Source organism: Narcine bancroftii, unplaced genomic scaffold (genome assembly GCF_036971445.1).
Source record: "Narcine bancroftii isolate sNarBan1 unplaced genomic scaffold, sNarBan1.hap1 Scaffold_152, whole genome shotgun sequence".
In the NCBI taxonomy this organism is placed as follows: Eukaryota; Metazoa; Chordata; class Chondrichthyes; order Torpediniformes; family Narcinidae; genus Narcine; species Narcine bancroftii.
Window position 1 is genome coordinate 1,122,222 of NW_027211887.1, and position 72,089 is coordinate 1,194,310.

Sequence of the window (72,089 nt, forward strand, 5' to 3'; positions counted from 1 at the left end):
CACGCGTTAGGCACCGTTTAACAAAGTTGAATTTTTCAATCTCTTCATCCGTCCAGTCAAGGGTTTCGGTTCTTATACTGGAAATCTTATCATAAAGAAATTTGACCAGAATCGAATAATTTTCTATCCATATTCTGCAGAATCCCACTAGCCCAAGGAATTTCCTGAGTTCTTGGGCATTTTTGGGAGGGGGGATCTGTATAATACCAGTTATTCTTTCTGGGCCAATTTTCCTGGTTCCTTGACTAACTAGATGACCTAAGTATTTGACCTCGGATTGCACAAATTGTAATTTGGACTCACTGACTCTCAGACCTTTCTTCTCCAGAAAATTTAAAGGTGCTACCGTAAAATCTTTAGCTAATTCCTGTGTTCTTGCAGTAATTAGCAAGTCATCCACATACTGTATGAGTTGGCAATTTTCTATCTTAGGAGCTTCATCTAATACCCGCTCTAAGACTTGACCAAATAAATTGGGCGATTCTGTAAAGCCTTGGGGAAGGACAGTCCACCGGTATTGGTTTTTACAGCCAGTAAAGGGGTTCTCCCATTCAAAGGCGAACATGTCTCTGCTTTCTGTGGCTAATGGACAAGTCCAGAATGCATCCTTTAAATCAATGACACTAAACCATTGATTATGGGGGTCAATTTTACTCATGATGGTATAAGGGTTGGGTACAACCGGGTGACGGGCAAGAATGAATTTGTTAAGCTCCCTCATGTCCTGTACTAGGCGGTAGGTGCCGTCTGGCTTTTGAACAGGTAAAATCGGGGTATTAAAGGGAGACATACAGGGTTCGAGTATACCGTCCTGAATCAACTGGTCAATTACGGGCTGTAAACCTTTCCGGCCAGCCATCGGAATTGGGTACTGTTTCTGTCTAACAATTCGTTGAGTATCTTTTAACGTGACTTGTAGCGGAGGAATATCAAGGATTCCTCTATTTCCATTTCCTGCCCATACTCTTGGATTTATTAGTTTGCGATCTTCTTCGTTTAAAACATAGAATTGTACTCCAATGCCTGATTGTAGAGGTCGAGTACCGATAGCCAATTGGTCCTGTAGATCCCTTCCTAGCAAGCATACTCTGGCTTGGGGAAGTAATAGAAGATCCTCAATTATGATCTTATCTCCCATTTGAATACTGACTTCTCGCAATACCGGGACTGGAAAGTCTCGTCCTCCTACCCCAGAAACTGTAACTGTCCCTTCTATTTTCACCCCCTGGGGTTGGTATAGAACGCTAGATCGGGTGGCTCCAGAATCGACCAGAAATGTCATCTTATCCCTGTGGGGTCCTATGCATAAATTAACTAACGGTTCTCCTTGCAGCCCCACGGTATGTATTAATTGAGAACCGTGACCCCCCTATTTGTGATCAGCTTCCATCAAGGCATAGGAACGTGTGTCCATTGCTCGCAGTGGGCATTACTTTTTAAAGTGCCCTTCCTTTCTACAGTGAAAACAAATAAGGGGTCCTGTTTCCCAATCTTTCCCAAAATTTCTAGGGGGCATACGTCGTCCCCGGAATCCTCCTCTACTCCTCCACCTGCTGGGGTCTCCACCTCCCCACCCGTAGCTCCCCTCACCTCGTACAGAAGTTGGCCAGTAATCTTTATCTTTTTCGTGATGGTCAGCTACTATTCCTTTGACTGTTTGTAATAGAATTTTAGCTTTCCCTTTTTGTTTATCCTCTGCCCTCTGGACAAATGCTCTCTGAGCAATCTGCAGTAACTGGGTAATTCCTTGCTCGTGCCAATTTTCTGTCTTTTGTAACTTCCTTCTGATGTCTGGGGCTGAGATGGTAACGAAACCCGTTAGAACCAATTGTTCCCCTGCTGGGGATTCTATGTCGAGACCCCCATATTGTTGAATTGCCGTGCGCAATCTATTGAGAAATGCAGAGGGGGTCTCCTCAGGACCTTGGGGAACCTCAAAGGCTTTTTTGAAGTTCTGTCCTTTGGGGACAGATTCCTTGATTCCTTTGATCAAATTAATCCTATATTCCTCCATCAGTGTGCGGCCAGCACTGGTATTTTTGTCCCAATTAGGTTTTGTGAGAGGGAATTTGGCTTCTCCAGGGATCGCCTCGTGTCCCCCTTGGTGTTCCTTATCCCATGCTTTAATGCCTGCCTGTCGGATCATTCCCCGCTCATCTAAGGTAAACAAAGTCTTAAAGATGGACGTTAATTCCTCCCAAGTATACAAATTTGGTCCCAAAAATTGGTCTAACTGTTCGGCACATCCCTGGGGATCTTCTATCAGGGAGATTAATTCTTTCTTAAAATTACGTACTTCGGTGCTGGTCAGGGGCACATTTACGAACCCAAGACCTTCTCCTACGGGAACCTCCCGTAGGGGTCGCATCCAGCTAATTTCTGGTTTCTTAGATTTGTGTTCCTGTTCCCTGAGGAGTAAATCGCAGGGTTCTGCCACTTCTTCCTGAGGGGTCTCACGCTGTTCTGAGTTACAATGTTCTACCTCTACTGTTAACGGAGGTGGTAATCGAGCGCTTTGTGAGCGAGTCACCATACCACTCCGGTTCTCCTCTTTCTTCTCTAGTGGTAGGGGAGGAGGGGGAGGTGCAGAAGGGTAGGTAATAGGAGGGGAAGGAAAGATAGGAGCTGGCATAGGAGGAACATAGGGTGGAGGGAGGGAATGTAACACATCCCAACCCTGTGGTTCAGGGACAAGAGGTTCCTCCTCTCTCTTATCCCTGAATTCTTTCTCATTCAAAACCAGCTGTTCAATGGATCCCTTGAGCCAGCAGGCTGCATATTCCCTGCTCTCAACATTGTCTTTCTGGTTTTGATAGAGCCATAGGTTCAAAGCTTTACACATCCATTCATCCTTGGATCCGAATTTTGGCCAGTACACGGAGCTCCCTTTAACCGGGTATTTAACCCATTCAATACAACAATACCTGACCATCGTCAGTTTCTCTTTACCACGGGTCTTTCCTGTGCCCCACTCAGATAACATCAACCCAAGCGGGCTGTACGTAGCTATCTGGTGTTCACATCCTGTACCAGGACTCTCCTCTTTGCTACCCATTATTCCCATGCTTATAAACAAGTAAAATACTCTTACCGAGTTCTAGTAGTACTGCTCTAGTGCGCTTCCTTCCGTCGTTTCTTCTCAATGCCTCTTCTCGGATATCACTCGCTTCTTCCACTGACCAGCCACCCGTCGCCCGTGAGTCCAGCTGAATCAGCCGGGGTGCACCTACTCTCGTCGTCGGGGCACTCTGTCAGTGGAGGGAGTGTGATCCCGGACGAGCCCCCATTTGTTAGAAATTAAAGTACCTTTAAAGAAATTGCTCGATACAAAAATTGAGAACAAAGAACATTTATTACTACAACAATGCAAAGTTGGGTGCTTCCCCTTACCCTGGGAATACACACATACACTGAGGCTCACCCAACTTTTATACAGTCAATTTCAGTATCAGAGTGCCCTCCCCCTTACATTCTTCTGCCCCCTGGATGGGTTTGGCATAGGCAATCCTTCCTGCCTACGTGCAGTTTCAGTACACTTGGAGGACCAGGGGGTATCCTGTGGGTGCCCCATCATTTCATTGTCCTTATTCACACCTTCCTGATTCTCGGGGCTACAGTCTCTTGATATGCAGAGTTGACTCATTCTATCTAGGGTTGGCTAATTTCATATGTATAAATCTGTGTATGGTTAGCTAATTAGAAATGTATGACTTGGTACTTCTGTCCAGGGCTAGGAGACCCTTATCTGATCCAGACTACCTCAACTTCCTACATTCTATTGTACCTTACCATTCCTTATCTTAGTCTTATGGTCTTGTCACAAAGACTAGAAGATTCTTATGTTAATCGTGCTGACTCTGCTTTCCTGCATCCTAAGCCCCAAGCTTATCCTGTTTGAACTGGTTACAGCCATTTACTGATGAATTTAGTTTCTTCCATGTTCATAATTTTAGATCAATTTTCCCATCTCTCACACTAGTGTCTGTTGCCTTCATGCTGATCCATAGGGGACTGTGAGTCTCCCACATTGTCCACGATTGCAACCGGTGCGAAGTCCCTGGTGGCCACCGAGTCTTCCCGTCCGTCCCTGAATGTGACAAATGCATAGTGGGGATTCGCCTGGCTCAACTCCACTGGGTCCACCCGTGGGTCCATTTTGTGGGGCTGGGCAGTGCTTCCAGAGGAGTGCTGGTCCCAGTGTCATCAACCATCTAGGCAGCACTGTGCCTGTCGCGGCTTTCCTCGTAAAGGAAAACATATGGTCATGTGGTGTTGTGTTAGTGGTGGTACACAATAACGAGCGTATAGAATGTAAAGCCTCTGGTAACACATCTTGCCATCTTGTCACGAGTAGGTCTTTTGCCTTTCAGATCAACAGGATGGTTTTCCAGAGAGAGGCATTTTCCCTTTCTACTTGCCCATTTCCCCTGGAACTGTAGCTTGCGGTGCAGTTGGTGGCAAAACCTCTGTCCTGTAGGTACTGGGTCGACTTCGGCATTCATAAAGCGGAACCCCTCTTTGTGTACATAGCTGGAGTACTCACACATGCTGAAAATGGATTGCAGGCACTTTACTACTGTGGCTGCCGATTCGTGGGGACATGGGATTCCAAAAGATCAGTGGGAGTATTCGTCTATGGCATTAAGGAAATAGACATTCCTGTCGTAGGAAGGGTGCGGGCCTTTAAAGACAAGGCTGAGGTGCTCAAAAGATCTAGTAGCTTTCATAAGTGTAGCTTTATCCGGCCAGTACAATTGTAGTTTGCATTCCGCACAGATTGGACAGCCCTTGTTTACTGTCCTTACTTCCTCTCCCGAGAATGGGAGATTTTGGGTCCTTATGAAGTGAAACAGTCTCGTGACTCCCGGGTGGCCCAGCTCATTGTGCAAGCTCTGCAGTTGGGACATGTGGTTGAGGGCCTCACAGTTGTCCCTGGACAGTGTATCTGAGGGCTCATTGAGCCTCCCTGGATGGTAAAGAATGTCGTAATTATATGTAGTCAATTCTATCCTCCAGCACAAGATTTTATTGTTTTTTTATCTTCTCCTGTTCTGGTTGGCGAACGTAAAAGCCATAGATCATTGGTCCTGACAAGGTTTCCATGCCAGATAATCTCTCCAGTGCCTTACTGCTTCCACAATGGCTTGAGCCTCCTTTTCCACTGCTGAGTCTCTCACCTCTGACCACTGTAGGGTCCATGAGAAAAAGGCTACCGGTCGCCCCTCCTGGTTCAGTGTAGGAGCTAGCGCTACATCTGATACATCGGTCTCCTCTTGGAATGGGATCGTCTCATCTATGGATGGCAGGATTGCTTTTGCAGTCAGGTCCTTAATATCTGTGAAGGCTTTGACAGCTGCTGGGCAGGTTGGGAACCGGAGGCTTTTATCAGTGGGCAAGCCCTGTTCTCATAGTTGGGGACCCACTGTGCATAATATGCAAAATGTCCCAAATATCTCTTTAAGGTTTTCTGTTAGTGTGGGACTGGGAGGTCTGGGAGCAGGTGCATGCGGACAGGGTCTGGGCTGATTTCCCCCGTTCTGTACCACATATCCCAGGATGGCCAGTTACCTAGTGCTAAAGACACACTTGTCCCTATTATACATTAGATTGAGTTCCTCTGCTGCCTGAAAAAAAATGGAAGGTTAATGTCATGGTCAGATTGTGAGTGGACACCTACCAACTGATCCCTTCGCCATGCGGACACTCGGTCCTGGGCAAGCGTGTGCACCCTGTGGGAAATTGGGGTTGGCTAGGGGTGTCTCAGAGTTAGCAACCCATCCAGGAGATCCTGGTAGTAGATCATGATCAGGAGGGCGACTTGTCGTACGCCTTCTGCCCGTGCTTGTCGCGATCCTTAATTGTAAGTCAGAAACCCAGGTGGTTGCACGGCCAATCCCGGTTCCGTTGAATTAACTAACAGGCGGAGCTGTATATATATATATATATATATATATATTAAAAAAATATATATTAGTCTATTAAATTGTGACTAACATCAACCACATTAGACAGAGTCCAAGTTAAATGCTAGTTTTAATAGACAAGTATATAAAGCAAGTTCTTGCCTCTGTGCAAGCCCAGGTCAGAATGGAGGAGCCTAGGATTGGTCGGCTTTATATATGAGGTTGTCAGGTGGTGGTCCTGGTGACCTAGAGGAGTAATAGCATATCACCACAGTATATTCTCCACTTATATAAATGCAGAACATTTATAAAGAAGGGCAAGACAGGTCAGGTGCCTATTCTTTGAAGGTGAAAAGAATGATGTCATTAGAACATAGAACACTACAGCACAGTAGAGGCCCTTATGCCCTTAATGTTGTGCAGACCCATATATTCCTTCCAAACTAAAATACTAAAGTCTTCCTGCCTTGTGACCCTCTATTATTCGCTAATCTAAGTGCCAGTCTAAGGGTCTCTTAAATGCCCATAGAGGGGAGGCAGCACCCACTTTGGGAATCACTATGCGATGTTAACTTTTGGTTTACGGTATCTTGACCTTTTCTACAGCACGGTGAAGGATGTGAATGTGTCGTAACGGCTCTTTGTCACAGAATTTACTATCTTCCATTCATCTTCACGTCCAACCCAAAACTGTACTCTCCGAATGTGATCTTCCCAGCAAGAAGCCAGTGCAATCCTCTGGTGTTCCATAAATGTAAGAGAGGTATTTCAGCCCCTGAATGCTGCTGTCCTGGTCAACCTGCCCGAAGGGCAGTGCCCACAGAACACCTGTGTAGGATTCCACTATTTCCTGGGAGTTGGGGCTTAATGGGTTAGAGAAGAACACATTGTCGATGTTGACCACGGCATACCAGGGTTTGTCGCCCCTGCCCGTGATATCCTCCACCAATTTAACCACATCGAAAACGACCGCAGCAAGAGTGAGTGGGGGGGGGGGTGGGGGTGGGGGGGTGGGGAGTGAATTTGTCCAATTTACAGTATCATACACCACGTGCCATTTTTCTTACAGACAGGCCAGATTGGGCTGTCTTATCACACCCCCTCATAGAGGAGGGTATCAATCACTTCCCCGATCTCCTTATAGCCCCCTGGCACCCGATCCAGGTGGGTGCAGACTACCTGGGAGGGAGGGGCAATGACAAGAGGAGTCCACCTGGCTGCCCCGACAACAATGGTTGGCGGGAGACCCTCAAATATAAACTGCCCCTTGAGTACATTCATTCCGAGAATGTGGGGGGGTTGGGGTCTCATTGTGACATCATAGCGAGAGAGTAAATATTGGGAGATTGCCATGGTTTCACTTGTCTTTCTGTATTATTGTGTAACAATAAACCCATTGATGACATCACACAGCCAGCAAACCCAGTTGCTGAGACTGCAGTCGTGTTCATTGTGAGGGTTGAACGTGGTGCGAGCGCGTGGCACAGTCTTTGCCGAATACCAGGGCTTTTTGGCCAAGTGAGGCTCACGGTGGTGACGTATTTGAATTACTACATCACACGTCACTGGAAACACCTCGCGTGTGACTTGCAGGAGAATGGGCAATGCCTTGTGCTGTCTACGAGTGGCACGAGTGGCTGGGGAAGAGGAGCAGAGTAGGAGATCCCTCACTCCTCGGAAAAGAATGACGTGCAACTGCTGCAAGAAGATCAGAGGCAGGTGGTTTCATTCCCGAGTTGCTGCGGAGGAATCGTCAGACTTCAATGTCGACCGCAGGGAAGAAAACACGCAGCAGGTACTCTCGGTCACGTGTGAAACCTTCTATGAGGCAATGTCGAAATGAACATAAGTTGTACTGTGTGCACAAGGTTCATTACTCACGTAAACATCAGACACTCATCCTATAAGGAGAGCTTGGTGTTTCGCAGCTAATTATCTCCAATTCAGTGTTGGTAAATCAGTTACGCTTTGTCTTATCTTTTTCCAAAGCATCTACAGATTGGGTGCTTCATTTATTCTGAAACTTAAACAAGGTCATCAACAAGTGAATCCTACTTGGAATTTATACATTCCTACTTAATAAATGGGTCCAGATAGTCTTATTTTTGTAAATTAAAATGAAAAACATTCTCTTTCCTTTCACAGCACAAAGGATCCCCAAGGTTTAAAGTGTAAATGATAAAACTGGAATTACTGGATATTTCAATAAGAACAGAAAAGGCTGGAAACTCCCAGCAAGTCAGGAGGTGACCAACCTGCTGACTATTTCCAACATTTTCTGTTGTTACATTTGAAGTATAATTATTTTTAATATTTCTTCTGGGAATAATTGGCTGTCAAAGGCAGGAATTAAATTCTCTTTATTGTTTTGGAGTAGGGAGAGTTTAGTGCTTTTTTTAGGAAGGAATATATGGGTTGGCACAACATCAAGGGCTGAAGGGCCTGTACTATGCTGCAGTGTTCTATGTTCTGTGTTTCTGCCATGGTGATTTAAGAGTAAATATTAACCAAGGACCCCCAGAAGAATGTGCCCTTTCCTTTGGTTTCTGCCCTGGAAGAAAGACTGATGAAAGACTGGAGTCCTGGTTTTCTGGCTGAAATCAAAACAAGAGTGTTCTTCGTAAAGATGCACCAAGAATCTGTGGTTTGCCTTTCATCAAATTCAAGTCAGAAACCTCAGCCTTGAGTGTATAGGTGTAAAATCTGAATGTCTCTGGGGATTGACCCTGTGCCATGTGTTCAGTTGCAATGCCTTCAGCAACCCTTGAACCAATGTTCATTGGGCCAATCCTGAAAGGTGTTTTGCCTTGCTTTTTCCAGATACTTTTGTTCTGTTCACTGCCATGGTTCACATGATGAAGATAATGCTTTGCAGTGGATTTGAAAATAGTCATTAAGTTTTAACTGTGACTTTTACCTGCAAGACCACATGCTTGTTCTTGGTAAAATGTTTTTATTGAGTTTAACATATAAGCATACATACAGAAATCTGAAAACCACGTGACAATTCATTCCATTACGAGTAAGGACACGCGAAGAAAACAAAGTTAATGAAACTACATTCAGGATGACTTGTTAACCTCCAAAACAATTACACTCCAACTCCAATCATCCAAAATCAGATTCGCTGAAATCCTCATTTATCCAAAAGTTTACAAAAATTCAAATAAATGAAGATATCCAAAACAAATCAGGAATCTGCATTTATCTGAAATATTTTTCAGAGACAAACTAACCTCTCAGGTTGAAAAAAAAATTATTGCACGTGAAATTAGAACATCGATTGTTCTCGTTTCAGGTAACTCCCTCCCCTCTCTTTTTCTATTCCTTCTTTACCTTCCCCTATTGACTTTTCTCTCCAACTCTCCCATCAAACTGCACACCACTCACTCCCAGCAAGTGGTTGGAAGAATCCCTTGTCCTGCCGTCGTCCAGGAGAGCGGCCTCTCGGCAGCAGCCGGTTGGTCACAGCCCTTTCAGATAATCGGAGTTGTAATGTAATAAGAAATAATCTATATGGTGAACCCATTTATTGAAATAAATTGTACAAAACAAAAGAATAAAAAGAAAAAGAAAACAACTCGAAAAATTAAATCTAAAAAATACATCTAATCTAATGCCTCTCTCTAATCAAGGTTACCTTGCAGACAGAGTAAAATGGGGATTTTTGTTTAAGGTATTGGAAAAATTTAAATTTGGGCCACTCTTTATTGGTTGGGTGAAGGCCTTATATAAAAATCCATTGGCTAGAGTGGTGACAAATGGACAAGTATCTTCTTCCTTTATATTATCTAGATCAACTTGACAGGGTGTCTTTTGTCACCGGCTTTATTTGCTTTGGTTATTGAACCGTTAGCGCGAATGATTAGACAAGATAGTGATATTAAAGATATTAAGGCGAATGAGGAAGAGTATAAAATGAATTTATTTGCCGATGATGCTTTGATATATTTAACAAATCCTACGCAGTCGTTAGGAAGGTTACATGCAAGGTTGGAACAGTGTGGTGCATTATCAGGATATAAGGTTAATTGGGATAAGAGTGAAATGATGCCTTTGACAAGAATGGATTTTGCAAACTGCAGATATTGTTACATTTAAGCGGTTGGATAAAATTAAGTATTTTGGGATAAATGTAGATGATAATTATAATCATTTATATGAGTTGAATTATAGACTATTATAGCATAAAATTAAATTAGATTTAAATAGGTGGAAAGATTTACTGATAACTTTAATAGGGCGATGTGGCGGCGCAGTCTCCCATGGTGTATAACGCCACATGGCGGAGCAGCCATGGGAAGATGGCGCTGTCAAGGTTTTCTCCCTGCCTCAAGTCACCTGCCCAGCGCACGCCTGGGGCAGCGATTCTGATATCACAATGCACGAGGTGACTGAGCTTAGGCTGCCCTTAAGCGGGCGCGGGCTGAATTTGAATAAAAACGTCATTAATGGCTTTCAATGTGGTGGCTGAGTCTTTCTTGGTTGTGTCCATCACGACAGTGTTTTAAAATGAATGTTTTCCCCCGTATTCAGTATTTTTGTCAATCAATTACATGTGGGATTCCTAAAAGGTTTTAAGGATTTCCATGTGCTGGGAAGATCTTTATTATGAAAAGGTAAATTGGCAAGAGTATCTATACAAAAATTGACTTGGAGTTTTATAATTACCACATTTTCAGGATTATTATGAAGCGGCACAATTCAAGTTTATTAATAGAATGGTTGGATCACAACAATGTTTACGTTGGGCTAAAATCCAAATGGCTCAGCTTCATGAACAAAGAATGATACAGTTTATTTATAAATGGAATGCTCAACTTTTCCAAAATTATCCTTTACCGGTGTTAAAACATTTCATGGAAATATGGTATCGGACCAACGTTGCTATTGGTGCTGAGGGCAAAATTTCGGCTAAAACCCTTTGTATTAAAATAAGCTTTGTATAAAAATAAATCACGTATTCCTGAATATTTGGGAAAAGAAAGGTATTATCTTGGCCGAAGATTGTTATGAAGCTGGAAATTTTGTTTCATATCAATGATGGAATGAAAAATATGGATCAGGTCCATGCTTAGTTACCAACTTTGTTACTAGATAATTTTGGACACAGTTTGAGATTACCTCGAAGGAAGAGATTTGAATGTTCAATTATTGAAGGAGGGGAAAGGGGATTGATTACACAAATGTATGCTTTATTACAAAATAAGATGCCTAAGTCGGATATTTATAAAGTGAGAAGTAAAAGGAAGAAGGATCTGTCGGTTTTAATTTCTCAGGATGATTGGATGACATTATGTGAGGACAGTGTGACTAAGCCAGTAAACGTAAGATAAAGATTCGTTCATTATAATTTTATTCATCAACTTTACTTAACACCTGAGAAGTTGAAGAGGTATAGATTTATCTCTTTGGATATGTGTTTTCAATGTGGGGAATAGATAGGGTCTTTTTTACATTCAGTATGGTTAGGTGATCAGGTGAAACCCTTTCTGAATGGAATTATGGAATTTTTATTGGGACATATGAAGTAAAATGGAGCTTGGAAATGAAATTGGATACATTTCAAATTGCATTTATTCAGTTGGAATAGGCAGTAGCGAGAAAATGTAAAGCTATAACCTGGAAAGATTAAATTGAATTAAGTATTCAGAGATGGGACATGGAATTGCAATCATGTATTCCATTGGAAAAGATAACTTACAATTTACGCCATCCGTCTACCATTTTTGTTAATGTGCGGGTCCCTCTGTGAAATGTATGGGTCTAAATATGTCATGGTTGATTGGTGACATCAAACCCGACTATGATGGTTTGTTTCTTTAGTTTGAGGTTGTAGAGGATGGGAGGGAGCTAAGAGAGGGGGTGGGAGGGGGGTATATATGGGGGAAATTTTTGTATGTTAATATGATGTATTTTATTGTGGATTTTGAATTTGATTTTAAATAAAGTATACAAAAAGAAGGTTACTTTGTAGACCACATGCTAATAGTTCCTTTCATTGTTGTTCAATAACATCTGATCCTTTCCTGCTTCTAAACTGTATTTCTGTGAAATCTCCACACAGCGGCTTCTCTGTGTATTTCCGGCACTACCTGATCCAATGCACTAATTGATAAAGTGGTGTCTGCAACCTATCTTAAGGAAGGCTGAGACGACCACAGATCGCTAGTGATTGTTGTTTACTTTCAAGCAAAGTTGGCTCGGCCAAGGGTTCTTCTCAGATCTCTGAATGTGCAGTGTGACAAGAGTTTTAGAGGTAGCTTGGAATGAATTACTCGAGCAGCTTCCACACACACACATTTGAAAAGCCAGAATTTTAGCAGGATTATTGCATCCTGCTTTTTGCAAAGGAGCAACAAAGTATCCACATACAGCTTGCCTAGGAGAGCATGTGGCGTTAGCAGGCAGAGTTAGAACAGCTTTGCTCTCAGAGAGGGAGGGAGTGAGAGAGAAGGAGTCAGAGAAATCTGTTCCAGAGGGACAAGCTGCCAAACTTTGGAAGGCTGCCTGGTCAAAGGAGAAGACTGATGGTCTGAAAGATGGCCTGAAAGAAAAAGGATCATCCGGAGAACCCTGAAGGGGGCAAGTTCTGTCAGAAAGACTAATTAAGAAGAAATCAGTTGCAGATGCTCTGGAAATGGAATCTCTCTCTCTGAAAACCAGCAAGAGCCCTTCTGAGTGGTAACCATTTGTCTGTTAAACACCAAAGCTTGGTGAACTTTGTTAATGCTAATGTATGAGCACTGTTGCAAGAATTGCCTGCAACCAGTGAGATTGGACTGTGATCCAAAGAACTTTTCTAATCTTCAATACACATTACACTCACCTGCACTTAGTATTTGAGGGCGGATTAAGTGGGTTAGGTAGGTTAAGTAATAAGTTAAAGTTCAATTCTGTTTTCATGTTCAAATAAAATTCTAAACTACTTTTGTTTAAATAACCCTGTGTTGTCGTGCATATCTATTGCTACTGGTTTTTGGGGTCATCTGGACTCCGTAACATTTTATGGGGGCTCATCCTTTAGGATTTGAACATTGCAGTTTCATGATTTATTAGTTGATTGGGATGTTTTTGCAGGCTATTTTTACAAGCTAACAGAAAGCTTGTGTCTGGAAAAACTGCAGCAATGGATGTTGATACATTTTTGTTACAACCATCACCTGCAGAACTGCAGAAGGTGAGAAAATAGGAACTGATGGCTATTTCTGAGGCATTGAAAATTGTTGAAGTTAAACATTGGATGAGAAAAGTACAAACGTAGAGGATTATAATAGTGAAATATTACATGTGAAGGAAAATTTGTTGAGGAAGACTCACAAAAGGACATTCCAGAATAATAGGCATTTTCAGAGAGCTCATGTGGACCAGATTAATAAACCTGTTCATAAGGTTAGGATGGAGCAGGATAGTAGGGCTGAAATAAAGTCTGGAGAAAATGTTCAGTAAAAAGATGAAGGAAAGGTAGGAAAGGACAGAACTTCTGTATTTATATGCCATTTGTGTAAGAAAGCTGGTCGTGTGACTGTCTAGTCTTGAAACAGAAAAGGTAAAAACAGGTTTAACCAGAACCATGTATACAGAAACAGTGGAATTTAAGGAGAGCAGAGGTGCATAACCTGATCAGTAGGTCATGGATGTTTTCAAGCCTTTTGTGTCAGAGGGCTTTGTCTCAATAAAGGAGGGAGAACCACAGGTTCCAGTTAACATTCTTAGAGATACTGAGGCTGCTCAGTCATTGTTGTTAGAAACCGTTTTAACTGTGGATCAAAGGACAGACACAGAGGAGACAACTTTGATTAAAGGTGTTGGAGATGAGGTAGGGTCAATATTGCTTCACAAGGTTGTGCTAAATTCAGAATTAGTCAAAGGAACTGTTGTAGTAGGAGTTACCCATGCAAGGTGTCTCGTTTTTGCTGGGGAATAAAGTTGGGTCAGTTTTAAGATTGACAAATTGGCCTAGTAAGGATGTGGTTAGAGAGGATGGTGAGATATATCCTGCATGTGCGGTAACTAGGTCTGTGACTAAGAAAATGATGACAGCTGAAGATGATCCAGTTGGGGGAGTCACGTGATGGAGTAGTGGCCGGTCAGGGAATTCCAGCCCTCTCCGAAAAAGTTAAAAAAAAACGCACAAAACACAAAGGTACAAGATTAAAATTTAAAACAAAGTAAAAATAAAGGTGAGAAGAAAATGGCAGCGAAGAGAGAAAAGTCGAAAACAACGGGAAGAAGAGAAGAAGAAAGAACGTCGGAAGAAGAAGGTGAAGGCCTTACCTGTCCGAGGAGGCCCGCCGCGGAGAGAGAAGCCCGCTCCCTCAGGTCAGTGGAAGTCCCGGGCTCGGGACTACAAAAATGGCTCACAGAGCCGAGTAAAAGTGCGCAACCGCGCAAGAAAAAAAACACACTGACGGGAGGGGGAAACAGCTGCGGAGTCGATCTCCACAGCTGAGAGAGTCACCTGCAGCACAGCAGCTGGTGCAGAACAGAGACAATAACGACAACAAGAAAGAAGAAGGTAAAAAGAAAAGAAGGAAACAACAGATAGTCAATCCAGAGGAAGAAGAAGAAGAAGAACAGAAAGAAGTGGAAGAAGAAGAGAAAGGCAAGACAATGGATGTATCTTTTTTCAAAGAATATATGGAATCAGTGAAAGAATGGCAATTACAAGAATTTAATGAGATAAAAAGAAGAATTAAGAATGCAGAAGAAAAAATGAATAAAATAGAAATGGTCATATCAGAGATAGGAAAAAGAGTGGAGAATGTGGAAGAACGAGAAATAATCGTAGAAATGGAAGTAGAGGACAAAAGAGAAATTAGAAGAATCTAATAAAAAAGTTAAAGAGGCACATGAGCTGTAAGCTCAGAAGACAGATATAATGGAAAACTACATTAGAAGAAATAATATAAAGATTGTGGGCCTTAAGGAAGATGAAGAAGGCAAGAATATGAGAGAATTTATAAAAGATTGGATCCCCAGGGTCCTAGGAAGACCAGAATTACAGGAAGAAATGGAAATAGAGAGGGCACATAGAACATTAGCCCCGAAACCACAACCGCAGCAAAAACCAAGATCCATTTTAGTAAAAGTTTTAAGATATACAACAAGAGAAAATATATTGGAGAAAGCAATGAAGAAAATAAGAGAAGACAAAAAGCCACTGGAATACAAAGGTCAAAAATTTTTTTTCTATCCAGACATAAGTTTTGATCTCCTGAATAAGAGGAAGGAGTTCAATACAGCAAAAACGATCTTATGGAAAAAAGGATATAAATTTATGTTAAAGTACCCAGCGGTACTTAAAATAGTTATTCCAGGGCAACAAAACAGACTATTCTCGGATCCAGAGGAAGCACGAAAATTTGCAGAACAACTACAAAACAAGCAGAGAGATGAAGACATGTAATGAGAGTAAAAATGACCACGAACTATATGTATGTGTGTATATGGGTATATGTATGTATATATTATATATATAAATATATATATATATATATATGTAGATGTGTATGTATGTGTGTGTATACATGAATGTATACGTATTTAGAGGAAAATATATAGAGTATAGATAAGAATTAATAAGGGAATGAAAGGGAATAGAGGGAATAAGGAGGGAATTAAAAGAGTGACCTTTGTTACATATGAAAATTGAAATCTTTTCCGGGGGGGGCTGGGTGGGGATGAGTTACGGTCACTGCAAAATCAGTTGACATTTGCGAGTGAATTCGCAAATCCAAATGGAGAGGGGAGATGTGTTTGCCCAACATGAGATAAAGGGCAACTCAGGAGGGGGAGGGGAGAATGGGGTTAAAGAAGTTTTAAATAGGAGAATAAGGAAAATGTTTGATGTTTTAGAAATGTTGTCTTATAAAGTGTTCAAAACAAGAAAACAGAAATGGATAAGAAGGAAAGGTGATGATGGAGAAACGGAAAGGGAAGATAAACAAAGTTTGAAATGGCTACATTGAACTATATGACTTTAAATATTAACGGAATACATAACCAAATCAAAAGGAAGAAACTGCTAAATTTACTGAAAAAAGAAAAAATTGATATAACATTTGTGCAAGAAACACATTTAACTGAATTGGAGCACAAGAAATTAAAGAGAGATTGGGTAGGACATGTAACAGCAGCGTCGTATAATTCAAAAGCAAGAGGAGTAGCTATATTAATCAGTAAAAATGTACCAATGAAAATAGAAGAGGAAATAATAGATCCAGCAGGGAGATATGTAATGATAAAATGTCAGATATATTTGGAGTTTTGGTATCTACTCAATGTATATTCACCTAACGAAGAAGATCAAAAGTTTATGCAAGATATTTTTTTGAAGATAGCAGATACGCAAGGGAACATATTAATAGGAGGGGATTTCAACCTTAATTTGGATTCAAATATGGATAAAACTGGGAAAAAAATTAACAGAAAGAACAAAGTAACCAAATTTATAATTAAATCGATGCAAGAAATGCAACTTTTGGATATATGGAGGAAACAACACCCAAAGGAAAAGGAATATTCATATTATTCGGGTAGACATAAAACATACTCAAGAATAGACCTATTTCTGTTATCAGCTCGTAAGCAAGATAGAGTAAGAAAAACAGAATATAAAGCTAGAATATTATCGGACCATTCACCCTTGATATTGACAACAGAGTTAGAGGACATCCCTCCAAGAATGTATAGATGGAAATTAAACTCCATGCTACTTAAAAGGCAGGATTTTAGAGAATTCATTGAAAGACAAATTAAAATGTACTTTGAAATAAATACGGAATCAGTGAAAGATAAGTTTATACTATGGGATGCAATGAAAGCGTTCATTAGAGGGCAAATAATAAGTTATGTAACCAAGATGAAGAAGGACTATAATCAGGAAACAGAGCAGTTGGAAAGGGAAATAGTAAATATAGAAAAAGAATTAGCAATGAAGGAAGATACAACTAAAAGAAGAGAATTGGCAGATCAAAAAATAAAATATGAAACACTACAAACATATAAGGTGGAGAAGAACATAATGAAGACAAAACAGAAATATTATGAACTAAGGGAAAAAACGCACAAAATTCTAGCATAGCAGCTTAAGACAGAACAAGCTAAGAAAATGGTATTGGCATCAAGGAAAAAAGACAAACAAATCACATATAATCCAACGGAGATCAATGAAAACTTTAGAGAATTCTATGAACAATTATACCAAACTAAAAATGAAGGGAAAGAAGGCAAAATAGATGAATTTTTAACTAAAATTGAACTAACAAAATCACAAATAGAGGAATAAATTAAATTAACAGAACCATTTGAAATAGTAGAAATACAAGAGATAATAAAAAAAAAACTACCAAATAATAAAACACCAGGAGAGGATGGATTCCCAATAGAATTCTATAAAACATTTAAAGATTTATTAATTCCTCCCCTCCTGGAAGTAATCAACCAGATTGACAAAACACAAAGCTTACCAGATTCATGTAAAACAGCAATAATTACAGTAATACCAAAGCAAGGGAAAGATCCACTCGCACCAGCATCATATAGACCAATATCATTACTTAACACAGATTATAAGATAATAGCTAAACTATTAGCAAACAGATTAGCAGATTATGTACCTAAAATGGTAAATCTAGACCAAACTGGATTTATTAAAAAAAGACGCACAACAGACAATATTTGTAAATTTATTAACTTAATTCATGCAGTAGAAGGGAGTAAAGCGCCAACAGTAGCAGTTGCTTTAGACGCAGAGAAGGCCTTTGAAATGAAAGGGGAGGGATTAGGCGAAGGGACCCGAGAAATGAAGGCAGTGTTAGGGAGACATGAGCAGGGAAATGATGAAGCGGAATTCCGTCGATGCCCGTGTGTGTGTATAGGAGGCTGGTCTTTAGTATTTTCCATCCTTTTCGTATTGATCCAAGACTGGGCAAGACCACGTGTTGCCCATGTGCATATTCCGATGAAATGGTGTGGAATGGCCCCTGTTTATAAACAGGCATCTTCCACTCAAGTGGTTTCACATCCTCCTCAATCCCAAGGGTTTGCAAATAGATGAGGGAATATGGAATTGCTGCCAGGAAAGTACAACACGTCTTCAAACTAATAGGATTTTGCAATTTGTAGGAAACAACAGAAGGTCACCTACAAAAACATAAGAAGACAGTAGGTGATCTTCTGAAATGGTTGGCAGTCGAGGGTCACTATGGAGTTCATATCACCGAAGACGAATTCTACGCATTAGGTGATGGTTTCCAGATGGAGGAAGAGGACGATGCGATGGGGTCATTTGCTGAGATGGGCGAAAGACTGAATGACCACCAGCAAGGCCTGAAGGTATGAACACTTCCAGGTGTTTTGGATAAGTGTATATTCGAACAATTGTAAAAATATTTTGGATTGGACTTTTCATCAGAACCTCTGATCAGTACAGATTTGATGAAAGGCGACTAAATAAATTTCACTTAAATAATGACTAACACAATTTCTAAATAATGTTGAATTGAATTTTGATGATCTTCTCCCAATCCTATTCAAAGATCTAGCAGATCCTCTTTCTAACTCAGTCCTACTTTCTGTTCTTTGCTCTGGCCCAGTCACGCAAGTGATGAGAGATGACGGGAATATGATTAACTCACTAGTGAAGGGGCAGTGATTGACGATGGTCACAGAGGCCCTTCACTAACAATCTCACCATGGCAGCTTCTTAACAAAAACTCTTCACCTCAGTAATGCTGTATTCTCAGATAATGTGGATCTTGATGTTGTAAAGGGAAGAACCTCCTCCCCTATTTTGATAACTCCAGCACCCACTCATGTGATTAACTCTTTATAACCCATTGAATGGGCCATGCAAGCTATTCACAACCAAAAAGGGTTGAGGAAGCATACACCACCGGAATGAATTCTGGCGTAGCAACGTCACTGTTCGTCCACTCAACCAGGCCAGATCCTTGTGCAGATCTAGGGATTGGTTTGGAAAAGAGAGTGAGTAAGGCTACACCCCCTCACTACCACAATTTTCCTGTTGTTGAGGCAACTGTTGGTGACAGCAGGAGCAGAAAGATTCATCCCATGTTTCTCCAGGGGCTCCCTCAATTCTGATGTGTGGTAGCACCATTGTGCTAAATGGGATAGATTCAGAATAAATTGACAGCTGGAATCACAGTGGCCAAAAGGTACGATGGGCCTTTAACATTTGCAGCAGGAAAGTGTTACTTACCATCGTTAGTTCTCCCATTACAACCAAGACAAGTCATCACCATGGTTTAATAGGGAATGCAGATGCACATGAGGTGCCAGACTGATAATCTCACAACACTGGACAGTGGGCAGGCAATGCAGAAAAAAAAATAACATTCCAAAGACAGAATTAACCGCTGATGAAATTTGAGCTCTGTCGTCCTTCCGGCTGGGTCATGAACAGTAAACAGGAAAAGAGGGACCAAGGGTCTCCTCATTCTCAGTGGTGGTAGGCCTCAGCTTCTGAATAACAATGTTGGGGTTAAGACACTTTCTAGCATGTTCCATCAGGTTCTTCCGACACCATCACAGAAATCACTTTCACCCTATTTGATTTACTTAGGAACACCAAGTGCAGCAGACAAATAGGACCAGACTCCATCACATTCGAAGTACTGGAGAAGTTCAGTCTAGATTTTTTTGCACCTCTTGTCACAGTTGATCCACTGACATCCTTCTGACAAAGTGGCAAATTCTTCAGGTATCTGGTCCATCTACCAAAAGCAGGACAAAGCCATACTTTATTTAATCAGCTGCCCGATGGAAAGTGTGTCGCACACACTGTGACATAAAGTGGCATTGTTCACCAATAACCTGCATAATGGTACTTCAATTGGGTTTTGTCACATGACTCCAGGTCTCCTTCTCACTGTGGTCCTAACATGGACCAGCCACTTTGAGTACTGTGATAACTAAAACAGATCAGAGGCTACCTGTCAAGCAGTAGGTGGCGAACCTTTGCTCCGCACTTGACTGGATGAGCACAATTCCCAAAGGGCCCAAGGACCTCAACAGCAGAGCAAAGCAGTTGGCTTGATTAGCCCTCCATTCATTCTCTCCACTGAGGTAGTCCTGTATTCTATCAACGGAGTGAACGACATCTACTCGACTCCAAGAATATGTCCAAAGAGGAGCCTTCTGACATGGAGAGGGACGTGCATTAGGTCCGTAGGAACATTACTACCTGCTGATTCCCCTCCACACTCCTCTCCCTTCTAACTGGGAAAGATATTGCCGTTCGTTCAGTTTGGGCCCTGGCAGGGACACCTGCATCTTGAAGCACTAATGTGAAAATGATAATTACCCAGAATGTTTTCACTAAAATGGGGATAGATTTTCACGTTTGTCATTCCTTAATATGCAGTGCTCAAGTCAGATTTTCATCGTTAAAAAAGAGCAAAGATCTTTAAACATTTACCAATTGATGTTATCTTCTTTTCGTAAAGCATTGCTTAACATGTATGCAAATTATTGCCCTGTGTGTGCTTGACAGCCTGGTTTGTTTTGGAATAAGGCGACTTGAATAAAGTCTTGTCAAGTCCAAAGGATGTTGAACCAAATGGTAAAGATAAATACAATAAAGTCACCGTTATGTCTCTGTGTGGGAGGCTTTTTAAATAGCAGAAGTAAAATCTCTTCTGCTATTTGAATCTTGCATCTTCTTAGAGATGCAAGATTCAAATAGCAGAAGAGATTTTACTTATTGATGCCTTCCACCATGCCAGGAAATGTTCATACTCACATAGACATGCACCCCACATTGGTGCACGACATTTACGACAGTGAGACGGGTGTGTTATCTCGTCAGGATCATGTGAACTCTTTTGTAACTTCCTAGGAATACACCCTTCTCACTGTGGTAACCGTCGTGCACTACTGGGGGGCACCTATACATGAGTATGAGTGCGAACAGTTTCCTGAGATGGTGGAAGGCATCAGTAAGTAAACTCCCTTCTGTTATTTGAATCTTGCATCTTTAAGTTATTTAAGAATCCTCCCAGGTAACACGGAGACAGAACATGTTGGCAGTGGTCGGTCTAAGAGAACAAGAATAAAACTATAAAATTGATTGGAAGTGACTGAAATCTGAAGGGGAAGAAGAGAAAAAGTACACCTGGAAATGAATGGCTGGTGCAATAGCAGTTCACCCAGTGATGGACGGGAGGCTGAAGACATGGTTGAATCGCTTAAAACGTTTCAGCAGATGTACAATTTAGCAGTGAAAAGCTATTTTAAAAATGCAACAGCGAGGACAAGGTTAGTTCTATACATGTCTGGACAGGGGAGCCAGGCCGTGACTTATTTAATAGCTGAGAGCTTACGGGGTGGAGAAAAATGATCCAGAGCAGATATTTGCAAAGGTTGTTTCTCACCTTGAACTCAGCTCTAATCCTAGACTTGAATGCAATGAATTTCAAGGTTTTGTGTAAGAGACTGATGAGACTGTTACTAACTTCCTTACTACACCAAAAATTAATGCTGCAAAATGCAGATGGAAGGATATAGAGGAAAGATTAGCTGATCCACTAATATGCCCATCCTGAAGTGCAAAAGTCTCTTCTAGGGAAGGATAGCTTGAAATTGGCCAAAGACTCTGACACAGCCAGAGTCTTCAAAGCCACGAGGACGCAAATGAAATCCCTATCAATGCAGACCCACCCACAGCAAAGAGAAGGAAGGGTTGATGCTATAAAAAATACAATCAGAAAAGTGCCACCCCCAGGACCTGTAGGAAGGGCAGCGGACAACACCCCTCCGTGACCAAAATGATTGCCCCGCATACGGTTCTGAATGTGGAGCCTACGGCATAGCAAACCACTGGGCGAAGATGTGCAAGTCTGGCGTGAAGGAAACAGTGATACCAGTGAAGAAAAAAGACAAGAAGATCCACCATCTCTTAAAAATGTTGACACACTCATATACATAGACATCCACCCCACAGTTATTTCAGTGAGAAGGGTGCATTCTTACACAGTTACAAACTAGTTCACATTCTCCTGACTAGATCACAGTCACCTCTCGTTAGATTTCACGTGTTCTCTTTTACACATCATGAAAGAATATTAAATCCCTGAATTGAAAGTTAAGGATGAGATCATTCAAATGACAAAAGTTTAATGTGCTTAAGTTTAAATAAAAGTAAGTCTGTTTGACAGGGAAGGGACTGTGTACAAATACTGAAGGAGAGGATTTATTTTCTTGTCAGTCAAATTAAATATGGAATATATTCTACTCCATCTCAGCAGGATTCATCCTTTGACACAAGCAAAGAATTGTAGATCAAGGTGGTTGATTAAACCTCCGAAAGCATAAAACCATTTAGATTTCTGGACTTGAAGTACGTTTCCTGTGTGTATTTAAGGGTGTTTTGGTACCCTGATTTTTAATAAATTGGGAAACCTGAATATTTTATTTCAATTGCAAATGCAATAAATAGAAACCTTACCTCCCCCAAGACAACTTGGAGCAATAAAAATGAACCTAGGATTGTTTCTTTCCTAGGAACATCGCCAAAAGTTGTCCCAGAAAGAGCAAGAGTTGGTTTTGGCCATAGAGGCAGCTCAGACTTTCCTGGAACAAAATGTCCAGGACCCTTTGCGAGACGAGGAAGTTGCACTGCAGGAGAACTTGAATGTCTTGATGGAGGAGTACGAATCCGCTTTATCAAGTGCAGATTCTCAATTAAACGTGATTGAGGATCTGCATCTAGAACTGCAGAAGTTCCGAAAAGGTGAGGGAAAGTATTCATTTATTTTCCAGATTACTATAAAATACTATTTACTGAGAGTTAAAAAGAATTCTAAGTAAGACAACTGAAAGCTACATGTGGTTTGGAATAACCCCAACTTGTAATTATTACAGGATCCTGTCAATGTGTCAAAGTCTATATAATCTGGTATTATTTGATCATTTTGATTATTTCACCATTATATTCCTTTAAACAGATCATGATGAATTTGAAACATTAATGATTCATTCAGAAAAGGAACTACGAAAAATAAAAGCTGAGGAATTTGACTCCACGTCATTGACATTCAAACTTAAGAAGCAGAAATTCCTCTTCAATGATCTTCAGTTTCTCAAAGGGGATCTAAGATACCTCAGACGATCTTGGAAAAGTCTCTTCGATGCTGCCTTTCTCTTTGAAATCAGGAATGCAATTGAAAGCTACAAGATCCCAATTGATCCTGATGCCATAAGCCAACGTGTGGAGGAGACGGTTGAAAGCGCCGATGCTCGCTTCAACGCACTTCGATCAGAAGTATGACATATCTCCTTTTTTTTGACTAATAGCATTTAAACTCCAATTTTACTTTAGATCAGTAACATGAGAGCATTTTGATAGACTGAGCAACTTGTGTAAGTTTTAGTCTATTAAGAGTGGCTCTGGAAAAGGTTTGCGGCTGTGATTTTTAATACCCATGAAGAACAGGAACAATGATCAAATCTTTCCAGTATTGTGGAGCTCTCTTGGTGGCCAAACTCACTCGAGTTGGACAGAGACCACTGCAGAAAATAAGTCATGAACTCATTTCCTTTTAATAAAATCAAATGTCGAACAGATCATAATTGGTGAAGATTTTCCAGACTGGCCTCCCACGTGCATTTGTCACTGAACACGGTGTAATGTGTCCAATCCACAAAGGTCACCTCGCTGGCTCAGTATGTCCTAAACCCAAGGGTTAGGCTTGAATGGCATAACAGAAATGCAGAGTGTTCGGCTGGAACAAGCCCAGCCCCAAAAGAATTTCTGTCTAATCTTCACTGACACACTAAATTTGTGAAGGTTTTCAATGCTTCTGATATATTCCTGACCATCAGTTTATTTTGAAAGCAAACTCAAAATATTAATTAAAAGATTTATTGACATAACAAGAATTGGAACAGTACGGCAGGGTAACAGGCATTTCACCTTTGGTGAGGAGTGAACATTGCCTTTTTGTCTGTGACCCTCAAAAAACTTGATGCAGGGAACAAAAAAATGATAGTTGGCATAAGTAATGGACCAGTAATGTATCGCTTGACCCATTTTGGATCGATTGGACACTCGATATTTGATCGCATCACAAAATCGTACATTTTAAAAATCCACATACTCATTCATTTCTTTCACTCTATAGTGCATTGGACTTGGAATCCGTCTTAGCACCAAGGTATTTGAACAATGGCAAGAGAAGGCAGATGAGCTGCGTTTGTGGCTAGAGAGAGTAGAAAGAGAAAGACGAATGGTTCAGCTGGAGGCCATCCCTAATCCAGAAATCTTGCAGCAAGAACTTGAAAATATCATGGTAAATTAAAGTTGTTATTTCATAAATGACTGTGTAATGTTGCTTATTCTAATTTACGAGTAGAATGATGAATGCTTTGAAATAATGATAATGTGCACATCCAATAACAGTGGTTAAGGCCACATGGGAGGTTGTAAGTTTGGCACCTGAAATAGGAAGTTGAGCTCCATTCATTCCAACTTGATCAGGTTTTAATGGGAGCCTGATGAAGATCCAACAGCCAATTTGCTTCCAGATGGTGGGGGCGAGATTGGAAACTGTAACAAAGAAGCCAAACAGTTCTGCTCTCATTGTGTGTCTATTTTCAGTATGGGTTTCCTCAGACCTTATCCATGTTTAATGGGGGCCTAAGAAAATGGTGGCAGAATTTTGGACGACCTCCAAGATTATAACAGCAGAGCAAAAAATCTCAGCAAATCATTAATGGGATCATCAGGTGCAGAGACGATAACTCCATAGATGGGGGTTTCAGGAACAGGTGAAGGGGGGTGGGAGGAAAGTGGTGATTTGGAGCACATTTGGAGGTAAGATTTGTTTGCAAAGTGGCAGAGATTGATTTATTCCAAAGAAGTATTCGAACCATAGAACCTTACAATATTACAGAACAGAAACAGGCCCCTTTGGCCCTTCTTGTCTGTTCCGAACCCTTTTTCTGCCGAGGCCCTCTGACGCACCTAGTCCATAGCCCTCCATACCTCTCCCATCCATGTACCAGTCCAAATTCTTTTCAAATTAAAAATTGAGCCCACAGTCACCACTTCAACGGACAGCTTGTTCCACTCTCCCACCTCTTCACTCTGTGTGAAGACGTTCTCCCTCATGTTCCCCCTAAATTTATCCCCTTCACCCTTATCCCATGTCCTCTGGTTTGTATTTCACTTGCTCTCAGTGGAACAAGCCTACCTATATTTACTCTGTCCTCCACATCATTTTAAATCTCTCTCTCAATTCTTCCCTCATTCTACACTCCAGGGAATAAAATCATAACCTGTTTAACCTTTTCCTACAACTCTGCTCCTGACGTCCAGGCCACATCCAAGTCAATCTCTGCACAATTGCCATCCTTCCTGCAGTTAGGTGATCCAAACTGCACACAATAATCCAAATTGGGTCTCACCAATGAAAATTATACTTTATCCTTTGATTGATCAAGGTCAATGTGCCAAAAGTTCTCTTTGCAACCCTATCCACATGTGACACCATTTTCAGAGAATGAGGTGTCTGTATTCCCAGATCCGTCTGTTCTATCATACTCCTCACTGCCCGACTGGTTACCATGTATGTCCTTTCTTGGCTTGTCCTTCCAAAATGCAACACCTCACACTCATCTGCATTAAATTCCATTTGTCAGCCCATGTTTCCAGCTGGTCCTGATCCCTCTTCAAGCTTTGAAAACCTTCTTTAGTGTCCACAACACCTGCAAGCTTACTCATCCAATTTACCCCATTATCATCCACATAGCCTTCCTGGTTTCTTTCTTGAGGTTTTTTCTTGCATTTTCTATACTCTTCAAGCACCTCATTTGCTCTGTGATGTCTATACCTGCTGCACACCTCTCTTCTTCCAAACCAGATTCCTAAGCCTGCTAATCTTGACAGGAACATGCAAAGTCTGTACTCTCCAAATTTCACCTTTGTAGGTCTTCCACTCACCCCGCACATACTTTTCCAGGTCAACACCTTCTCATTCCTTTCTAATTTCCTCAAATTGGCCTTTCTCCAATTTAAAATCTCAACCCGAGTCCCAGACCTATCCTTTTCTATCATTAACGAAACTAATGGCATCATGTTGACTGGAGTTGATGTTTGAGGAATTGGAATTTGCATCAGAAAGACAAATCAGAAAGTTTTGCTTTATTGAGGTGGAGGGCATTTCTGGTCTTGCAGTCAGAGAAAAATCGGACCATTTATTGCAATAATGGCCTGGGATTGATGGTCATGGAGAAAAGCTGTGGGCCATTAAGTGCTCGAGAGAATAGGAGTTGCAAACGGGTCGGATTGCTGAGGGAGAACACATATTTACCTTTGAAGGATGATGGATTGGGGAGAGGGGTCATCTGGAGTAAAAGTAGACAGGCAGAAAAACGATAATGCAGAATAACCCTCTGCAGCCAAATCTATGTCCATTAGTGGTGAAAAGCCAAATGAGTTCTTCAGCATTATTTTATCAATGCTGATGTAAATCTAAGCATCAGAACATTTTTAAATATTTTCTTGTGACCTTGATGGTTTGCAAGGGGACTTCAGGGCCGGTCAAGAGATGTAGACAAGATAAAGATGATGAGCTCAACAGCATCAGAAAATGCTCAAACATCAGGCGTATTAAATACCTCGAAGCATTAATGAGTAATGAGTAATGATCAATAGAAAGTTTGATCTGGTTGTTTGAGAAAATTCCAATATCCTGTGGTTATTGGGTCCTTGAAAATGTTCGCCTCCTCACCCCAAAGCAGGCCAGAGAGTTGTTGGTATTTATGATAATTTATAGAATCGCCTTCACAGGCTGTTTATCTCCTTGACCCAAAGACAATATCGAAATTAACCAAGGCATCGGCAAATCTAAGATATACAGAAATAAATATTAATTTTATTGTGAATGAGTCATTGTGTCATTTTGAAATCACAGGTTCTTCAGGGAGAAATTTCTGAACATGAAGATGGTGTCGAAAAGTTACAGGAGGCAGCAAAGTGCCTGCTGAATTTGAGCAATGACGTTGTTCCAAATATAGTCCAGCTTCGAAAGACCACAGGTACCATTTCAACATTTGATGTTTAGATCAAAAGGTGGTTCTCTAATTCCAACAAATACAAGTGATGCTTCCAGCTGGTAAATTAGACATTTTCAAATTGTGCAAATTACCAGTGGGGACCCACCAACCTCTTTGAACCATTCTAAAATATTTCTTGCAATTGATTGGATTTCAAATGTTGAATCATCTTTACCTAGCACGTCATAAATAGGCTATCATTTCATAAACAGCTCTGAAAATGACCATTTACTAAAGAACTGTGCACACTTCAATGTTTGAATAAAATGCAGTATTTAAGAAAGTTCAATCGAACTTTCTCCACTGAATTGTGGTCAGTGATTCAGACTCGTAGGCCAGAATCGCAATAGTATTGCAAAATGTGTGTTTATTGAATGAAATTTCTGCTCGAGTGGTGCATCTTAGAAGTGTTGGGTCTTATAAAATTGTTGCATTAAAGGTACTGAATTGAGAACCATATTTGGAGCGTTGGAAATGAAAATGGCGGCAAATGGGAATTCTTGCAGTGAATTCGTTGAAAGTGATGCTCTGCGATTATTTAATAAAGCAGCCAGGCTCCAGTCATGCATACTTGTCCGTGGCTCATCAATTAAAGAGAAGATTGAATGATTGGAAACCAGACAACTTCCAATCATAGAAACAAGACTGGAAATAGGAAACATATGTTAAAATATGCCAGCAAGGCGGAGAAGTCACGAGCTCCATCGAAATGTTAATGTTGCTTTTCTTTTTTCCAGATGCTCTATCAGCTCATTTATTTTTATACATTTTTGTTTCCTTTCCTAAACCTCAGAAATTCTATATTTTCCGTTTGTCTTGTTGATCAGTTATTAATAGAAATAGAGGGTATGTAGAAATGGTAGAAGGTTAAGCAGCGGCCATTTACCAAGTGTGAACATCTGGCAAACATGCAGCCAAGGAAGTGTTTAGGGCTGTGATGTCTCAAAGACCCCCCAATGAGAGGGGATTTCTCATGCTGTGCTGGGAGGGCACTGAAGATCCATGCATCTGAGCACCTGAAGGGCGGGATAGAGTTCTGGTGAGAACGGTTGCAGCTGCTCTCAGAGTCTTCTCTATTCAGCAGGGTATTCTTTGTTGTTCCTGCTCCTCCCCGGCCCCAGCTCCCCCCCACTTCACCTGCTCCTCTCGATGAGTAAAAGGCCTTGAAGTCAACATGTTTTCAACAGAGTTGCACAACTGTCCCTCTCTTTCTCTCTCCATTTTCTTTTGCAAATGTCCATTCCTTTTCACTGTTCTTCATTTCACTTGTCTGCTATTTCACGCTGATTCCCTCCAAACTTTTTTCATTCCTTGCTCACCTTTTCTCTCGTCATCTTCTGTTCTGCATTGCTTTAAATATTACTAAACCCACAGTTCTCGCTCCAAACCAAAAAAATGTGTTTGTTGGGAAGAAAACACCGGAAACATGGTAAATCTTTGAAGACATTTTTAAATGTATGTGTAACAGAACCTTGTGTTCATTTTAGCTACCATCGAACAGAGATTCCAGCGTTTGCGTCAGGAAACATCAGAGCAGAAGAGGACGTTGGAACGGACAAATGTCCAAGTGGAAGATCTTGAAGGTTTACTTTTACCTGGCACTTCTCACCACTGCGATTTTGGAAATGTTTTATTTCTGGATTGATGAAGCAGGGTCGTTGACCTAGTTGAGAAACATTGCTATTTTGCACACATAACTGGTCCCTAATAGCAATGCAGGAATGACCAGATGATGTTGATTGCAAGATAAATCTTGGCTGAGACAATTACAGTCCAGATACAGGACATCTCGGCCCCTCGAGACCACACCGATTTAAGTGGGCTCCTCTAGCCCCACTTACCCACTCCCTGTCCATAAACCTCCAATCCCCTCACATCCAGGCAGCTATCCAACTTGTTCTGAAATGACACAGGAAGTTACATCCCAGACCCTGGCACCAATCTGTTTCCTTAATCGTATCCACAGAATCCACAATTTGTCATCCTGACCATCGAATCCCCTATAACTATTACCCTCCTCTTCCTTTCCCTACCCTTTTGGGCAACAGAGGTTGACCTTGTGCCAGAGATACAGCCACTGATTCCTTCCCCAGCCTGAATGCTCCTCAAGGAGGTGTACCATTTGTTGAGTGCTTCAGTCACAGGTGCCCCCTCCTGTATCTGTCTCTTCCCTTTCCCCTCTCCTAACTGGAACCCACTGATCCTCCTCCTGTGGCCCTGTTGAGACCACCTGGCTATAGCTCCTATCTATGATGGCCTCACTCTCACTGACCAGGTCGAGGTCATTGAGCTGCAGCTCCAATTCCCTAACACGGTCCCTGAGATGCTGCAGCTCAGTACACCTAGTGCAATCGTGGATGTCCAGGAGGTCGAAGACTCCAGGACCTTTCACATCTGACACTGAAAAGAGCAAACTGCTCTCACACTCAACCCTTCTCTCTTCCCCCTCACCTTAGAAAGAGAAAATAACAAAAAAAATATAGTCTTACCTTAATCTAGATACACTCGACCTCAGCCTCTACTCGCTGAACCCTCTCGAGCCAAAGCCTCGAAACCCCACTCTTTCACCAGGCCACTACTCACTGGGCCACTCCTCGCTGGCCTCTCCTTTGCGTTTCCCTCCTTTTATCGGCCTTGACCAATTAAACCTGTCACTCTCAACTCGCTCCACCTCCGAACACTGCCCAAACTCTGGTCTCCGCCTCCTCCGACTCACTGCTCGAACCGACTAGGCCCGAGGCCGGGTAAAGAACAGAATTTATTGTACGATAGAATCTTGTATGTTCTTTAAAAACCATATAGGATGTGGTTTAAGGTCTCATCCAAAGCAATTGCATCCACTCATGCAATTTGATTTCACTACTTCCCCAATGTGCCATTTAGAAATGCACAGAATGACGTGGATGTTGCTTCTCTTCACCATCTGAAACAAGTAAATGGGTTCTTACTATTAAAGCTTCTGCCTCGCATGTTCGAAGTTTGAAAAAGATCAAAGCTGGTGCATAGTTTCATGCATCCACAAGTGTATAAAAAATGGGTTGTGGCAAATCATCGGCAATTATCCATGCCTGCTGCATCCAGGCATATTTGAAGATTGGAGCACGACTGCAACGCCATGTCAACTGTGGCGGATTAACTACCACTCCAGGCTGAGCTTTAGTAAAGCCCCCCTAACCTTGCCTCCCTGCCCCACTCTTTGCTGAATCGAATAAAGTGACATTAAGTTACTTTAAATAACATATTAGGGGTCTCCAAAGTGGTCGATATCGACCCTTGGTGAAGGGGTGGGGGGGTGGGTTGGAGAGGCAGCAGCGTGACCCAGATGAGTGGGGGGGGGGGTGAGACAGCAGCACCACTCATGTGGGCAAGGAGGGAGATAGACGGCAGCGCGACTCGGGTGGATTGGAGAATGGTAAATAGAGTCCCCTTGTTTAAAAAAGGTAATAGGGAGAATCTTGGGAATTAGGGTTAGTCTTACATTATTGGTGAGTAAACTAATGTAAGGGATTCTTAAGGATGGGATCTATGAAGATCTGGAGAAATACACTCTACTCAAGGATAGTCAGCATGTCTTTGTGAAGGCAAGCTTGGGCCTCACAAATCTAACTCAGTCTTTGGAGGAGGTTACAAAAGAAATTAATGAGGGTACGGTGATAGATGAGGTCTACGAGGATTTTAGCAAGGCGTCTGAGAAGGTCGGTCACAGGAGACTCCTTCGGAAAGTCCTGAGTCATGGGATGAGCGAAAAATTACCTGCATGAAATAAAAGCTGTCATGTCGGAAGAAAGCAGAGTGTCGTAGTGGAATGAAAGTATTCTGCCTGGAGGTTGGTGCCGCAGGGATCTGTTCTGCGACCCCTGCTCTTTGTGATTTTCATGTCACCTGGATGAAGAGGCGGATGGATAGGTCAGTAAGTTTGCGGATGTCACGGAGGTTGGTTTGGAGGAGTTGTGGATGGAGATGAAGGCTGTTAAAGGTTACAAAATGATGAAGGTGGGATGCAGAGTTAGGCAGAAAAGTGGTGGATGGATTTCAATCCAGATAACTAAGAGTTGATGCATTTTGGAAGGACAAACCAGAAGGCTGAGTCCAGAGTTAATGGTCAGTTACTTAAGAGTGTGGATGAACAGAGGAACCTTGGGTTGCAAATCTACACATTTCTCAAGGTTGCCGCACAGTTTGATAGGAGAGTGAAGAAGGATTATGGTGTGCTGAGATTCCTTCATAGGTGGTTTGAATTCAGGAGTAGAGTTGTCATGTTGCAAATCTATAAATCTTTGGTATGACTCACTTAGAATATTATGTTCAGTTCTGGTCACCTCATTATAGGAAGGAGAGGGGACAGAGGAGATTTACCAGGATGCTGCCTGGATTGGGAAACAATTCTCATGAGGCAAGGTTCGCAGAGCTGGAGTGTAGAAGGATTAGAGGAGACGTGATAGAGGTCTACAAGATCTTCGACATCCTCCCGTGAATTCAGGGACCAGAACACTACGTAATATTCCAAATGCGGCGAACCAAAATTTTATACAGCTGTAACTTGACTCACCAACTTTTACACTCAGTTCCCCAAATCATGAAGTCCAGCAGGCTGGATGTTTTTTTACAATCCTCTCCACCATGTTGTCTCTTTCAGGGTGCAGAGAGCGTTCAGCTCAAAATCCTTCTCTCCATCAATGCTAGAAAGGATATATTGTAGACTTTCCCTTGCATTTGACCTCCCCCCCTCCCAAATCCAGCACCTCACTCAGGGGAGGGAGAGGGGAAGAGGAGGGAGAGGGGAAGGAGAGGGAGAGGAAAAGAGAGGGAGGGAGTGTTGTCGAGGAAGGGGGAGGGATATAGTGAGAGGGTAAAGGGAAGAGGAAAAAGAGAGAGAGTGGGGAAGGAGAGGGAGGGAGAGTTGTCAAGGAAGGCGGTGGGATAGAGGGAGAGAGGGTGAGTGGAGGAGGAGGAGAGGGAAAGGGGAAGGAGAGAGGAAGAAATGTCGAGGAAGGGGGGAAGGATACAGGGAGAGTTTGAGGAGAAGGAGAGGAAGTGGAGAAGGAGAGGGAGAGAAAAGGATAGGGAGGAAGAGTTGTAAAGGAAGGGGGAGGAATATAGGGAGAGGGTGAGGGGCATAAGAGAGGGGAAGGAGAGAGAGAAGAATGGAGTGGGAGGTAGACTTGTCGAAGAAGGGGGTGGGTTAGAGGGGAAGAGGAGAGGGAGAGGCAGGGAGAGTTGTCAAAGAAGGGAAGGGATAGGGGAAGTGGAAGAGGAGAAGTCGATGGATAGGGGAAAGAGAGGAAGAGGAAAGAAGAGGGAGGGAGAGTTGTCGAGGAAGGGTAAGGAATATAGGGAGAGGGTGAGGGGAAGGAGAAGGAGAAGGGAAAGAGGATGAGGGATAGTTGTCAAGGAAGGCAGAGGGTTATAGGGAGATTGTGAGGGGAAGGGAAGGAGAGGGAGGGAGGGAGAGTTATCGAGGAAGGGGGAGGGATATAGGGAGAGAGTGGGGGAGGAGAAGAAGATGGAAAGTGGAAGGAATGGGAGAGGGAGGGAGAGTTGTCGAGGAATGGGGAAGGATATAGGGAAGAGTGTGAGGGTAAGAGGAGAAGGAGAGCGATAAGAGATGGAGAGGGAGAGGAAAGGAGAGAGGGAGAGTTGGTGAGGAAGGGGGAGCGATATAGGCTGAGGGTGAGGGGAAGAGGAGGAGAGGAAAAGGAGAGGGAGAGGAAAGGAGAGTGAGGGAGAGTTTTCGAGGAAGGGGGAGTAATGGGGTGAGGGTGAGGAGGGGAAGGAGAGGGAGAGGAAGGAGGGGGAAAGGGAGAGGGAGGGAGAGTTGTTGAGGAAGGGATAGGGATTTTGGGAGAGGGTGAGGGGAAGAGGAGGAGAGGGAGAGGAAAGGAGAGGAGAGTTTTTGAGGAATGGGAGGGATATAGGGAGAGAGTGAGGGCAGGAGGAGAGGGAGAGGGGAAGGAGAGGGAGAGGGGAAAGAGGAGGAAAGGGAGGGAAATTTTTTGAGGGGAGGGATTTTGGGAGAGGGTGAGGGGGAGAGGGAGAGGAAAGTAGAGGGAGGGAGAGTTGTTGAGGAAAGGGGAGTGATAGAGGGAGAGGGTGAGGGGAAAAGGAGAGGGAGAGGAAAGGAGAGTTTTTGAGGATGGGGAGGGATATTCGTAGAGAGTGAGAGTTAGAGGGGAAGGAGAGGGAGGGAGAGGGAGGAAGAGTTGTCGACGAAGGGGGAGGGATAGAGGGATAGGGGATTAATGGGTTTCTATTGTCTCTGAATCTTTACGAAAAAGTGAAGATGATTTTGAGCTGAAGACCATTGGTCGTCTTCGCGTGATCTTCCTCAGCTCTGTTCATCTCTTCCCTTGAATGACTTTTGTTTCCATTGCTTGTAGATTCGTGAAGCGCAGAAGGGAGGACAACAACTTGTGCTGGAAGTCGAGCTGGTAGCAGGACCAACTGTCAATAAGGCAGCCACACTTGGAAACACAATCAACATGTTCAGGTATTTCTACATCCAGTCCTGGAGGATCTCAACAAAGTTCAAGGAGATTTCTGCCAACACCTAAAAATTCGACAACTCCAAAAAAATGTAGTGAACAGATCCAACCTTTGTACACATCATTCATCACCCACACCAAAGCCTTTAACTCTGCATCAAGGAAACAACTATAGGACACCCCTTCTAGTATTAGATGAACTGAAATGGAAGTACGGATCCTGAGGCTCTTCAACAAAGGCATATTGGCCACAGTCATGGTCAACATGAGTACTTGGGAGCCTTTTTGCATGAAGTGAAGAGTAAACAAGGATCTGTGTCAGGTCACTCGCCTGAGTGCTACTGGTACCATGTAACCCAGTACTACCTGTCGCATGGTCGAGTGGTCGGCGACTAAACCGGCTCCCCCATCAGGCTTGCCTGGTGAGGAGGGTGGCTAGACACCCTGCAGGATGAAAAACAAGACCTGTCAAAGGGTGGATGAACCATGGACAGAAAGGTCTGGCAAACCATCATCTGAGAGGGAACAGCAACCTTTGAAGCCAGCAGATGTGCAGAAATAGAAGAAGATGAGAGGAGAGGCCGTACCAACCCAAGCCTGATCTGCCATCTGGAACAACCTGTCCTGAATGCAGAAGAACTTTCAAAGGCAAGATTGAACACAGAAGCCACTTGATAGCAACGAGGAGGAGAACTTTCTGACAGACAGCGCAGAATTCAAACTGAGGTCCAGTCCTGACCACTGGCCATGTAAAGGCATTGCCCTAACCACTACATCAACCGTGACACCCTGCTCAGAGAAGCCGGCTGGAATCTCGAGCGTCTGGAGGAATCGATGTGTCAGGCAGCAGTGGGGAGGGGTCGGGGATCAGCGGCGGCAGTGGGGAGGACTCGGGAATCAGCGGCAGTTCCTACCACACCCCCACACACACAAACCCTGACGCACACGCCCCACACACACACACATACACACTCGATTCTTTGAAAGATTTTATTTAATATTCTCAAATTACATAAAGAAAATCAAATACACATAAAATAACTGTAAACTACATCCCCTCCCCCTTACTAATACAATAAAAACCAAAAAAAGAAAAAAATAACCAAAATAAAGAAAAAAAAAACAACCTCTCCTCCCCCAAAACCTTAGAGAAATGTATCAAATATTCCCTGATTGGTCTGCCAACATTACAACATTGATTTAATTTCTATAGCCATGTGTTTCAAATATAAACACCACATATAAATAAAAAAGGGTAATTACTTACATTATATGTTAATTTTTCTAAATATAGACAAGAGTGCAATCCGTTATTCCATCTTTGCAAGTTTATATTCTTCCATGTGACAGCTATATATTTTCTCGCTACTGCTAACCCAAATCTTAACAAAGCCAAATATGGTTTAGGCATTTTGAATCAACAAATGGAACATTAACATAACCCAACAAACATATTTTTGGATCCATTAAATATCCCTTTGAAACAAATCCCTCAAAAATTTTATAATTTCCTCACAAAAATGCTTAATTTTCTTTCACGACCAAACTGAATGTACAAAAGTAACTTTCTGCTCTCTACATCTAAAACAGAAATCTGTTAAACTGAATCCATATCTCTTCAATTTCTCAGGGGTTGAATATAATTGATGCAAAAAATTCTAATTGACCATAGTATACCTCACATTAATTAACTTGGTAACACCGTCAACACACAGTTTTGACCATTCCTCCCATGTCAAAATAATATTTAATTCTTTCCCATTTGTCTTTTTCCATTTTCTCCTGCAACAACCTATACATATCAGAAATAAAGCATTTTTCACCTTTATCTGCAATTAATAATTCAAATTTCTTTTGACCTGGTAAATTTATTTCCTTCCCATAATTCTTCTTTAAATAATCTCAAAGTTGGTAATAAACAAAGAATTTGATGCAATACCATATCTTTCCTGCAACCTTTTAAATGAACAAAACCTCACTGCTTCAAAACAATCTATTACATTCACTAATCCTTTAATTTCCCAATCTTTTAAGTAAGGATTCTATCATGAAAAGGGAATTAATTTATTCTGATATAATGGTGATCTTATCGAAACTATTCCGATAGAATCAAGAATTAAATTGCGATTTTACCAAATATTCATTATATGTCGAAAAACGGATAATTTAAATTCTTGTAACAATAAAGGATTCCATTTATAAATGAAATGATTAATATTATTTTCCAAAATCTGAGCCATCTTTATCTTTGCCCACCTAGGAGATTGTTGATTATCAAATAACCAATTAATAAACTTCATCGGTGCCACCTCATAATAATTATAAAAACAATGTAATTGCAAACCACCCAATTTATAATGCCAAGTCCATTTTTGGAAAGAAACCCTCGATAATTTACCTTTCCATAAGAATAACCCAACTATGCAAGGAATAGATTGAAAAAAGTATTGTGCTCGAGCATAAATGTTCATCTTTATGCAATTCACTCTTCCTATTAAGGTCAGTGGTAAATCTTTCCACTTATCTAAATCAATTTTAACCTTATTTAATAAAGGTACATAATGCAAAATAAATAATTCATGATCATTTTTATTTACAACTATTCCTAAATATTTAATTTTATTTGACCATCTAAATTTAGTAATTTGTCTACAATCCATAAAATCTTCTTCTGCTATTGGTAAAACCTCACTCTTTTCCCAATTAATCTCATATCCTGATAATTTACCATACTTATTCAACAAGTCCTGTGATAATTTTAGTGAAGTTTTTGGATTAGTTAAATATACAAAAACATCATGTGTAAATAAGCTAATTTTATTTTCATTTTCTCTCACTTTAAGTCCTCTAACACCAAAATCATGTCAAACAGCCTGAGCTAAAGGTTCTGTCACCAAAGCAAGTAAAGCAGGTGAAAGAGGAAAACCCTGTCTTGTAGAACAAGATAAATTAAAAGATTTTGAAATCTCACCATTCGTTATTACCCTTGTCGTAAGTTCTGCATATAAAGCCCTAACACAACCCCTAAAAAATGGAACAAAATTAAATTTTTCCAATACTTTAAACAAAAACTTCCACTCAACTCGATCAAATGCCTTCTCAGCATCCAAAGATATATCCGTTGGTTGATTATCTTGTTGTTTTTAGCATTAATTAATGAAATCAATTTAACTATATTATCTGATGACAATTTAACTACATTGTCTTTGACAAACCCTACCTGATTGTTACGTAAAAAAATTTGGCAAATAATTCACTAACCTATTATCTGAAACTTTTGACACCAATCTATAATCAACATTTAATAATGATATCGGTCTGTAAGGTGACACTTTTAAAGAGTTCCTTTCTTTTTTTAGGTATAACTGTAATCAATGCTTTTGAGAAAGATTCTGGAAATACATCCATTTTAGTTGCTTGTTTCAAAACATCTTTATATAATGGAAATAATAAATCATTAAATTTTTTATAAAACACCACCTTAAATCCATCCTCTCCAGGAGATTTCCCATCAGGCATCGATTGCAAAGCTTCTCTCAATTCTAATTCAGTAAATAAAATATCTAAATTCTTTACCTCAAATTCATTCAACACTGGCAAATTTAAACTAGATAAAAATAAATCAATTTGATCCATTTTTTGATAACCCTCTGACATATATAAATTTTCATTAAATTTTAAAAATTCATCAGTATTCATTTATGTAATTTCTCCATTCTTCCTAATAGCATTAATTGTCCTTGATACTTGCTCAGTTTTATGTTGCCATGCCAAACCATATGCACTCTTTCTCCCAATTGATAATAACATTGTTTAGACTCCAACATCATTTTCTCATATTTATACGTTTGTAAATTATAACGTAATTTCACTTTAGATAAATTTATCCTTTCATCCTCTGTATAATTTTTTTAAATTTTTTTCTCCAAGCCTTCGATTTCCTTTTCCAAATTTAAACTTACGAATAAATAGTTTTTTTCTCTCTTAGTTGTATCGCTAATAATTTGTCCCCTCAAATATGCTTTTAAAGCATCCCACAAAATAAATTTACTTTGAACTGAATTTTCTTTCATTTGTAAATAAAAAATAATTTGATCTCTCATCTACTAAATGAAATCTGGTCTCTTCAATAACTTTTCATTAAACCTCCATCGATAAGCTGTCTCAGTTAATTCAGTCCCTAAACATTTAATGAAGGATATGAGAATAACCTACTTTTATATTCTGCAAAATTAAATCTACTTGTAAATGCACAGAAATCAAAAATACATTTATTCTAGAGAAAGAATTATGCCGAACTGAATAAAGTGAATAATCTTTCTCAGTTGGATTTAATTTCCTCCAAATTTCCACTAAATTTAAATCCTCCATCATCTTAAACAGTCTTTTTGCCATTTTAGTTCTTTCAACAATTTTTGGAGATTTGTCCAACAAGGGATCCAAACAACAGTTAAAATCTACTCCGACTAACACATTCCCATATGCCTGATTCGAATTTAAAAATGTCCCTGAAAAAAATGTCTGATCATCTTCATTTGGTGCATAAACATACATTAAAGTCCAACTTTCAGAAAAAAAATCTTCCAATTAACAATCAGTACTCTTCCAACATTATCAAAAAAAAATCCACAGCAAAAAGTTTATTTTTATTAACTAATATCACCACGCCTCTAGTTTTAGAGTTTAATGAAGAAAAAATTACATATCCTGACCAATCTCTCTTCAACTTCAAATGTTCTTTTTCTGTCAAATGAGTCCTTTGCAAAAATACAATATCTACTTTTAGCTTCTTTAAATTTTTATTTTTTCTGCCTTTTTCTCCTTTGATTGTAATTCAAAAGATACATTTTTACGTATCAAAATAGCTACATCTTTAGCCTTAGAATTAAATGAAGAATATACATGCCCAACCCAGTTCCTTTTTAATTTCACGCTTTCCTTCACATTCAAATGTGTTTCTTGTAAAAAAGCAATATCAATTTTCATTTTCTTAATATATGCCAAGACCCGCTTACGTTTAACCTAACTATTTAATCCTCGAACATTAAAAGTAGCAAACCTCAACTTTGACATATCTACTATTATTACTAAGTACCAATAATATCTTTATATAAAAACTCAAATTAATGTATATAGGCCCTCCAATAAAAAAAATACAAATTAAAAACTAAAAAAAAATTAAAAATAAAAAAAATTTAAAAATAAAGAAAAAGGAAAAAAAAAGAAAACCCACCACCCCCAAAAAAAACTACCAAAAAGTAGTAATCCCCTAAACAAAAATTGGGTGTGGGTCACCCACCAGTGGCTGATGACTAGTAAAGAAAGTCCAAATCTCTCCTTGCCCAGCCAAACAGTCAGTAACATCAAAATATTATAAGAACAAAAGAAAAAATAGAATAAGAAAATTCTTTTAACCCAAAAGACTCCAATCTTGAAAATCCCATTTCAGAAGTTGGACTCTTTCCATTCCTGTTTTTTTCCCATTTTTGCCATTTCTTCCTTTTCCAGAGCTACCAAAGTTTTCTTTAGGAGATAATGCTGGACTATGTCTTTGTCCTCTTATATCTGGCCATGAGTCAGCAAAAATCATTGCTTCACAATCAGTTTCAAAAAACCAAAATTGATAGACTCCGTAAAACACCTTCAACACTGCAGGGTAACGAAAAGTAGACTTATAACCTTTATGTCACAAAACTTCTTTAACTGGATTGAATCGACGTCGACCTGATGCATTTCCAACAATGGAGACATTTTCCTGTGTGCTCCCTCCATTGAAATCAAAAGGCTTTCTACTTCTTGGGAACACTCACCTTCTTCCGGGGAATGGGTAATTCCAGCGCCATCCTTCATTTGGTAGCAATAGATTTTTTTTCAGCCCGCACAGGAAATCTTTGGGGTCTAGGCAATGAAGAAATTGAGCCAGGGGCTGTTTCAGGTCATCTAGTCCCCAGATCCTCAGCACTTCGAAAATGTATATTCTTATGAACTTGAGGTTTAATCTTTTTACCATTAGTGGCCATAATAATTGCTTGATACTTTAAACTAAAATTTAAAAAGTTTAAACTTGAAAACAAAGGGTTAAAAAACAGGTATTTAAAAATCTGGCCAGAGAGGTCGAGATTACATGTCTAGACTCTACGCTATCTTGCCACGATCCCTACTTTTAGCTTCTTAATATAATCTATCACACATTGCCTTTTTATTGGGTGATTTAAACCCTTAACATTAACAATTGTAAAACTTAAATTACTTATTACAACTTACACAATGGCACCCAATCTTTCACAATTAACTTAAACAAAAACCCTCAACCAACAATAAAAAACACTAGACCCCCCCCTGAAAAAACTGCAACACACTCGAGACACATACCCCAGACACATACCCCAACAATCACACACCTCCCACACACACACCCTACACACAACCCCCAACACACATCCCCAGACACACATTCCACACATACAAGCCCCGACTCACACCCCCCACAATCACACACCTCCCACATGCACACCCCACACACACATACACATCCCAGGAACACACCCTCACGCTCACAAACTCCCACACATACACTCTGCGCACACACACACATATCCCCCATACACATACTCCCCCCCACACACAACCTCTGAGAGATATACACAAACACCCTTCGACACTCATACACACCTTCCACACCCTCACTCCACAAACACCCAATGCACCCACAGTCCCCTTCCCACACACCACACCTACACATATACCCCGACGCACAACCCAGAAACACCGCCCACATACACCCCTCACACACACTTTTACACATGACCACCTCCCACACACAACTCACAAAATCAACTCCCAGCCACACATCCCACACGTAAACGCACACTCACACTCACCCGATACAACCCCTGGACAGATAAACCTCCCACACACATACCCGTACACACATCCTCTCACACTCAGTCCCCCCCACACACACCCACCCACACCCCATATACCTCTCACACACACCCCCAAACACACACACACCTTCACACTTGACCACCTCCCACACACAACCAAAACAAAATCAACACCCACCTACACACACACATACACGCACACTCACACAATACAACCCTACACATCTGCCCCAAAAAACATGGCCCCAATGGATATCCCCCACTCACTCCCCACATACACACCCCACACAATCATAATCCTACAGACTTCCCCACAAAAACAATAACATACCCATCCCACACACACCCAACACAAACCACACACACACCCATTCATAGACCTCCACCCATCCCCCAAACACATACCCCACATACACACCCAGCACATGGATGCCCCTCCATATTCACCACCGCATTCACACCCCTGCACACACAACCCACGCACAAACCCATTCCCAATCATGCCCCCTACACACTCTCTCCCTCGCATGCACTGCCACACTTATTTCTCCGCACACACACCCTTCACACCCTTGACACAAACATTGCCAGACAAATCCCACCATGCACACGCACGAAAGCGACCCTGCACAAACACCTTCCCACACAAGTCCCTCACACATGCACTCCCACTCACATGGCCCTACACACACATCCCGAACCACATACCCCTACACACACACACAAGCCATAAATACGCCCACACACACACTCCCTCATACAACCCCCTCACACACAAACCCGCAAATCGACCCACCCACACCACCCCACACATATTTCCCCCACACTCATGCGCTCACACACAGACACACACACATTCCCTCCACGTATATCACACACACACACACACACACACACACACCAACCCTCCATATGCAAACCCCACACAAGCCACACATCCCATACCCACACACACACTCTCTATATTCAAATCCCACACACACACAAACCCCACTCATAAACACCACACAAGCACAAAACCCCTAACACACACAAACTCACACACAAAAACACCACACAAACACAAACAACCCCCACACTCAAATCCACCCCACACACTAACCCACCACACACACTAACCCACCACACATACACACCATACTCACATCCCCAAACATCAGAGACTTACCCAAATTCCCCACACACACAAACCCCAAAATAGCGCCCATGGTGGAAGTGAGGGCATTGGTGCAGTCGCTGACCCATGGGGAGGTGTGGGTGAGGGCATTGGTGCCATCGCTGATGGTGGGGATGGTGCCGTCGCTGATGGAGGGAGGGGGGTTGGTGCCGTCGCTGATGGAGGGAGGGGGTGTGGTGCCTTCGCTGATGGAGGGAGGGGGGTTGGTGCTGTCGCTGATGGAGGGAGGGGGCTGGTGCCTTCGCTGATGGAGGGAGGGGGGTTGGTGCTGTCGCTGATGGAGGGAGGTGGATTGGTGCCATCGCTGATGGAGGGAGGGGGGTTGGTGCCATCGCTGATGGAGGGAGGGAGGTTGGTGCCATCGCTGATGGAGGGAGGGGGGTGGTGCCATCGCTGATGGAAGGAGGGGGGGTGGTGCCATCGCTGATGGAGGGAGGGAGGTTGGTGCCATCGCTGATGGAGGGAGGGAGGTTGGTGCCATCGCTGATGGAAGGAGGGGGGTGGTGCCATCGCTGATGGAGGGAGGGAGGTCGGTGCCATCGCTGATGGAGGGAGGGAGGTTGGTGCCATCGCTGATGTGTCAAGGGGTGCAAGATGACGTCATCATTGACAAGTATGGGGATGGAAGTAGCGCTGACAAGCGGGGTGGGGGCGCATGCAATGCTTGCCATGTCCTATATACGTTGGTGCCCCACACAGACACTGACACACACACTCACCCTGCCACACACACCCACTCACACATACACACCCCCACACACACCCCAAACCCACACCCCTCACACACTCCCCATACACCCATCCCCCACAAACTCACACCCCTCACAACCACACACACACCCCTCACACACACCACACATAACCCACACCCACACCCCTCATACACACACCCTCACACATGCCCCACAACACACACCCCTCCACACCATCTCTCCACCCATCCCACACGCTCTCACCCCCCACCCACACATCCACACACTCAGACACCCCCACACTGCCCCCTACACATATTCTCACAAACACACATCTACACACACTTCCCACACACACCCATCCCTCACACACACACCACATTAACACACCATACACACACCCACCCCCACACACCCCACTCCCCACACACCCACTCCCCACAAACACACATCCCTCACAAACACACACCACACATAACCCACACACACTGCCACACACATACCCCACAACACACACCCCTCCACAACAGCCACCCACCCATCTCACACACACTCTCACCCCCCACCCACACACTCAGACACCCCCACACAGCCCCTACACTTATCTTCACAAACACTCATCTACACACATTTCCCACACACACCCCTCTCGCACCCATCACTCACACACACACACCCCACACTAACACACTATACACACACCCACCTCCCACATACCCCACTCCCTACACATCCACCCTCCACAAACACACATCCCTCACAAACACACACCACACATAACCCACACCCACACCCCTCATACACACACCCTCACACATGCCCCACAACACACACCCCTCCACACCATCTCTCCACCCATCCCACACACTCTCACCCCCCACCCACACATCCACACACTCAGACACCCCCACACTGCCCCCTACACATATTCTCACAAACACACATGTACACACACTTCCCACACACACCCATCCCTCACACACACACACCACATTAACACACCTTACACACACCCACCCCCACACACCGCACTCCCTACACATCCACCCCCCACAAACACACATCCCTCACAAACACACACCACACATAACCCACACACATACCCCTCATACACACTCCCACACACATACCCCACAACACACTCCCCTCCACACCCCCATCCACCCATCCCACACACTCTCACCCCCCATCCACACACTCAGACACCCCCACACAGCCCCCTACACTAATCCTCACATACAACCCACACACTCCCACTTACACACACACCACACACACCTCTCACACACACCCACAAACACACTTCCCACACACTCAGACACCTTCCACACTGACTCCACACAACACACAGACCACACACAATTCCCACACACACCCCACACACCCACATACTTACACACACTTCCCACACACACTCCCACTTACACACACACCCCACATCCCCACACTTACCAAACACTCACCCCACACAAACCTCTCACATCCACTTCCCACACACTCAATCCACACACTCAGACAACTCCCACAGTGACCCCACACACACACACACATCCACACTCCAATAGATCTCTTTTCTCCCTCTCCCCTTAATCCCGTCTCCGAACCAGATTCTTGTATTTAAAGTAGACTTTGTTCCTAGACGAATATAATATGGGTCTGGAAGTAGGGATTTAGAATGAAAGGTTCTGAAAATCGTTCAGGATAGGTCCCCCCAATTATTTCGGGGCAAATTGGAAGATGTTCTTTTATATCAGCGACATGTTCTATCAGTGAGATAATTTTGTCGAGTTCCTTCCATTTGACGTCGATGTTGTGCTTTGTACAAATGTCTGCATATATTTGTTCACTTATGGAAAATGGAAAGAAGGAAATGCACACACGCACACATACCCACTCCCACACCCTCCCACACGCACACATACATACACACAACCTCCCTCACACCCCTTCTTACACACGCCCACACACATACCTACCCAAAAGGACCCAAGCACATACACTCCACACATATCCACCACACAATCCTACCCACACACCCCACACACAACCCCTCACCCATTCCCTCCATAACCCCACATGCAGACCCCAAACACACACCCCAATCCCACAAAACTCCAGACACACATCCCAATGATTTTGGGGCAAATTGGAAGATGTGCTTTTCTATCAGGGACGTGTTCCATAAGTGAGTTAATTTTGTCGAGTTCCTTCCATTTGACGTCGATGTTGTGCTTTGTGCAAATGTTCTGTATATATTTGATCGTTGATATATTTGTTCACTGTTCTGTATATATTCTGTATATATTGTATATATTCTGTATATACTTTTTCACTGTAAACAAAAGCCCCACATATCTGCACACACACCCTCACACACACACCCTCCCCCACACCCCTTCTTACACACGCCCACACACATTCCCACCCACAAGCAACCATGCACATATAACCCACACACATCCACCGCACAATCTCACCCACACACACCACACACATCCACTCACACGTTCCATCCAACACCCCAATACCCGAACATGCAGTCCACAAACACACACACAATTCCACACAACTCCACACACACATCCCAAATCCCACACACAACCCCAACTCTTTCGGGGCAAATTGGTAGATGTGCTTTTATATCAGGGACGTGTTCGATAAGTGAGATAATTTTGTCGAGTTCTTTTCATTTGACGTCGATGTTGTGCTTTGTACATATGTTCTGTATATATTTGATCGTTGATATATTTGTATATATTTGTTCACTCTTCTGTATATATTGTAAATATTCTGTATATACTTTTTCACTGTAAATAAAACCCCCACATACATGCACGCACACACACACTACCACACTCACCCAAATGCCAACAGACACTCCCACTCCCTCACACACACACACACACACACACACACACACACACACACACACACACACACACACTGTCCCTCACACCCCTTCTTACACACGCCACATGCTCACACATATACCCACCCACAAGCACCCATGCACTTATACCCCACACACATCCACTACACAATCTTAAAAAATCAAACAAAAGATGAGAAACATTAAATCGGACCGACCCGACAGGACGGAGGAACTAAGGTCGTTTGGAATCAGCAGATGCGATAGAATCGGCAATCTCCGTCAGGCCGAGGGACCTTGAAACACCAAACAAGTACAAACTAAACTGGATGAGAGGGTCCTTGCAGAGAAATGGATTGGAGTCAATCCACAGGACCCTCAGAGCAACAGAGAGGATCACTGGAGTCTCCCTCTTCCCCATCAGTGTGATCTAGCAGGATCCTTGTCTGAAGAGGCCATGCCAAATCCTGGAGAAGCCCTTTGACCCTGCCCACAGCATCTCTCAGCTGCTCCCATCAAGGAAGAGAAAGGAGGATCAGAACCAGCATCAGCAGGATGAAGAACAGCTTCTGTGCAGGGGTCGGGAGAAGGTTGAAGCACCAAAGGAACTGCTCCCACTCACCATCCGAGTGCAAACAGAGAGCGCATGTAAAATGTTCAATGATGGGAATGTATGGACATGATACTAAGGGCTGAAAGAGACTTGGAACAGGGTTTTTTGTGGTCGATCATTTATTACGAATAAAGTCTTACACGAAAGGGCAAGAAGCAGCTAAGGTTGTTCTTTCCACACAGATCTACTGTTAGTCCTCTAATTCTATGGGAACTGTCGCAGGGTTGTAGCTCCCAGTTGTTGGGATAGGCTGACACAAAGTGGTAGGTCCAGGTACTAATGAGGATGCCATCAGATGGTTCCCCACCCCCCACTCTCTCCCCACCACCACTGCCAACATCAGTTCTTTGTATTACAAATAAAGATGAGTGAAACACAGAAGTCTGCAGACGCTGTGATTATAATTACAAACACACTGACATGCTGAAGGAACTCAGCTATTCTTTCCAGCATTCAGGCCTGAGCCCTTCTTCAAGGAATAAACAGAATAACCCAGAAGCAGGAAATCTCAGAAAGGCTCAGAATTCTGGTTAGGGGACAAATCCAGCCCAACAAAAGGTGTTAATTGGATGTGATAGGGATGAGGTTTTTCATAGCAGGCCGAGCGACCATGTGGTCAGGCGGGCCGAATCGCTGTCCCAGTCAGTTGGTACAAGATGGCATAGGCCCCCCTTCCCTTCTCATGAGAAGCATGCATTTGGTGACACATGTTGCCTGGGAGATGTCGCCACATCCTGGTTGCAGCAACTCCGCAACGCACTGACATCACTCCCCTAGACCAGCGCACCCCAGAGAGGAATGAGGTCGTCCCCTAAAAGCAGCACGAGAGGTTCATATAAAGGCAGTTACTGGTTCACTTCATGCTGTGTGGAGGTGCTTCATTTCAGTAGCACCACCTTTTGCAGTCACGACAAGACCATGAACAGGCTGTCAGCAAGAGAATGGGATGGGGAATTGAAGCAGGTGGCCACTGGGAGATCCCCACTCTTGTGGCGGACATGGAGAAGTTTGTATTTATAGGATAGCTATAAATTCCGATGAAAATACAACCAGTATAGGTTTTACTCACTCACAGGCTTCCAGAGTGGGTGAGAAAATACAAGTCTTTAGGCCAGCAAATCTTCCAGACAGGGTTCAATGATCAATTCTTCCCAACAGGGTCCCAACCTCCAAAAGGCAGCCCATTCATATATTGGTTTCCCGCCCAAACACAGCTGATTGAGTCTATTACCTATCAGATGTGAATTGTCAAAAGCTACAGTAAGCGTTCAGTAACCTTAACAACACCTTCCAGTGCCAGCTTGAAATTGTTTCTGCTCAGAGGTTTTGCCCACCATTGTTCACAGACGAAGGTGAATGATGCTTGTCAGTGACACATGGGTCTCTCTGGAGGTTGAACTGATCCCAGGGCACTGAGTTCTGGAGAAATGACCACACCAAATTTGATGTTGCTGAATGGAGGAAACACTTTCGTATGTCGCATGGCACCTTTCACTTCGTGCTGGAACTCTAAGAACCTCACCTGAAGCCGCATAGACCAGGCGCAGCAACCATGGAGCCGGGATTTCGATTAGCTGTGGCTCTGCGCTGGTATGCCACCCCTTGTGAGTATCGATCCATCAGTCCCATCTTTGGAATAGGCATCAGCACCGTGTGCATGGTGGTGCAGGTGGTGACGGCCGCCTTGACGAAGTTCCTCGGTAAACGTCTCATGTCCCTGCCCATTGGAACACGTCTCCAGGAGACCAATGACAGCTTGGTGCAAAGGGGATACCCAATGTGTGCCGGTGCCATTGATGGATCACATATTCCCATTATTGCCCCCAGCTTGCATGCTGCAGCCTACTACAATCGCAAAGGCTGGCATTCAATGGTTCTGCAAGCGGTGGTCGACCACAGATTCTGGTGAGCTAAGCCTTTATTGGTCTTTATCACATCACATCTCAATGTCTATCACTTCACTGTGCTTTCCATTCACGTTACAGCTTCTCAGATGTGTTTGTTGGCCGGGCAGTACCCATGATGCCCGAGTGCTTACCAACTCTCCTCTGTATAGAAAGGAAGAGGACCAGGGCGGATACCACTTCCCACCTGACGTGAGTGTTCACCCTACAAAGCTCCATGTGTCAATCTTATGTATGCTTATTGTGTCAACGGTCATGTGTATGAATTAACAACATTCTCCATTGTTGTGCCTGCAGGTGTCCAAGGATGTTAATGGAGTGGAGGTTCCAGCGCATCTTGTGGGTGATCTGGCATATCCACTACGAAATTGGCTGATGAAGGGATTCACACAGCACCAAGGACTGGATCTGGATCAGCAAAGATTTAACAAGGCCCTTAATTCTGCAAGGATAGTGGTGGAACATGCATATTGCCGTCTAAATGGCTGCCGGTGGTGCCTGTCCAACCGTCTGGATATCTCTACCACCTTAGTCCCAGGTGTTGTGTTTGCTCGCTGTGTCCTGCACAATATATGTGAGATTAACAAGGAATACTTTCTGTCAGAGTGGACGTTGGTTGAAGCAGATGGTCCTGCACCCATTAGCACAGATTGTCACAATCAGCAGGCCCATGGGCACCAGGCCATCCATTCTGCCATTTTGTCCATCCTGTAAGGGTATGACCCTGCCACCTAGCTCCTAATTTCCACAACTTGTTCCCCCCTCCACCCTCCCCACCCAATGCGACAACATGAGCCTACTGCCTGGCATGTTATGTGTTCTCGTGAAGTAATGGTTGCATATAAATGAGACTTGTGTGCTTGTCAAAAATGTAATAAAAAACATTTTTTGAGAAATCTTATTGCTTCATAAATATCTGAGTTCGATATAGCAATGTAAACATTTCACATTATGTTTAAACTAGATGTAAACCATGGAACGGACAAATCACATTGCAAATACACTCCACACTTGAACACCGCAGAACAAAAACAAAAATGGTAAACACAACAAACACCTCCACCCGGCACCACAGCATTTCTGTGTTGTGCCGATTATACCTCTCGGAGGAGGGTTACCAAGTTCATTTGGCAGGCGCATCCTGCGCATTCAGGTGGCCTTCCGGCAGCTCATATTGCCATTATATGCGGCTTTACAAGTGGGGCATTTGGCCACCTGAAAGTGCCTTTTCTAAGAGTTCCTGTATCTGGCTCATTCCTTGAAGAAGGGCTCAGGACTGAAATGTTGGGAATATATCTTGATCTCCTATGGACACTGAAAATCCGGGCTGAGCTCCTCCAGCTTAACGGTGGGTTTTTAAGCACCACATTTAGATGCACATCTCAAGACAAGGCCACAAAAATGTGCCACCTGGGAAAATTGCATAACAGGGGCATCTTGTGGTTCCACTTGGCTGCTTCTTACATTATTTGGCCAGGACTTTCTTTGCAAATTTCCCAACACCTATTCTGTGTTTTCTCCAGCCTGTCAATTCAAATACACTTGTTTTCTTACTTCTCCAGTTCTTGGTTTCTCTGCTTCCTGACCTGCTTTTTCCAGCAGTTTTGTATAACTTATATTCCAGCAGTTGTTGTGGTTGAACTTTTACTGATTTAATGAATTGTTTTCATCAGAATCTAAATGTGCTTGAGTCCACGGTCAGCCATGTAAGCATTGAAATGGGTGGCCACTGGGAGATCCACCCTGTTGCAGCAGACAGAGTTGAAGTGCATTAAATGCACCCAATGATTTGGTCACTGCAGCCACCAGTTAAAAAATTCAAGAGGTTCTGCAGTCTGTGTGTCAAGAATCCCTCTGTACCTCTGTTTTTAGTGGGAATCCTTCAACCCTGAAGTTGTGCTCTCTCGTCCTTGACTCCTCTAACATGGGAGATAATTTTACCACATCTACTGTATCCAGGCTTCTCAACATTCGAAGTGCTTCTTAGGACCCCTACCACTCATCATTCTTCTGAACACCAAGGAGTATAGTCCAAGATCCATCAAACCTTCCTCATATATTAATCCTTTCATTCCAGGAATCATTCTTGTGAATCTTCTGCAATGCCAGCACATCCTTTCTTCAATAAGGAGCCCAAAACTCTCTCCGCTACTGCAGGTGCTGCCTTGCCAGTGCCTTCTTAAGCCTCAACATCACATCCCTGCTCTTATATCCTATTATTTGCGATATGAATACCAACATTCCAATCAGCTGATTGACCACCAACATGGAAGTTAACCTATGGGGCATCCTGCACGGCGATGCCAAGGTCCATCTCCCCCAGAATTTTGAATGTTCACCCTATGCAATAATAATCTGCCCTTTTATTCCTTCTCCCAAAGTTCATGACCAGACATTTTCCTACTTTGGAATTCACTGGCCTCTTCTTTTTCCATTCTCCTAATCTATCTGTCTCTCTGCAGCCTTGCTGTTTTCTCCCAGCTACCTGCTGCTCTGTAACGGGTGAAGAAAAAGAGATGGCCCCCAGAATTGTTTCCCAGCATTTCTGCACACCTGCAGAAAGCCACATAACACAGCAATTGCCTTCTGGTCATTCCCCCTGATAGTACAGATTCTAACACCAATGTGTATCTGTCCAGAGTGTACTGTAGGATGACTGTGATTGGCTGAGAGTGTAGCCACACCTACTGGCAGGCCTTAAAGGATTTCTCCTAGCCAGACCAGGTCATTCTGGACTGGTCGACCCACTTATGATATGCTCCAGTCTTTTAGTTAATAAAAGTCTTGGTTTGGATCAACAAGTGTTTGGTTCTTTCGACGCACTCTGCAATGTTCCCCCTTCCTGCACCTTTGCTCTCTGAGATGTGTCACCAGCAGTGTCCTTTCCTTCTGTTCCTCAAAATAGATACTTTATTTTCATATTTCAATATGTGCGCAACTCGGAGTTCACAATATTAGCCAAGAGCTGTTAAAATTCCCGGGAAAACATTGCAAATTATAAAATCTTCTCAAACAATGAAAAACCATGTACAAAAGTGAAAACAGTGACTCCTGGTGGGCCAGGTAAAAACTATCGGGAGATACATAAAAAGGTGCCTTTTTAGAATCTTTTTCTGCTCATGTAGAGAGGGTTTTGAAGGTTAATTGGAAACTATTTTCAGAGGCTTGGACTTGGATGAATTTGTACGGACTGAATGAAGATGATGTTCACTTTGTTCCTGATGCATTTTTATATTTGAATCAATCAATGAGAATATTATGGTTGGAGGAGATTTTAATTGTTGTTTGGATCCGTTGTTGATTAAATCTCGAAAAATTGTGAAAAAAAAACAAAATGGCGAAAAGAATAACTGAGTTGATGGGGGATTTAAATTTAGTGGAAATATGGGAACAGAGGAATCCGACCGAAAAGGATTTTTCCTTTTATTCTGCACGTCATGATTCGGTTTCAAGAATAGTTTTTTTTGGTATCAGCCCATTTGCAGGGTCGAATCAGACAGGCTGAGTATAAGAGTAGGATTCTGTCAGATCACTCATTATTGTTAATTTCACGTAGTATCGCAGAGATGGTGGAAACCTGTTATTGTTGGTGATTTAATGAAATGTTGTTAAAAAAAACCTGAAATTATTACGCTTGTAAGAGATCAGATTAGGTTTTTTTAGAAACGAATAAGGGATCAGTTCAAAGTAATTTTATGTTATGGGATACTTTAAAAAAGATATTTACGAGGTCAAACTATTACTTACACAGCAAAAGTGAAGAAACAATATATAGCAGAAATTCAGGACTTAGAGAAAGAAATTGCAACATTAGAGAAGACATTTCAGAAAAATTCAACTGAGGATAATAAAATACAGTTGTCCAAATTGAAGCTTTGTTATAATACAATTGTGAAAAAATAATTCAATGATGGAAACAGCTCTACTATGAGTTGAGGGACAGAGCACATACGGTTTTAACTTAGCAATTGGAAACTGAACAAGTGCCTAGAATGCAGTTAGGAGAAATTCAGAGATAACATAAACCACAGGATATTAATGATGAATTTTGTACATTTTATCGGGACTTTATCTGAAGGGAATTCGGATATGGAGCAGATTGATTGTTTTTTGTCAAATTTAAATTTACCTTTATTAGAGGAAGAGGATATTAAGACTTTGGATGGTTCATTTACTGATTTGGAACTTAAGGAGGCGTTACAATCTATGCCAAGTGGAAAATCACCTGGAGAAGATGGATTTACATTGGAATTTTAGAGAAATTTTTATGATTTGTTATTTCCGGAATATTCTGATGTACTGAAGCTCGCCACTGATACAGGTTTATTTCCAGAATCGTTTTCAAGGGCATTAATAACACTCATCCCAAAGAAAGACAGAGATCCATTAAAAGTTGTGTCATACAGACTAATATTAATAAATAATAATATTGAATGTAGATTACAAAATTGTAGCAAAGGTTTTAGCAAACAGATTGGCTAACCTTTTACCGCAATTAGTACATGTGGATCAAGCAGGATTTATCAAGGACAGGTATTCAGCTGATAATATTACTAAATTAATTACAATAATTAATGCTTCAAGACAACTCAACCAGACAATGATATTAGCGCTAGACGTGGAAACGGCTTTCCACAGTGTGGAGTGGAATTTTTATTTAAGGTGTTAGAAAAATATAAATTTGGACCACTCTTTACCAGTTGGGTTAAGGCATTATATACTAATACTCCTGCTCGGGTGGTGACAAATGGACAGATTTTGCAGGCATTCAATTTGTTTAGATCCACTAGACAGGGTCGTCCGCTGTCACTAGCCTTATTTGCATTAGTTATAGAACCAAGCAATTAGGCAAGAAATGAATATTAAGGGAATTACAATTGGTGGGCAAGAGTATAAAATTAATCTGTTTGCAGATGATGTGTTGATATATTTGTCTCAACCTAAGAATTCTTTCGAACCATTACAAAATTTGTTGAAAAGATACGGGGTAATGTCAGGCTATAAAGTAAAGTGAGATATTACTAATATCAGATGGAGATTATTCAGATTGTAAACAACTTATGAAGTTTAAATGGTCAAATAAAATTATTTGGGCATAATAATGGATAAAGAGTATCAAAATTTATACAGCTTAAATTATGTACCATTATTAAATAAGATTAAGTTTGATTTAAATAGATGGAAGGAGTCACTGTTAACACGGGTAAATTGTATTAAAATGAGTATATATCCACGCATTCAGTATTTGTTTCAATCTATTCTGAGTGTTATACCGGGAAAGTTCTTTCAGGAATTAAATAAAGCAGATTGTTTCTTTCTATGGAAAGGTAAGTTGTCTAGAGTCTCTATGCAAAAGTTGACATGGAGGTATGTTTTGGGAGGTCATCAATTCCACATTTTCAAAATTATTATCAAGTAGCACAATTAAAGTTTATGAATAGATTGTTTGATATTGACCAACCTCCGATGTGGGTGAATGTGGAGATGGATCAAATACAAGAAAGAACAATACATTATTTTATATATAAATGGAATCCTCTGCTTTTGCAGTAGTATCAACTGACAGTATTGAAACATTTGATAGGAGAATGGTATAAATGGAATCAGTTTATAGGATCGAAAGGTAAGATTTCAGCTAAGACACCATTATATCAGAATCAGACAATTTCATTTTCTATGAATAATTCTTATTTGAAAGATTGGGAATCAAAAGAAGTGATATTATTGGAGGACTGTTTTGAAGTAGATTCACTTCTTTGGTTTAATAGACAGAGAGAAATTTGGAATATCACAAAATACTTTATTTGCTTACTATCAAGTACAAGATTTATTATTAGAATGCTTTGGTAGAAATTTTAGTATAACCTGGTCAAATGAAATTTGAGAGATTAATTGTTGATAAGGGGAAAGAAGGGATTTGTTTCCGAAATGATATGTTATTACAAGAAAAGATGAAAAAGGTAGATATATTTAAAATAAAGGATAAATGGGAGAAGGATTTATGTGTTCCTATTTCTGTGGATGAGTGGTCTTACATGTGTTTGGTTAGTGTTATGAAATTAATTAATGTACGATATAGTTTAGTTAGTTATAACTTTCTGCATCAGTTATATTGAACTCCTGAAAAACTGACAAAATATGGATTTAGTGGGTCAGATTTGTGTTTTTGATTTGGTGATCAGACAGGTACTTTTTTTATACTCAGCGTGGGAATGTTTAAAGTTGAAGCCCTTTTGGTAAAAAGTGATTAAATTTTTGCGAGTTCTTTTCAAATAGATTTATATGTGGATCCATGGGTATGATTACTGGGATACATGAATACAATTATGGCAAATTTACGCTTGGAGAAACCTCAAATTGCATATATTCATTTAGAATTAGCAGTGGCTAGAAAATGTATAGCTGCAACTTGGAAAAATGATGTCGAATTGAGTATTTATAGATGACACAATGAAATTCAATCATGTATTTACTTAGAGAAAATAACGTATAATTTGCAAAATAATTATTCTTTTTTTATAAAGATGTGAAGTTGGTATTTGGAATGTATGGGTTGAGATGTTAAGTAAAAGCCTTATACGTGTTGCAAGATGTAAATGGATGTCACACCGTAACAGTCTGTTATGAGACGATGCTATTGAGTTTTTTAATATAAGCTTCGTAGGGGTGAGGGTTATAGGGGCTGGGATAGATTAGAAGGGGGAGGAGGGAGGTGGGAGGTAGTAGAGGGTAGTTTTAGATTAAACTTTGTATTTTTTCTTGGTTCTGTAAAATTCTTAAATAAACTTCCAAAAAAACTGCATCGAGATAAATGTCGAGCCAGGCTCATCCATTGAACAGAAGACAACATAACACATCAATTGCCTTCTGGTTTTTCATCCACTCTACTCCAAACCTTACAATTTTGACTCCATGGGTTTCCTCTGGGTACTGATGTCCTCTCACATCCCTCAGGTAGGTGTAAATGGCAGCTTGATGATTGATGTGGATTGTTTTATATTTTAAATACAACATCTATATTGTACATGTAATGGCAATATCATTCAAAGAATTAGACTCCACTACAAAACTGGGAGGAAGGATGTGAACCTGAAAGATTTAGTTATGGTCACTGATTCTTAAATAATTTGGTGAGAGGACACACACATGGATATCGGGATGAACCCAGGCATGAGAGGTTTCAGAAAGGAGTAGAGAGTGTTCTTGATCAATCAAGAAATTTTAGAGATCACCCAGTAAATGTTATGAGAAGGCACATGAGCGCGCGATGCCATAAAATGAGTTATGTTTATATTGCATATTCGGTTAATTTTTAACTTAGACATACAGCACGGTAGCAGAACATCTCATGCCCTGAAGCCATGCTGCCCAATTTACACCCCATTGACCTACACCCCCTGCACATTTTGAATGGATGGAGGAAACCAGAGCCCCTGAGGAAAACCCACGCAGATACAGGGAAGACTTTCAAACTCTTTATAGACAGTGCAGGACCCGAACCCAGGTCCGGTCCCAACCATTGGTGCTGTAAAGGTGTTGTGCTAATTTCCACACCAACCATGTCATCCTTTAGATGCCATCTTATTCAGAATAAAGAGTGTTTACTCTTTCTCTCCTTTAACCATCTTGAACACAATGGCAAACTGTTTCATTAACCTCAAAAACTATTGATCAGAAATAATCTATAGAACACCGTCAAACCCATTAACTGAAATAAATTAAATAGAAGGGAAAAAGAAAAAAAATTAACTGCTAAAATGAAAAAAACCTAAAAATTAGGTCTAATCCAACCTCTCCCTCTAATCAAAGTTACCTTATGTAATGAAGAAAAGAAGAATAGTGTAGAACCACTGGTAGCCCCCAGAGAACAGGCGATGAATGGCCAAACCACACATTTAGTTCCTCCAATTGTAGAAAAATTCTAGGAATGTGCCCCATTATTTCATCAATTGGAACTTTCTATCTTTAATATAAGATATGATTGTCTCTAAACTTAAAAGGACATTACATCATGTAATCACAGTGTATGAGTCGGGGAAGAATCATCTTTCCATTTCAATAACATTGCTCATCTGGCTATTAACGTAGCAAAAGCTCAAAATTTTTTCTGAGCTGCCGACGATGGTTTATCTGGATCACGAGAAAAACCAAACAGAGCAATTTAACGGACAAGTTCAAAATTGATCTTAAGAACCATTGATAAAGTTTGAAAAATGCCTTTCCTGAAATTCTCTAAGTTTGGGCATTCCCAAAACAGAGGAATTAAAGAGACTTGGAAAATTTTAAATTTCTCACATAGTGAATCAACATCTGCATACAAGCGAGATAGTTTCAGTTTGGACATATGTATTCCTGTACCACCTTAAATTGTAAAAATCAATGCCTAGCATAAAGTGAAGAGTCATTAATACAATTGAGAATAGAATACCCAGCTACTTCTGGAAATTTTATATTTAAATCTCATTCACAACTGCTCTTAATCTTGGATTTTAAACCCAATACATTATTATAAATACATGCTATTAATCCACCATGAACATAAAGCCGTAAATTTACAAAAATAGATGAAGAATATTAGTCTTAGAAATTCACGGAAAATCCAAAATCTTAGATTGAAGAAAATGTCTAATTTTTCAATGTCAAAAAAGAGTGATTACTAAGTTCAAAATTTAGTTGATAATTGTTTGAACGTGGCAAAATTAACTGAAATAAAGGGGTAATTGAAACTTTGAATACCTATTCTATAACATCCTTGAAATCTACATCCAACAAGGATGGTGGTAAAAGGGTTGCCCAATGAAAAACCATTTAGCCCAAAACAGTTCCTAAATTGGCCAAAATTCTCAATCAGTTTTTCAATCATGGATTATGTGTCAAATTTGGAAAATGGTAATATTGTAGAACTTTTTTGGAAAACTGTAATTCCGTCATGGCCCATGAAGGGCGATTCACTGATTTTTCCAAAATTATCTAAAGCAAGCCTGATCCAAATGCTATACTCTTTCCATTTATTACATTCCCAGCAGAAGTTGGGGAATTACAGCTAGTAACAAGGAACTGGCTCTGTTATCCCCTCTTCACACAGGCCGTAAAGTTCATAGTTGGAGCAAAGGTCTATCTTGGATCAAATGAACCGATAAAAACAGGATCCAAAGCAAGATTTAATTTGTTATTTTGGCCCAGTATTTAATGGCAGAAACTTGCTGAGCAGAGAGGGCTTTTATAATAGATAGATAATATTGAAATATTACAGACCTGAAGGGCTTTTATGTATTCATTAAATAAACAGAAAAGGGTTTAAAATAATCAGACAATAGTCCAATTTTATAAATTAGATCAGGGTATTATATTATAAGCCCAAAGTTAGGGTTGTACCTAATGGACAAATGTCCTCAGCATTCCCATGAACCAGGTGTAGTGGGCAGGGATGCCGATTATCTCCAGCTCCCTTCGTTTTGATTCGAGAACCGTTGGTGGAAGATATTCACTGAGATCCAGACATTAAAGGATCGTGGGTAAATAAACCAGGAAGAAGATGAGATTAATCTATTTGCAGATGATGTCCTGATATGTTTGACAGACCCAGCAATTTCATTGGTAACACTACACTCTAAACTGGAAGATCATGGGAAGATCTTGTGATATAAAAGGACCAAAATAATCAACTTCCACGTATGTAAAAGGGAATTAATCAGGTGAAACTCTGGCCTGTGGTAAATCTGACATTTGTTGTTGTCCAGGTTTTCATTTCTCTGTGAGTCACAAAGATATGAACCCTCATGATTTCATTATTAATATATTTAAGCACTGATGTACTATCAGGCCAAAACTCAGAATCTGCTAACTCCATCTGTAATTCTCTTCTTAACATAGTGTCCATTTTGCTCACCGTAGTAGCAGCAGTCAATTCCATTCAAGGTCTGGTGACTGACTTTAATGGAGTAACTCTGGCTTTTCCCATTACAAATCCACCATGTACTCACACTTGGTTTTCACAGGACTCAGTAACTGACAGGATCAAAATCACCTTCACTACATCAGCAAAATGGCGTAACAGCAAACGTGGCCACTCCAAAGTCTGTTGACTTCAAACGTCCAAGTATTTGAAGACACTCAATCCAATTTCTCCAATCTTGTGCGATGGATTCTGAGATAGTTTCATCCCATCCAAATTTTCTTCTGCACAATTCTTGAAGAATTTTCTTTCATTGAATATTTTATTTAAATCAACATATATATGAAAGTTATAACAATTAAAATCAAATCACAATGTTACAGAGCTTACAAATATATGTTGATAATATATAAAAAAGAAAAGAAAGGAAAAGAAACTAAGATACTACTGTAGCGGCAGCTACAACCAGACAGGTTGAGTTCAGTGAGCAAAAATTCCTTTATTCAGGTTTGCATGGCTGGTCTTATGCTCCCAGCCCAGACTTGGCTGAGAAGCGTACCGGGGGGTCACGTGGGCCGCAGTTCACGGGCTTCTGAGCCTGGTGCCGAGGTAGGGGAGAAACCCGCGACGGTGCCATTTTGGACGGCTGCCCCACCGCATGCATGACATGAGGGGCTGGATCACATGCCTAATGGCATGCCGCCACACAGCCCCCCCAGAACCGGTGCCAATGGCCTTTTTTGTCGGGCAGCCTCGCTTCTTGGGTTGAGCCGCGACCACTGGCTCATTGGGGTTGAGGTGTGCTGGCTTTAATCTGTCCACAGTAAACAGTTCCCTCTTACATTAATGTCTGGTGTGAAGGTGGATCCTGAATGCTGGATGACTCTGTACAGCCCTTCATACAGTCTTTGAAGGGGTGCTGTGAAGGGTCTCATCTGATAAAAACATACTCTGTGGAATACAGCTCACTGGGCTGGTAAGAGGCGCGTGTGCCATGTCTGGACGGTGGTGGGGGTGTGAATGACTCCAACTGGGCCCGGAGCTGGGAAGTAAACCATGCGGTGCCTGTTGGAAGTTGTGAGGTGCATTGATAAACTCACCAGGCAGGGCTAGTGGTGCACCATAGACCAGCTCAGCCGATAACGCCTGCAGACCTTTTTGGGTGTCGAGTAGATGCCCAGGAGTACCCAAGGCAGGTCATGCACCCAGTTGGGGCCGGTGAGGCGGGCCATAAGTGCCGACTTCAGGTGGCAATGCAATCGCTCGACCACTCCCAGTCTGTTGGTGAGCTGTGCCCAGAGTGAAGAGGTGAACTGCGTGCCACGTTTGCTGGTGAGGTGGGTCAGCATGCCGAACCAGGCAATACAATCGGTCAAAAGTGCTCGGGAGCAGGAGTCTGTGGAGGCTTCTCGATAACCTCAGGCCAATGAGTGGTGCAGTCTACCACCGTGAAAAGTTAACGGTTACTTCGGGAAACGGGTAAAGGGCTGACAATGTCCACATGTATGTGGCTGAACCATTCTCGGACGTGTTCAAAATCCTGCACGGGCACTCTGGTGTTCCAGTGTACCTTGGAAAGCTGGCAATGGATGCAGGTTCTGGCCCAGTCTGCAATCTGCTTTCGAAGACCGTGCCAAATGAAGCATTCTGCCACCATATGAACCTTGGACCTGATGGAACGGTGGGAAAGGTCGTGGATATGGTGGAAGACATGCCTGCACCACTGCTGGGGAACCACTGGTCATGGGGTGCTCATGAAGACATCGCACAGGATGGTATAATCACCGAGAAGAATCGGAAGGACCTGGAACTGCTGGCCCGTGATGGCCGTCCTGAAGGCTTGCATCTCATCATCGGACTACTGATCCGGGGCAAGCTGGTCATAGTCTAGGCAGCGTGTCAGCGACCACATTGTCTTTCTCCGCCTTGTGCCAAATGTTGATGGTGAACTCCAACACAAAGGACAGGTGATGCTGTTGGCAGGCCGACCAGGGATCTCTAGCCATAGCGAGAGCCTGAGTGAGGGGTTTGGGGTGGGTATAAATGGTGAAAGGCCTCCTCTCCAAGAAATAGTGCAAATGAGGCACAGCAAGGTACATGCCCAGCAACTCATGGTTGAAAGCACTATACGTGTTCTGGCGGATGATGAAGTTGGCTAAAGAATTCCAGTGGTTTTCACTGTCCATTAACCTGCTGCTGCAGGATGGCACCAACGGAGGTGGCAGAGGCATCGACGGAGAGCAACATAGGAAGGTCGGTGTGTGGGGGGACGAGTAGGGTAGCCTTCACGAGGGCAACTTTCGTGGCCTCTGGAGTCTAGGCGTATCTTGTTCTTGGCCGCGATAAGGGCGAAGAGTGGCTGCATGATGTGTGCAATGGCTGGAATGAATCGGTTATAGAAGTTGACCATACCTGCAAACTCTTGTAGCTCCTTGAGGTTGTTTGGGCGTGGAAACTCTCTGATTACAGTGACCATAGCAGCTGGTGTAGCTCTTTCGGTCGTGATGGTATGGCCCGGTAACTGCATGGACTCTTTTCTGAACTAGCATTTGGCTGGGTTGATCATTAGGCCGAATTTGGCAGTTGGGAGAAGAGGGTGTGCAGGTGAGACTTGTGTTGTGCCCAGTCTCTGCTGGCGTCAAGAATGTCATCCAGATAAATGAACACAAAATTAAAATCCCTGCGCACCATATCCATGAGGTGCTGGAAGCTCTGGGCGGTTTTCTTGAGCCCAAATGGGATGCATAGAATTTGAACAAGCTGAAGGGGGTGATGATGGTCGTTTTGGGGATGTCCTTGGGTGCAATGGGATTTGATGATACACGCGCACCAGGTCGACCTTGATGAATACCCTCGCGTCATGCAGATTGGCTGTAAAGTCCTGAATGTGAGGGATGGGGTAACGGTCAGGTACTGTCATGTCATTAAGCCATTGATAATCTCTGCAGAGATGCCAGCCACAGGAGGCTTTCGTGACCAGGTGGAGCAGTGAAGCCCAAGGACTGTCGGAGCGTCGAATGATCCCCAGTTCCTGCAGATGCGAGAACTACTCTTTCGCTATCTGGAGCTTATCCGGCGGGTTTAACAGTAATGTACAATAAACTGTATCAGATTCTGTGACACCAGGTTCACAATGGGGAGAATATTTAACAGTGATATACGGTAGACTTTGGTAGATAGTGTGACACCGTGTTCACAGTACAGAGAAGGTTTAACAGAGATGTACGGTAGAATAAGGCAGATTCTGTGACTCCGGGTTTACAGTAGTGAGAAGGTTTAAAAATGATCTATTGGAAAATATGGAAAGAATGGGAAAAAAGTTGAATTGACGCAAAGTCTTCTCGATATTGAAGATCCGGAACAATCATTGGGACTGGAATCACTGGGTTGAATGTTTTTGTTTCAATACTTTGTGAAAGTCTGACTGGGGGAGTGGCTGACACTGAGTCCTTTAGTCACCTGCAACTTGTGGACTTTACCACACCCAGATTTTTAAGGAGCTACTACTTTTGAGTAGCTCGTTTGGGGATTGATTTTTCTCTTTTTTTTGGAATCTTTTAAATAGGTGGGGATTAGAATACTGTGAGATTTAGAAGGGGAGCATTATTTTATAATAGGATTCACATTCGTGGGAAGGTTTAACAGTGATATACTATGAAATGTGTCAGATACTGTAACACCAGGTTCACATGGGAATAAGGTTTAACGGTGATGTATGGTATGTTGAGGTAGATAATGTGACACCAGGTGTACAGTGGGGAGAAGGTTTAACGGTGATGTATGGTATGTTGAGGTAGATAATGTGACACCAGGAGTACAGTGGGGAGAAGGTTTAACGGTGATGTATGGTATGTTGAGGTAGATAATGTGACACCAGGAGTACAGTGGGGAGAAGGTTTAACGGTGATGTATGGTATGTTGAGGTAGATAATGTGACACCAGGTGTACAGTGGGGAGAAGGTTTACCGGTGATGTATGGTATGTTGAGGTAGATAATGTGACACCAGGTGTACAGTAGGTAGAAGGTTTAACAGTGATGTAAGGTAGGGCTGAGGCAGATATAGTGACACCAGGTTCACAGTTGGGAGAAAATTTAATGGTCATGTACGGAAGACTGAGGCAGATACAGTGACACCATGTTCACAGTTGGAGAAGGTGCAAAGATGATGTACGGGAGAGTGAGACACTTATTGTGACACTGGGTTCACAGCAGTGAGAACGTTGAACAGTAATGTCCGATAAACTGTGTCAGAAACTGTGACACCAGGTTCACAGTGGGGAGAAAATTTATTGGTCATGTACATTAGACTTTGGCAGATACTGTGACACCGAGTTTACAGTAGTGAGAAGGTTTAACAGTGATATACTATAAACTGTGTCAGATACTGTGACACTAGGTGCACAGTGGGTATAAGGTTTAACATTGATGTACGGTAGACTGAGTCAGATTCTGTTACTCCGCATTTTCAGTAATGAGATGGTTTAAAAATGATATACAATAAACTGCGGCAGACACTGTGAAACCAGGTTTATTGTGGGAATATGGTTTAATGGTGATTAAAAAAATGAACTTTGGCAGATAAAGTGACACTAGATTCACAGTGGGTAGAGGTTTAATGCTGATGTATGGAAGACTGAGGAAGATATTGTGACACCGGGTTCACAATGGGGAGAAGGTTTATCAGTGATGTACGATAAGCTGTGGGAGATACTGTGACACATGGTTCACAGTAAGAAGAAGTTTTAATGGTGATGTAAAATAAACTGTGGGAGATAAAGTGACACCAGGTTCACATTGGGGAGAGGTTTAATGGTGATGTACAGAAGACTGAGGCAGATACTGTGACACCAGATTCACAATGGGGAGAAGGTTTAACAGTGATGTACGATAAATTCTGGTATATACTTTGACATCGGTTCATATTGGGGAGTACTTTTAACGGTAATGTATGGTAGAGTGAGGAAGATACTGTGACACCATGCTCATTGTATTGTTCATTTATCTTAATTACAATATCTAATTAATATGCTCATTTCTTTTTGTGGCAACTTCTAAACATTCCATAAACTTCAATTCCAATCAGATTTTGTTCATTTAAATAGGTCACCATTAAAAGCCCAAATCATTTGGTCTCTAAAGTACGCCTCACAAAATTAAATTCTTTACTTGGGTTTGGTTGCAACAGCTCTTCGGTTTGCTTCATTATTTTTTCAGTCCCTCGTTTTGTGTTTTCTTTTTTGCCTGTTCAGCTTCACCAAATGGGCATCCAACTCTCTCTTCTCAGCTTGACCCAACGTCTCCTCTGTAAACTTAAGCAAACCAAGGAGACCAAAGTTAAAATTTTCATATTTGCATTTTCAAAAACAAAAATGGCGCTGTGACTTGCAGTTTCACATCATAACCCCACTTGCTAAACTTGCAAGCAACTGCACCTCATCCTACAGCTGGAAAATTGCAATAGAACTGCTTGCTTCAAGCAAAGTTATTATTTGACTCTTTAATAATTTTTTGTAAATTTCAACAGACATAATATCATTTAACTGTTGTTTATGTGTCGTTGGAAAATTACCTTTCCATTCAATCAGATTTAGAGTTTTGAGTGCCGTATTTGAGAAAAGATGTGCTCCTGTTGGGGACGGTTCAGAGATGATTTACTGGAATGATATCAGGAATGAAAGGGTTAGTGTATGAGGAACATTTGTCGACTCTTTGACTGTACTGGTTGGAGTACAGAAGGATAAGGGGGACCTCAGAGGCATTTCAAATGCTGGATGGCCTGGGCAGAGTACATATGGCAACGATGTTTCCCATGGTAGGGGATTCTAGAACAAGAGAGCATAATTTCAGGATAAAAGGGTGTTGATTTAAAACAAATTTTGTCAGTGGGTTGTGAATCTGTGGAACTGAGGTCATTGGGTTTATTTAAGGCAGAAATTAACAGGTATTTGATTAATCAAGTAATCAAGGGTTAAGGGGAGAAAGCTGGGCAGTGGGGCTGAGTGGAAGAATGGTGGAACAGACTAAATGGGCCTACTTCTGCTCCTATATCTTGTGATCTATATCCTGCGGAAGACAAAGACAACCTCTTCTGCATCATGGTTTTATGTTATGTGAACCCATTTCCAATTGAATCCCATGTTACAAGTGGCCCACACTCCTCCGGAATGTTTGCTCTCATGTTATGCCATTTTAGCCAATTCAATAAGATCGCTAAAGACCGCTGCGTTTCTCTCAATGCAAATTCTACATTGACAGGACTACAGCTACCTCATTTTAAAAATTAGTATCGAGCAGCTCAAATGATATTTCTTGGTTCTTTTTTGAAAGGGTTAAAATAGAATCAAATAAAATAGGAGAGTGAAAAGCAGAAGAATTTATATACAAGTGGGAATCGAAATTAATGGTTGGTGATAAAGATACACCATTGTTGAAACATTTAATTAATATATGGAATAAAATAAATGATGAAATTGGTGTAAGTGGATGTACATCACTCAGAATAGCTTTGATTCAAAATCATCGTATCTTTTTCAAAGGATCATCAATTTCTGGATAGATGGTTTCGTAAGGGGATTAGAAATGTGGAAGATTGTTATGAAAGGGGTCAATTAATGTCATTTGAGCAACTGAGAAATAAATATTGTATAACTCATAGCAATCTTTTTTTCTATTTCCAACAAAGAGCATATTTGAAGGATAAGTTAGGACCAACCATGTTGTACTGAAATAGAAATTCCTTCTTGAGGAATTGTTAAAAAAATTACTTCTATGATGTCCTGTTTATTACAATTAGGAACTTTTAAATGAGGAGTTCATGAGTCAAGACAAAGGTGGGAAATGGATCTGAATATTGTATATGATAGGCTAATATGGGCAGATCCATATAAGGATCTCAATGTAAGATATAAATGAGTTCAGTATAATTCTTTATACATCAGTCATATATCAGATGTCAGCAAGGATTTTATCTGAAAGCAGCACCTGGAGTCAGGTGACTCAGGCAGTTGGATTTGAAAAGCTCTACAGGAAGCTGATTTGGCAATAGAGATCATGTGATCCAGGGGAGTTTATTCATTCACTTCAACTCAGAAGTCTGGAACTATTGACCAGAGTTCCACACTGCAGCAGTGAGGAAGGAATTCACAACTAGTTTTTCTTCTACAGCTACTTCTTACACAAGAGAAAATGAATAGAATAAAATCAGAATTATCAGACCAATGTTTTAGGTGTGGTAAAGGTGTAGCAACTTTCTTGCATTCAACTTAGCTTTGTCCTAATGCAAGATCTTTTTGAGGAGAATTACAGATTACAGAACAAATTACAGGAGTTGTTTTTCCGCAAAAATCCAACTTTCTATTCATTAGGAAATATTGAAGGAACAAGGCCCAAATTAAAACTATTCATATATCAGATGAAATTTGTTAAATTAATATTAGTAGTGATGAGGAGACGTATTGCACTTACTTGGAGATCAGATATATTTTTAGGGATGCCAAGATGACATTCAAAAATTCAAAGTTCTGTTCCTTTAGAAAAAAATTACATATAGCTTCAAAAATGTATACTCTATGCTTTTGCAAATTTGTCACCTGAATATTCAAATATTAGGCTTCAATTTGTAATAAGGTCTTTTCCATCCCTCTAGTCATGTGAGATTCTCCTCTAAGTTGTAAAATTTTTATTTAGATGTGTTAGATTTCCTCGCCACCGCAAACTCTGGGAAAGCGGAGGACTGGCACAGGGCACCAGAAAAGAAGACCACACCCCACCAACATCTGAGAAGCAGAGGATTCAATCCACGGGTCGGTGACCATGGAAGCAGACCAGCGAGGCGTTCTGCAGCTGAAGGACCCACATAGGTGGCAAGCTGTTCGTGACTTGAGGAGAGTAACACACGCAGGCTGTGGGGTTCTGGGGAAAGCAGTCAAGGAACTCACACCAGGCCGTTGATTGCAAGAGATTGGTTGAACTGGCTAAAAGAGTGTCAGGTTTCAGCCCTGGGATACGAGTGGGTGCGAAAGAGTTCCTAATTGTGTCAGAAGTTCAAAACTGGAGCTCGCATTGCCAATAACTTGGATTGGTCTGTGAGCATTGAAAGAGAATCCACAGACCCTCAGTGACTTGGCCCAGGGTCCAGGGTGGTGGGGGTGGGTGGGGGGAGAGCACGACTCTCTTTTGCTTCTTTCTCTGAGTGCAAGAGGCATTTCAGGCAATTTCTTACAATGGCGAATCTGTCTGCCTCACAGCAGGAAAAAAGCAATTTTGTGTGATATGACACTTTTTCATGACCTGACAGTAAATTGTCTCCTGAAATAGAGAGAGAGGTTCAAGTTTCAAACTATTACAAACTCCACTCACCAGACCTACCTGGATTATATCTCTTCCCACTTTATTTTTGCAAGGACGCCACTGATTTTATCACAACTCCTCTGCTCGATCTGTCCTGTGACAGACTCTATATTTTACATTGTATTTTGATATGTTTTTGAAAGAGATGGATTGTAGGAGTCGTGTAGGCCACAAACAAACACAAACACTTCACAAAACAGCTCTTATTTAAAATGCAAGAGCTTTGCTGATAGTGAGTCATTCAGATGCCAAGAGCTTTTGCAAAGACAAAACAAGGAGACTGCTTTGCTAAAGAATTTCAAAAGCAGATGTTTTTTGAAATTATTGTTTTTAAAGCAACAGATGAACGGACTCAGAAGTTTGGGTGCGGTGTAGTAATCTGGCTGGTTCCAGTTTGCTGTTCTAAGAAGGCCATGTGGTCTTGCAATCAGAGGGGAGAGACCAAATAGGCTTGAGAGAGAGAGAGAGAGAGACAGAGAGAGAGAGAGAGATGGCAAGCTGGCATCTTGTTGAAACCCCATTTTGAAAACGGGTTGTGAGTTCTCAGTTCAGCCTGTTGAAAAACCTTGTTGTCCATTCAAGAGGAAATGGCTGGCTAGAAATTGTGTTTCACCTGATATAAGGGAAATAAAAGGAACTCAATGGTGATCTGCAGAAGAGGTTATCATTCGGAAAACCCTGATGGGGCAAGTTTCTTTGGCAAGATACCAAAGTGGCTGATCAGAGGGAATCAGTTTTTGTGTGTCCAATGAGCAAGAAATCCCTCTCTGAAACCAACAAGAGACTTCCTGAGGGGCAACCATTTACTTTTAAGCACCAGAGCTTGGTGATAGACACCGGTGAACTTGTAGGAGTGTCAAAGATCTTTATACACTTTAAATACACCTGCGCTTAGAATTAGAAGCTGTTAGGCTGTTACATTAATAGTGATGTTTGATCCTGTTTTTGTTTAAAGAAAATTAAAAATGATGTTTGTTTAAGTATCCTTTGTCTTGGTGATTTTCTATTGCTGCTTAGTTTTGGGGTCCTCTGGGCCTGTAAAAGTCCCAAGGAGGTTTTCTACTCCAGAACAGCCAAAATGTCTTCAACAAATGCAGATTCCCCCATACTGTAATTGATAAAGTCTGCACCCATATCTCCAATTCTCTTTCTGCCCTTACTCCACCTCCCCTCCAGCAGAACAAGGACAGAATCTCTCAGGTTTCTCAGTTACCACCCATCATCTGCCACATCTGACACATTATCCTTGGACACTTCCAACTTCAGCACCATCCTCTAAACTGCTATATCTAACCACTCCACTAATATCCTCTTTTCACATGGGCACGTCTTTCTGTGACTCCCTCAATGGCACTTCCCTCTCCACTCACCACTACCTGACACACTCCCCATTGGATCCGCAGAAATTTCCAAACTTCCATTCATCTCCACTCACTTACATCCAAGGCCACAATCAGACCTTCCAGTTGAGACAGAGTTTCACATGCACCCCATCCAACCTGACCTCCTACAATTAAGTGGCAGTTGTTGCAAAATGAATGGTGTTATTGTTCAAAATCTGCCTGAGATCGAAAGTATTCTTGTACTGAATAGACATCTGGGCCAAATGCTATTTAAGGAGAATCTGTACCTGACTGGACATCCTGAAGTACAATGACTACTTCTATCCACTAAAGCACACATGTCAAACTCTGGCCCGCGGGCCAAGATATAATTATATTTGGCCTGCAAGATCATATCAAAAATGTATTAGAGGTGGCCAGCTGGCCGCCGCGCCAGTATAGCGAATGCACTGGAACCGCTGTGTCCCAGGGTGAGAGAGAGAGAGAAAAATCCTGGTTCTTGAAAAGTAATGGTGGGTGGTTTTATAAACACGCTGTCATGTCCCCCCGCCCACCCCCCCACCGCAGCGCGGCCTGGCCGGTGTCAGGGGAAGCCAAGGCCGCTTCCCAGCGTCCGGATACCCAGTGGCACAGCATTTCTTGGAGCTGCAGATGGAGTCGGGACGCCGGAGGGAAGAGTGGGGCTCCCCGCCGGGCGATGGGGGCGCCGGCCGCCGTGCGCCTTCCCACCGGACCAGCGGCGGGTGCCAGGAGTACACGTGGAGAGCGAGGCTGGTCGGGCAAGTAGGGTGGAACCCCCCGCCAATCTCAGGAGTGGCGTGGGCTGGATCGGGATTAGCCGCGCTCACCTGCTCCTCTACCGCTGACCGGGATCCCAGCACGGTCCTGAGTACAGAGACTGCCCTGGAAAGGTCCTGGGACACCGGCACTGAAAGGAAAGGGGGTCCGGGAGAAACTCAGCAGGTCAAGGGTGTCCGGGAGAAACTCAGTAGGTCAAGGGAGGTCCGGGAGAAACTTAGCAGGTCAAGGGGTGTCCGGGAGAAACTCAGCAGTCAAAGGGGGATCCGGGAGAAATTCAGCAGGTCAAAGGGGGGTCCGAGAGAAACTCAGCAGGTCAAGGGGGAGGGGACCAAGAGAAACTCAGAAGGTCAAGGGGAGGGGGTCTGGGAGAAACTCAGCAGGTCAAGGGGGGTCTGGGAGAAACTCAGCAGGTCAAGGGAGGTCTGGGAGAAGCTCAGCAGGTCAAGGGAGGTCCGGGAGAAACTCAGTAGGTCAAAGGGGGATCCGGGAGAAACTCAGCAGGTCAAGGGAGGTCCGGGAGAAACTCAGCAGGTCAAAGGGGGTCCGGCAGAAACTCGGGGGGGCCTGACCTCGCCAGGACCGTTGTCCATTCCCCCTCCCTGCCGCAGGCTGACCCGCGACTCATGGTGCATGGAACATATCTCATGGTACATGGAACACAACAGAGAGGACCTACTGCGGACCTCCACCCCCTAAAATGATGGAAATAGAAGAAGATGACAAAATTTTCTTGTTTATTTTCATTGGTGATGACATTGTTCAATGGGTTTATTGTATATGTTGAATGTTTAATGGGTTTGGAGGGGGGTGGGAAGGAAGGAGGGAAGGGAGGGGGGAAAATGGGAAAAATTACACTGTGTATATTCAAGAGGGAAATGTTTGTGTGTATTTTTGTTGGTTCATAGTGTGAAAAAAAAAATGAAGTTAAACTGAAGGAATATCTCACATAATAAATTTACCTCACTCGCACAGCAATATCTCACTACAGAACCGACTCACATAAAAAGGTCACACTGTGGAAGTCACGAACATAACCATCTCACACTAAGCTACACATTTACTTCACAAGGTTACACTGTGGGACTCACTGACTGGAATGTGGAACTCACTCACATAACAAGGTTACACTGTGAAAATCATTCATATCACCAGGTCACACTGTGAAAATCACACATAAAATTTTCAACATCAAACTCGCTTAACAGAACAAGGTCCAACTGAGGAAATCGCTCACATAACAAGTTTACACTGTGGGAATACCTTACATAACAAGGTCACACTGTCGAACTCAATAACATACCAATTTTACACTTTGAGACTCACTAATTTGATAGGTTGACACTGTGGAATTAACTTACATAACAATGTCACACTTTGAAATGCACTGACATCACCAGGTCACACTTTGAAATTCACTCACATAACAATTTTACACTGTGGAACTCACTAACAAAACATTTTCAATGTCGAAATCCAATCAGTTCAGAATGTGGGACTCACTCACATAACAAGGTTAGACGGCGGGTAAAAAATCACATCACCTGTTCATTCTGTGGAACTCATTCAAATGACATAGTTACATTGTGGAAACTTCTTCAATGTTAAAATATGGGAATTTATCACATAATAAGTTTACAATGTGGAACTCACTAGCACAGCAATATCACACTGTGGAACTAATAAGGTCACACTGTAGAAGTCACCAACATAACAAGGTCACACTGTAGAAGTCACCAACATAACAATCTCACACTGTGGTACACATTTACTTAACAAACACTGTGGGACTCATTAACATAACATGGCTGGAATGTGGAACTCACTTACATAACAAGTCGACACTGCAAAAATCATTCATATCACAAGGTCACACTGTGAAAACCACTCACATTACATTTTCAACGTCGAATCCGTTGACATAACAAGGCCAAACTGTGGGACTCACTCACATACCAAGGCCACACTGTCAAACTCAATAACATAGCAATTTTACATTCTGAGACTCACTAACTTGACAGGTTGACACTGTGGAATTCACTTCCATAACAACGTCACACTTTGAAATACTCACATCAACAGGTCACACAGTGAAAATTATTCACATAACAAGATCACACTGTGGGACTCATTGACATAACAAGTTTACATTTTTTGACTAACACATAACATGGTTATATTGTGGAATTCATTGACATAACAAGTTTATCCTGTAGGAATCCCTCACATAACAAGGTCATACTGTGAAACTCACTCACATCCCAATGTTACACTCTGAGACTCATTAACTAAACAGGATGACACTGAGGAATTCACTTCCATAACAATGTAACACTTTAAACTGACTCACAGAGCAAGGTTAGTGTAATAACCAGGTTACACTCTGGAACTCACTAACATTACATTTTCAATATCGAACTCACTGACACAACAATGTCAAACTGTGGGACACACTCACATCACCAGGTCACACTGCGAAAATAACTCACATTACAAGTTTACACTGTGGGGCTCACTAACATAATGTTAACAATGTGGGATTCACTAAGAAAACAAGATTATACTGTGGAAATCACTCTCATAACATTTTCAATGTCGAACTCACTGATATAACAAGTTCAGAATGTTGGACTCACTCACATGACAAGGTTAGAGAGTGGTTATAAATCACATCACAAGTTCATTCTATGGAACTGTAATGGAAGAATTCGACCAGATTATGCAAGAATGTATACATGCGAATCAGAAGACATAATCTAAATTCCACCATGAGGCCCAGAGATGCAGTTGTATTTTGCTAGTTGCAGACTGTCAGGAGACCTTGAAGATAATTAAATCAGTTATTCAAAGAGATAAGCTATGAGTAAACAACTTTTGGGTAATATAAGCCATGTTCCCACTGCTGAGGTTTGGGACTCTCTGAGGGGTGACAATAGCTCTCAGCAAGAAGAAGAACTTCTAGACTCCAACCAACATCTCAGTCGGGGAAGGTGGAGAACCTGCTACCGGCGCCCCGACAACCTACTACAAGTGTGCGGTCGTTGCCTCGCTTCAGCAGTTGGGACCAGTCCAGGCGTTGAGGGGTTGGGGAGGGGAACGGGCAGGGGAATGAGGAGGGCTACGGGGTAGAGGAAATGGGAGGTGAACGGAGGAAGGCATCCTTACCCCCTCCCCTCACCACCCGTTCCTCTGCATTTCCCCTGCCTCTCCTCTCCTTCTTGCAGAATAAGCCGGGCCTCATTGCAGCCAGAACCTCCCTGTGGTTCCAGAGCCTCCATTTCAGGAAGTGACTTCGACGCTCTTGCTGGACAGACGTCTTGTCTCTTGATTCATTCTGTACCATTGTTATTAAATTAAAAAATGGGTTGGCTTTTTAAAGCTTGAACGCAAAAGGCTGGTCCAGATAGACAACATACAAACAAGCCCTTCGGCCCCTCTCTCCTGCTGGCCAGGCTGTTGTAATCAGTCCATATTCCTCTCCCCTTTTTCATTCTTTGCTTCCATCCAGCTCATGTTGCCTTGTCAATCTCACGGCCTGTGAGAAGTAGCTATTTCCCTGCCTGGCTGCTCTGCTTTTATTCCTCCACATCTCCTTCCTGATGGCAGGGGGTCAAAGATGCTCTGTGCTGGATATCTATGAGTCTCTTTACAGATCCCATTCCTGCAAACAATCAGGGGACCCTTGTCTTGAGGTTCCACGCATGTTGCCTCTCCCTCAGCACTCTCTTGTCAGAACACAACTGCATCCTCCTTCCCCTCCTCCACCAGGTCTCAGTACCCCGCTGACAATTCCAGTCAGCTGCCATGTCTATACCCTTCCCCACCTAAACCGATGGATCGACCAGCACCTTCTCTCCTCAAGAGTCCAAGGAATCCACTCTCTCGCAATGTTCTGCTATCCAATGACCTGCATCCTCCTTCCCCCTTTGTTTCCTCCCGTTATCAGGCACCTGGATGGACCCCAACCTGTTGAAACTACCCGTGTTCTCTCTGATCTCTCTGTGCCTCTGCCCTCCATCCAGGGGTCTTGGTTGTCATGTGGGGCTGGTGGAGAAAAATACACCAACTCAAGGAGATGGTGAGCACTTTGGAGAC

The 72,089-nt window shown here is 42.1% G+C and overlaps 2 protein-coding genes across 5 annotated transcripts; both read left to right on the forward strand.

Moving 5' to 3' along the window:
• The first annotated feature begins 7,327 nt into the window (after positions 1-7,327).
• Positions 7,328-34,601, forward strand: LOC138750459 (microtubule-actin cross-linking factor 1-like). Of its 3 annotated transcripts, none has more exons than XM_069912515.1 (8): positions 7,328-7,698; positions 18,033-18,242; positions 22,431-22,659; positions 22,874-23,190; positions 24,050-24,217; positions 26,843-26,966; positions 28,472-28,567; positions 33,362-34,601. In XM_069912515.1, exons 1-8 carry the CDS (start codon positions 7,501-7,503, stop codon positions 33,367-33,369), a joined length of 1,350 nt encoding a protein of 449 aa, XP_069768616.1. In that variant the 5' UTR covers positions 7,328-7,500; the 3' UTR covers positions 33,370-34,601. The 3 variants fall into 3 exon arrangements, with proteins under 3 accessions (XP_069768616.1, XP_069768618.1, XP_069768617.1); XM_069912516.1 differs by lacking the exon at positions 7,328-7,698 and adding an exon at positions 10,444-11,230; XM_069912517.1 differs by lacking the exon at positions 28,472-28,567.
• A 7,471-nt stretch (positions 34,602-42,072) lies between these two features.
• LOC138750462 (uncharacterized) lies at positions 42,073-48,504 on the forward strand. Of its 2 annotated transcripts, none has more exons than XM_069912521.1 (2): positions 42,073-47,800; positions 47,906-48,504. In XM_069912521.1, the coding sequence occupies exons 1-2, from the start codon at positions 47,453-47,455 to the stop codon at positions 48,320-48,322; spliced, it is 765 nt and encodes a 254-aa protein (XP_069768622.1). In that variant the 5' UTR covers positions 42,073-47,452; the 3' UTR covers positions 48,323-48,504. Both variants share the same exon structure in this region; 1 of them encodes a protein (XP_069768622.1).
• Positions 48,505-72,089: the final 23,585 nt, after the last annotated feature.

Excerpts from the sequence above, each read along its gene's own strand:
- LOC138750462 (XM_069912521.1), top strand. The coding sequence starts at position 47,453 with ATGACAGCTTGGTGCAAAGGGGATACCCAATGTGTGCCGGTGCCATTG. Across the intron at positions 47,801-47,905 it reads GATACCACTTCCCACCTGAC|GTGTCCAAGGATGTTAATGG; the intron begins GTGAGTGTTCAC and ends TTGTGCCTGCAG.
- LOC138750459 (XM_069912515.1), top strand. The coding sequence starts at position 7,501 with ATGGGCAATGCCTTGTGCTGTCTACGAGTGGCACGAGTGGCTGGGGAA. Across the intron at positions 18,243-22,430 it reads ACCACCAGCAAGGCCTGAAG|GAACATCGCCAAAAGTTGTC; the intron begins GTATGAACACTT and ends TTTCTTTCCTAG. Across the intron at positions 23,191-24,049 it reads TCAACGCACTTCGATCAGAA|TGCATTGGACTTGGAATCCG; the intron begins GTATGACATATC and ends TTCACTCTATAG.